Genomic DNA, 69,187 nt, shown 5'->3' with positions numbered 1-69,187 from the left:
CCATCGATCCACAAACTACTAATCAGGGGCTTTACTCTCTTTCTGTACTCGGTTTTCCAAATCTGGAATGTATTTAACACTTAGAGTGCATCTCCGTTCAGAGCAGTCACATTTCAGAGACGCCTGGGTGGCTCAGTCGCTTAAGCATCCGACCCTTGATCTCAGCTCAGGTCTTGATCTCGGGGCCATGAGTTCAAGCCCCGTGCTAGGATCCATGCCAAGCGTGGAACCTACTTAAAAAAAAAAAAAAAAAAAAAAGAACAGCCACATTTTAAGTCCTCAGGAGCCACACGTGGCTGCCAGTTGCTGTGTTGGACAGCACAGATCTAGAGCTACAACAAATAGTCACACCCCTGAGGGGCTCACGGCCCAGTGGCATTGTGGCGGGGGCAGGGGATGGAGGGATGTAAAGAGCCCATTATGTAGATCAGAGCTGGGAGGTGCTACAGGTTGCCAGGGTAGAGATGGTCAGTCCAGAGTGTTCTATGTGGGCTCAGGAGACAGGGTTTCTGGTCCTTGCTCTGTCCATTGGTAATGATGCCTGGACCCTGGCAAGCCGCAGGTGCTGGCCAGCATTTAACCACTGGACCACAGGGTGACGCCACCGCGTGCCCGCCCAACAGACGACTGGGAGGAGCTGGTTCTGGCTGGAGCGCTGAGAACGCTTCCTTACTTATATCTGGGGGGCTCGTCCCCTGCCGCCCAGCCACTGCCCTGGGGGGCCTGTGTCCTGGGAGACCCACACGAGCCGGCGGAAGCAGGCAGGCGTGAAGGGGTTCACTTAGCGTCGCGGGTGAAACTGTGACCCTGGAGTTGCTGTCTGTCAGAAGAATGAACAGACAGTCTGCGGTACATTATGGTCGTTCCCAAATGACCTGCTCCTTTGATGGGCGGTTGCACGGCGACCAGGGGGAAAGGACCAGACCTGGGGGCGTCCAAGTGGGAAATACTCGAAGGCTTACTGAGTGGGGAGACGCAAACTGGGATGGCGGGATGTGGACCGGGACACTTTGGAAAGACAAGCTCACACGGCGACGCGAGCGGGCTCTGGGGAAGGACGCCCCCCAGCCTCAGAGGAGTGGGTGAGTCCCACAGGGGAGAGGAGGACAGAGGGGACTTAGCTCGACATTTTAACTCAACAAATTCAGCAACGACAGACTGCAAGAGGCTCCTATGTGCTGAGTACAGGAGTGCACAAGAGCGTGTTCCCCGTAGTTCAGATATTTCATAATAAAGAACTGAAGCCCTCTGAACTAGAGAGTGAATTAAAGAGCGGCCTTGCGAAGGTCACCCATCCTCCCTGCACTTTCATCTCCACACCTCCAAGGGGGTATGAGTCCCCGTGTCCCCGAGCTCAGGTGCAATAAACGTGTGGCCATGTCTCCGCGGCCAGAAGGCGAACCAACAGGTCGTGAATGTTCGTCGAATGCTTACTGTGCGCCCAGCACTAAGGAACCAGGCTAGGGCCCCTGGGTGGCTCAGTCGGGTGAGCGGCCGGCTCCTGGTTTCGGCTCAGGTCCTGATCTCAGGGTGCCGGGATCGGGCCCCGCGCCGGGGCCGTGTGCTTGAGGATTCTCTCCCTCTGCTCCTCCCCTGCCCACGCTTACCTGTACGCTGTCCCTCTAATAAATACATAAATCTTTAAAAAAATGACCTGGCCAAAGGACGAGAACATTTTACAGGTGAGGACACCGAGGGGTGCAGCGGTATCGGCTGGTTCACGGCGGACCTGGGATTTGAGCTCAGCCTGACACTCTCAGGCTGGGCTTTTTCACCACCCCCCCCATATACTGCCTCTCGTCAGCACTGATTGACTTTCCTTTTCCAGAGACTGAAACCATTTCTCAAGTTTGCGGGTGTCCCGTCGTGCCCCAGGCTGGGGTCCCTGGCTAAGCCCTGGAGTGGCAGGTGGTGTCCGCTCTGGCTGCCGATGACTCCCCCGGAACAGACAAGCCCGCCTGGAGACCGGAGAGCCACCCGCGGACTTTAGGGGCCTCCGAGCACACCGAGTTGAAAGGTGTGCACCAAGTTAACACCAAGTTAAACGCTGCTGAGGACGTGGCCACCAGCAGCCCCACCTGTGTGTCCCCAGCCATAAGAATATTCAGCGGGATGAGGGTGTGCACAGAGGGTCCTGGGTCCGCCTGCAAGGTGCCCTGGGACCCCGGAGAGCTGCTCACGCCCCTGGAAGGTCTGGCTGCCTTCACTGGGGTGGGAAGGGAGTCACCATTCCCCGCAGCCTTTTTATAAAGATTTTATTTATTTATTTGACAGAGAGAGACAGTGGGAGAGGGAACACCAGCAGGGAGAGTGGGAGAGGGAGAAGCAGGCTTCCCGCTGAGCAGGGAGCCCGATGTGGGGCTCGAACCCAGGACCCCGGGATCATGACCTGAGCTGAAGGCAGACACTTAACGACTAAGCCACCCAGGTGCCCCCTCCCTGCCACCTTAAGACGAAACTCAGAAGGCTTGGAGGTCCCCACCCTGGGCAGTGGGCTCTCCTCTACCAGCCAAGCCTCCGTGCAAACAGTGAGCATCGTCTTCCTTCCAGGGCACAGTCAGCCGACAGAGAGAGGGAAATAAACTTTCTTTTCTGCCTGCCACTGATCTCCTGTCTCCTTTAATTTAAGTTGGGGTGGCTACCACTGAACTGTGGATTGCTGGGGTGAGAGGAGAGGCACCCAGCTTCCTTCTCTGGCACAACTTTCTGTAATCTTTTCTTTAAAAAAAACAAAACAAAACCCCAAACCCAGGGATGGATATATATATATATATATATATATATATGGCTTCTACTATAAGAAAATAAAAACACAGGTTTAAAAATTCATGAGAAGAGCTCCAGAAAAGTGCCTGGCACACTGCTCAGCACCCAGAAGGTGGTGTTAAATACTGATGGGAAGTTGCAGAGTGAGTACAAAAAGAGGGGCCCTCTCCAAAACCTGGAGAGGTCTGGAGATGGGGCAGGGAGACGAGGCTGTGTTTTCCTCCAAGCCCCTTGCAAGGCCCACAGAAGCACCCCCCTTACCTCTAGGAGAAAAGATCAGTGGCCGTATTGCCTCTCAGGCTGGGGACAGCGGCTCGCTCTTCTGGGATGGCCATCTGGGCTGTGGTTGCTCCCTGTCCCCTGCTGGCCTGGCCCTCTCCTGACTCTGCCCATTTGGACTAAATGCCTGGACTTTGCAGAGAATGGAAATTATTTTTAAGCTCAGACCTTCCAGTGGCCCCCGTGACTTTCGGAAGCTTACTCTGTGCAATTAATCCCTGGCTCATATCCCCAGTTCCTGGCTTTGAGGATAGAGGGATGGACGGACTGGAGATAGAACCCATGTGGCGAAGGGAATCAAAACCACGATGGGGGAAGGGTTGGGGGGGGTGGAGGATGTCACCATTTCTGAAAGGCTCTCCTGGGAAGGTGGCTTTGGGACTCTTGTGGGGCCCTGGGGCTGACACTGGGGTTAGAAGGGGACTGGTTTATGTATAACAGAGGGGGAAATTTCTGGCAATCAGAAGTGGGGTGAGTTGCCTCAAGGCCCAGTGAGTGCCCGAGTCTGGGTATATCAACCACACTGGTTCACGAAGGTTGACCCCATGATTTGCCAGCCCAGAAGGGAGGGTTTCTCCTCATGAGCAGGCTGCCTGTGGGCCTGCACTTGGAAACGGGCCACACGGAGCTCAGGGAGGAAGCACAGAACACAGCCGGCAGCAGGAGGGGGACCTGGATGTGGGGTGGGAGATGGTGGCGGGCTCCAAGGATGGCCACCGGAGATGCCGGACAAGCAGTGCCAGGGCGAGAGAGGAACCTGATCCTGGCCTGGGGGCTTTGACCCAAAACAGGCCAGGGTAGAGAGCAGATGAGTGCGTGGAAACACAGAGCCCCAAGGACTTCATACGTGGCCCCCAGCTGTGGCCAGTGGTAGTGAAGACCAGCCTGGCTGAGAGCAGGGATGTCCAGGAAGCCGTGGCCAAGGACAAGCCAAGGTCGCTTGCTCAGGCCTGCGGGGCGCCGACCCCACCTGCCATGCCAGTTCTGGGAAGGCAGTGAGTAGACGTGTCTTTTCCCAGTGCGCTTCCCAGGCTGCCACTTAGCTGAGCCGTTTGGAGCGTGAGGGGAGGCATCGCCAAGGCTCTGAGCCCTTAGGAGGAGAGCGTTCCTGGAATTAAAGCCGCTATGAGCCCGGAGCCCCAGGCAGTGGAGTGGCTGGCGGGGGCGGGGGGGCTGTTGCGGGGTGGGGGGCAGCGAGCTCCCAGTCAGCAGCCCAGGGCCCAGACCCCAGCCCTACGCTGAGAAACACAGAGGCAGATTGGTCTGGAGAGGGGCCAGACAGAGGGTCTTCTGGTACCCATGGGAAGCCTCAGTGTTCGAGGACCCGTGAACCAGTCCAGGCAGGCCCTGAGGGGGCTGTGGGCGCCTTGGTGACTTTCCCTTCCTAGAGCTCCTTAAGTGGCCCCGCAATCCTTTTTTTTTTTTTCCTTTAAAGATTTTATTTAATGGGCGCCTGGGTGGCTCAGTCGGTTAAGCGACTGCCTTCAGCTCAGGTCATGATCCAGGGGTCCTGGGAACGAGCCCCGCATCAGGCTCCCTGCTCAGCGCGGAGCCTGCTTCTCCTCTCCCTCTGCCACTCTCCCCGCTTGTACTCTCCGTCTCAGTCAAAAAAATAAGTAAAATCTTAAAAAAAGATTTTAGGTATGTATGTATGTATGTATTTATGAGAGAAAGAGTGACCCTGGGATCAGGACCGGAGCTGAAGGGAGCCGCTTAGCTGACTGAGCCCCTGACTGAGCAAACGGCGCGCTGGTTGGGCCTCCTCGGGGGCAGACGCCGCCGATGGCCGAGCTTGGGCTCTGCTCATTCTCCGCCCTCTCCCCTACGCTTCAGGCCACATCAGGCATAACAGAGCTGATCTGGGGGACAGGAGCTGATGCAAAGTCGAACCCAAGGCCTCGGGGTTCGAGGGAGCCCCGAGGCGCCTCTGGAACGGGAGGGACACGGCCTTGTGGCAGTTCTCCAGACTGGTCCAGACTTCTGGGATTCTGTCTTCTCCAGGACGCGGCCAGCACCTGCTGGGGGCCGACAGGAGGCGGGGGAAGGTGGCTACCGCCCAGACTCGGTGAGGCCTGGAGGGTCATCCAACCCAGCCTCGGCCTCCTCGGCCCTCGTGACCTCAGCTGGGGTGGAGGTCCCCGTCCCAGGAGCCCCGGGCGGCAGCGGAGGCCCGGCCAACGCCGACCCAGCTTGCTAACTGGCGACCGATACTTCCTGCACGGGCGCACGCCGGAAGGAGGTCCTGTGTTTGGGGCTTTTGTATTCTGTCGGCAGGCGGCCAGGCCCCCAGGAAAGGCCCTGTGGCCGCACCTCCTCTTCTTAGTTGACGGGGAGGCTGGGGAGGTTTTGCCTGCCCTGGGGCACTGGAAGTTTCTGTCTAAAGAAAGCTAAGTGTGCCACCTCTCAAATAGTTCCCCTGGTCCCGGGAGGGCGCGGGGGCGGGGTCCGTGGTGGTGGAGGTGAGCCACCATGTGGCTGTCAGCCTGGGGTGCTCCTGCCCCGGTGACTCAGCAAACCAGAGCCTGGGCTGAGCTGTCTGGGGTGCTGCAGAGGTCTTGCCCCAGCTGATGGCTCTGGGGGATCGGGGACAATAAATGACAAGATTGATCCAGCTCAGGCTTACCTGGTGCTCCTCCATCTCCAAATTAACCCAAGGACACTGAGGCAGAAAGCCAGGCTCTGCTGGGGGGCGGGGGGGCTTGTCTGAGATGCATTTTTTCCAGGCTTCTTCCCTGCCGCATTTCGGGGGGTCTGGAGTGGGTCTGGGTGCCCCAGGGTTCAGCAAGCTGGAGCGGTTGCTGGCAGCTTCTTGGGAGATAAAAGGCCAGGTGGGAGGGGGCAGGAAGAGATCCCACATTTTCTCTTACCACAGGGAGCTTCTTGGTCACCAGCACGGAGGGAAACTGCACGAAAGAACGCTTCCTTCTCCTGACTCACCAATGCCTGCCCCGCTTCTCTGGGCCCAAACTCCTGGGGCTGCCCCTCCCTGCTGCCTGCTCAGGGGGCATCCACCAGGGACATGTCTCTCTGCCCGTGGCTTCCACCTTCCCCAGAGGGTTGGCTCTGGAAGGGAGGGGTCCGGAGGGAACGTGAGGCCCTGCCTGCGTGGGGCTGCTTGGGAGACACATTGGCAAGGAAGCCGTGGGATCCCTTGCTGAGAGGGAGAAAATACGCAGCTAAGTCCTAACTTACTTTTGGGGTCCTGGGCTTCTCCCCATCTGCTTCACGCTCCCGGTCCCCAACCGGAACACACCCGCCTCTTCTCTGCATCCAGCCTCCCTGAATTCGCCTGGGATCAGCCCTGCCTCAGTTTCCCTCTGCCCAGGCGTGAGCAGTGGCGCTGCACGTGGCTGGGTCTGCAGGTGCGCCAGCCCACCTGGATCGCCATGCTCGCTCCCGTGATGATGGAGATCACCACCCGTCCTGGGTAACCCCGCAGAGTGTGGACGAACAGTGCCTTCCTCCTGGGGCTCCAGCCAGCACAGAGCCTGCTCATAAAGGCGCCCCAGGTCTCTGGGACTGTCGAGGAGCTGCAGTGAAAACTACCTCTTAGCACAGAAGTAATTTAGCGGAGAGCCTGACCACGGGACAGCCATTTTACCAGCAGGATCTGCAAATGACTTTGAGCTCCTCAGAAGGCAGGTGCTGGGTAAATTCCCGGCATTATAGGCGATTAAAAGAACAATCCCACTCTGGAAAGACTAGCTCGGAGCTGCGGGGCAGGACGAGGTGGGAGGCCGCACAAGCAGTCTTCCTTGAAGATCTGCAGAGGCAGACATCCTATGTCGGGAGCAGAAACCCAGCTGAGGCCCGCACCCTGTCATTGTCGCTCCCCGTTTGCCTGGGTGACGTATTAAAGCCGAGTCTTGGGCGTGTGTGACCCCCGGACCGAAGAAGTGGGAGGTGGCTGTGTCTTTGGAGGGCTTCTGACCCCGGGCCATGGCTGTGTGAGCTTGTCCTGGGACAGCCAGGGGGACTGACCTGTGCACTCCTAGAGGGCTCTGCTTCCTGACATTTTCTTCCCATTAAGAGACGGGCTCTCGTGCTTTCAATTTGCTTCTCGGTGACACTGGTTGAGCACATTTTCACAGGCTTACTGGCCCCCTCGGGATCTTCCTTTGGGAAGTGCCTGATCAGTCTGGTTGTCAAACTATTTTAAAAAACTGATCTGTAATTTTTAGTGTATATGGACGCATATATTAACTATTTTTGTGCGGTGGCTGTATTATATATATCTTCTCCTGGGGCTTCCCTTTTCACTGCCCTGATGATGATTTTGGAACAGAAATTCTTGACTTCAATGCAGTACAACTGACTTGTATGTCTTGTTGAAACAGGTTTGCCAAGCCCAGGTCAGAAGTTGTTTTTCTGTGACCTCCTGGAAGCTGTATTATTTTGCTCTTCATATTTAGACCAATTATCCGGGAGACACTGGCCTATACCACGGAAATGTCTAAAATGAAGTCGGGCAACAGCCCGTGTTGGTGAAACGGGACTGCTCCCACTGCGGACAGGCTGCTTGACAGGCGGAACGTCCTAGAAGGCAGCAGGCACGCACCGATGCCAGGTTCGCCGCTACGCGTGATCCGAGAGACACGTGTGCCCACATGTGCGAAAGGCACACACGAGAGTGTCAGCAGCCGTGTCTGTATCGGGAAGTGTGGAAGGACCCAAATGTCCCTCAACAGGGAAACGCAGCTACAGTGGGTTCCTTGATACTGTTATTTACACAGAAGTGGGTGAAAACTGCCGCACACAACGATGTGAGCGGATCTCAGACACAATCAGAATATGTACAGTCAACTTGCATTTCTGCCAAGCTCAGAAACCAGGCAGTCCTAATCCCCAGTGCGGGCATGAGGGACGGACTCCTGGGTGTCCGTAAGGTTCTAAAGAGTCTCTCTCTCTCTGTGTATATCTATCTATCTATATATTTAAAGATTTTATTTATTTATTTGACAGAGACACAAGCAGGCAGAGCGATGCAGGACTCGACCCCACGACGCTGAGATCGTGACCTGACCTGAGCCGAAGGCAGGCACTTAACTGACTGAGCCCCCAGGCGCCCTATATCTCTCTCTCTGTATTTTAAGATTTTATTTATCTGAGAAAGGGTGCGAGCAGGGGAAGGAGCAGAGGGAGAGGGACAAGCGGACTCTGCGTTGATTGAAGAGCCCGATGTGGGGTTTGATCCCACCATGCCGAGATCATGAACTGGACTTGACCTGAAATCAAGAGTCAGACGCTCAACTGACTGAGCCACGGCTGCCCCCAAGAGACTGTGTTCTGAGGGGCGCCTGGGTGGCTCAGTTGGTTGAGCGTCTGCTCTCGGCTCAGGTCCTGATCCCAGGGTCCTGGGATCGAGCCCCTCATCTGTCTCTCTGCTCGGTGGGGAGCCTGCTTCTCCCTCTGCCTCTCCCACTCTCTCTCTCTGTCAAATGAAAAAAAAAATCTTAAAAAAAAAAAAAAGAGACGATGTTTTGAGCTTGGTGGTGGTTACAGGAGCCTGTCTACTTCTTTCACTTTGTGAAAATGCACTGAGCCTCACATTTGTGAGTTGTACTCTTTTCTGTATACATTGTACTTCAATAGACGTCATGTTGAAACAAAAAACTCTTGCCAAGTATGTCTGAGATGGGGATACAGAAGATTTAGCACACGAATGTAAGTGGGCAATGGACGGGTTCCAGAAAGGAAGTGTTTAAGTAGTCTGGAAAGTATGAATTACAATCTTGTAAAGGTGTTTCACGGCATATCTCTTTCAATAAATTTATATCTGGGGCTTTGGAATTCCAAAATACAGAGCTCTGACATCTAGGGAGAGGTGATGAGAAGGCTACTCAGAAAATGATGAGACTTCAGATGAGTTTGCTTTCTCGGCTTGTCCCTTTTTCTGTTTGAGCTGTTGTACAGCAGGTCTCTGTGGGCGTGTCCTGATCCGCGGGGACCAGGACAGGGCTCCTGGGGCACAGGCTATGAAGCTGCCTCCTGAAGCGGGAAGCGCAGGACTGATTCAAGACCAAACTTGGAAAATTAAATACGTGTAAGACACCTCAGAGGGCAGAACTGGAAGACATTGACCTTGCTCTACCATGCTGGCTCTCAGGCTCTGAGCTTGTTCAAAAGCTGGGAGTCCTGCATCAATCTGTTTTGTAGTGCTCAAAGGTGACGCGCACATTTTGTGCATTCTGTGTGCAGCACATTTTAAAAGAGAAAAAAATCAAAGCACCTCCTGCTGCGACGGAGTTCACTCAGGAGCCCCGCTCAGCCAGCCTGAGCCCCGTGGAGCGGTGGCGCTCACAGCGTCCGCCCTCCCCATTCAGCAGTTTCAGAGGTCAGCCACGTGGTCCCGTGCCTCGGCTGCCTGGGTACCGATGCGCGAACCGCTGCATTCCTGGGGATCTGAAATTCTTCTCGGTAAAGCACATGTTTTGGTCAGAGACTAGGGTTTTTAAAACCGTGGCCTGAATCTACTGGCTAAAAATGTCAGCTTCTGGGCTCAGAATCGCAATGAATTAGGATGCTTGCGGTTGGGGCGCCTGGTGGCTCAGTGGGTGAAGTGTCTACCTTCAGCTCAGGTCATGATCCTGGGGTCCTGGGATCGGGGGACCCCACATCATCGGGCTCCCTGCTCAGCGGGGCGTCTACTTCTCCCTCTCCCCCTCCCCCCTGCTTATGCTAGCTCTCTCAAATAAATAAAATCCTAAAAAAAAAAAAAAAAGAAAAAAAGAATGCTTGGGGGTCTGGGGCCAGGGATCTGCACACATTTCCTAATATTTTACTTGTATTTACACGTTCTACCTCTTAAAAGCTCCTTTAAGGTTCTTTTCATCTCAATATCCAGAACATTAAAGATGCCCAGGTGACCTCTGCAGATCAGACTGCTTTCTGCCCAGCCTTTGTGGAGGGGAGGGGGCAGGAGGATGGTGGAGAGAGTGATTACATTTCCTCCTGATTTTCTGCTGGGAGCAAACACGGACGTCACAGTAAGGAGGAAAATGTCAACCCCGGGGCTGGGGCAGGAAGCCGAGGGGAACTGGGAAAGGGGTCTCCCAGGGGAGCAGCCGCACCTGAAGCCCTTGCCTCCCCTCCCCTTCCCTCTGGTCTGTCTCAGGTAGATGCTCCTGTGTGCCTGGGCCCCGGTTCCCGCCTGTAAAGTGCAGACGAGGCCCTGAGGCATCACAGGGTGGCCGGGCAGGTGCATGTAAAGGAAAGGGGCTGCAGAGATGGAAGCTGTGGTTGTCTTTTGAGAAGAGATGCTTTCACTCATTCACTCCGTCATTCAGCGACCGTGCACGGGACGTCTACTAGAAGTAAGCACTTCCTTCCCGCTCGGTCTGGCCTGGAACGGTTACAAAATTGGCAGCGAAGAACTCCCTCCGGGGGAGCCCTAACGCCTCCCGCCCCGAGCGCGAGCGCCTGCGTTCTTCCCTCCGCTCTTCACACCATTCCTGCAGACAAGCATTATCACCTCCTGTTTCAGACAAGACACGAGAGACAACGCGCTCACGGCCGCGGAGCTGAGGCGGTGACGCTGGCGTTCACACCTGGCCCCGGTGGCGGTGGCGACTCCCTACCGCACAGCGCCTCCCATCAGCGGGGACCCCCTGATGCAGTGCCGCCTCCCGTCGCCGCATTTTGGAGTTACCAGAGAAGCGGGGAGGAGGCACTGCTGGAGGCTGCAGGAAGATTCCCCTTTTTGAGAAAACCCAGTGCTGAGAAACGAGCAACTCTTCTTCAGGAATGAGGCCGCTGTGGAGCGGGGGACCCAGAGGGCACTGAATCCTGTCCACCTTGGGCTTCCCTGGACCCCCAGTGCCAGAGGTGCACCCAGGGCCCTTGGAAAACTGGCCAGTGTCCTGCCTTGGGACAGACTCCCCGGCGACTGTGGGCTGGGCCGGGCCAGGAGCCTTGCCATGGGACTTGGCCATCATTCTGAAATGCCGCTGCTTACGGGCTTATTAGTAGTGTCTGGAACGTTGTTTGGACAGCACTGAGCAGAGGACGCTATTCTGCTTTGCAAGGCAACACCAGGTCGGGCCAAAGGTGTCCTCCGGTCCCATTTAAGTGGATGCTCTGACAGCTCCTGTGACACTGCTTCGAAAGCAGAAGACCAAGCACACAGCTGTGCGCCGCTCTGAAGCCGACGAGGTCTCGTATTCTGCGGAAGAACCCTCGGACCGCACGGCAAGGAAACATCGACCCCATGATGTTCATCCTTAAGGGAAAAAAGCATCCTTGGGAGATAGCTATTTATTCTGAGAAATGGCAAAGCCGATCACGTTTCGCGTCCCATTCAGAAGGTCTCTTACACATTTTAAGAAGAAACAAGTCAGAATTATGAAGATAAAAATACTCGCGTTACCCCCTGGGTTCTGAAGCACACAGAAGCGAAGTCAGACACTATGCTGTCTCTCGCAGAGCTGGCAGGGGGAGCACAGCCATTTTCTGCCAGGCCTTCTCCTGAATTGGGAGAAAACAATCCTCTGTTTAAGAGGCACTGAGTTGATGGAGAGCGTCAAGGAATGCCAGATCAGTAAAACAGAAGTCTACCTTTAGCCTCAGCTCTCCTCACTGAAACGGCTAAATCGTCCACAGGGTACAGAGACGGATGCTGGTGACAACTTTTCTTGTGTCTTACCTACCACGACGTCATGAAAGAGCAACGGGGGCAAGACGGACACAGCACCGAAAAGGGGCAGTTTTAGAAGCCAGTATTTTTCTTTTGTACCTAGGAGTCACCATATGCGGGAATAATGGGCTTTCCAGGAAAATCCGAGAAATGGGCTGTTCAACCAAGGCTAATTACACGAGAACTTTCTACACCAAGGTGGCTTGAAAATACCAGATCCCCGGAATTCGGACTAAAATTTAAATTGCTCAAGATCTTCAAGTTGTTTTCCATTCTAAATCAACCTAATTTAATCGGAATGAGCCAGGCTGACTTCCCCCTAGCAAGCAGGCTGCTTTTGTCATGTGGGAAGTTCTCCACGACTTTCCACTTTCAGTGTCCTCCGTTCTTAAAGGCCACCGTGATTAGAAATGGAAATGACATTTACATCCGTTAATAATTTATCTGTCCCTCATTTCTTACTGGATGGGGGTCGTGGAAGAGACAAGGCCCACCTAAATGACGTGAAGCATGTGGCTGGCTGAGGGGCAGTTCTACCCCCCACCCCGCCCCATCCCGTCGATTCAAGTGGGAAAGAACTACTTAGGAATATACTTTGTGCCAGTTCTTTAAGTCTTTTCTATCAAAAGGCAGAGGATGACTATGAATGCACAGCTACCTGGCAGACTCTCACGTTTATCCCTGGGAGGAAAACAAGAAGCTGGTTCTCAAGGCCAGGGAGCCTGAGGGCCCTGAGACCCCAGAGTGAGGCCCTGGAGGTGAGCGGAAGGGAGCCCAGGCTTCTGCTGTTTTCACAAGGATATAGGAGGTGGCATCCGCACTTTGGAAATCTGGTTGTTGTTGTTTTTTTTTTAAAGATTTTATTTATTTATTTGACAGACAGGGATCACAAGTAGGCAGAGCGGCAGGCAGAGAGAGAGGAGGAAGCAGGCTCCCCGCGGAGCAGAGAGCCCGATGTGGGGCTCTATCCCAGGACCCTGAGATCATGACCTGAGCCGAAGGCAGAGGCTTTAACCCACTGAGCCACCCAGGAGCCCCTGGTTGTTTTTTTTTAAGGATACATTCTTCCTTTTGGAATATTTAACACGTGTTCTTCTGAAAACGTATGCCCGACTCAGCCACAGAAAGGCGGCCTGGTTCTGGGCCGAAATCCGAACCAGGGGGTGGCACAACGCTCCTGAAAGGCGTGTGGGAAAAGCAAGTACAAGAATTCCAGGGAGAGGTGAAAGTGAGGGAAAACAAGAGTGGGTCTTCAAGACGCAGCGCCTGCAAACTGGCCTTAGCCACACCTTCATTCGGAATGGCTCTGCCCGTTCCTTGACCCGGAGCTGCAGGGAGCACAGGCTCGTTTAATGGGTTTAATCCAGGAAAACAGCATTTAATCCAGGTAAAGGCTGGAGGCCATCCTTCTCCCTTTCTGAAACACACACAGCCCAGTGGGAGCGAGACCGCTCACCGAGCTCCATCTGTCATGGGCCGGGCATCCAAGGCGGGGAGTGAGGAAGAGAGAGCACGTCCACCTGTCACCCGTCCATCCGTGTCAGCACACAAAGTTAACACCAGCTTCAAAAATTAAGGGGAAGACGTATCTGAAGAAAGGGCAGAGGCAATGACTCATCTAGGAAAGGAAAAATGCAGCAGAACCACCAAGTCTCCCCATGATCTCCCAGGAGGGCGTTTAAAAGCCTCACCCAGGGTTCCGACCATACAAATTACAGAGTGCTCTGTGAAACTCGGGGAGTCTTAAGTTTTATTTGGCTTCTGTTGCTTCAAATACAGAAGAAAAATTATTCTGAGGACAGATTAGAATCATTTAAGATAAGCACGAAGTGAGTTAGGAGCTGGGACTGATTTTTGCCTTTTAAAGACCATCTTAACACAACTCCGTTTTCCCTGTTTTGATTCCACAGGTTTACAAGCTTTCTGGTTGACTGAGAAGCATTACTCTCTGCTCCCATCCAAGTTCCCGTTACCGGCGGCGCTGTTTCTACCCTTAATGATGAAGGTTTCTCAGGCAACAGTGGCATTATTCCCACTGTGTGGTCGTGACAGCTACATGAGCCCAACCGGCTCGGAGCGGCTCTGTTCAAGCCGTGCACACCCAGGCCCAGGACCGGACGACATGAGCCCGATGGGATGAAAACTCACAAACACACACACAAGTATAAGATCTGGGCTTTTTCCTTTTTTTCTTTAAAATGTAGTTCATAAGCCTTAAAAAGTATTCTCTCCAGATTGTAAAAGGTTAGTTAAAACTGTTTAATAGGAACAATCTTGGACAAGCAGAAACAGCTTTGATTTGGAGATCAGAGCAACATACAAGTGGGAAGGACTCCACAGGGACGGTCAGAAGGGACAGTCTGCACCTCTTCTAGACTCTGCATTAAAAAGACGGCTGATGGACAGTCTGCCCTCTGTCAGGGCATGTGCCACCTCAGAAAACTGTCAGCTTTCCACACGGGCTAGGAGAGATCTTATGTACATTTAAAAATAGCTTTCTTCTTCAGTGTAGTGGAAATGCAGAGAGCAGTCACCAAACCCCTCCCTAGCACAGATGCAGAACAGCTTTATTGATCTCTGGGTTTGTCCAGTCATTCCGAATGTCGTCCAGGTGGTTATCGAAATCCACAAGAGTTTCGTAGGACCGGCTGTCCAGGAGTGACGCGGAGATCCTCTGGGCCTCTGGCCAGTCTTCACAGTAATCACTACGAGGTGAAACAGGAGAGATCAGCCTCTCAGTGAAAAACAGGCGGCTTTCCAGCAGAGGAAACAGAAAACCGGCCGCACACACGGTGGTATAAAGGAAAACAATGCGAATGGTAGCAAACACGCAGGTTTCAAACACACAGATGTGTATGCAGACTACGCAGCACGGTTAAGACACGAAAGAGACCCCCTCCAGAGGAAAATCTGGAGATGCTGGAGGGCGGTGGTGATCATAAATGACCAAAGCAAGTGCCTGAGAGTGGCGCCCCGGGGCGGGGAGCAGAAGCCCTGGGAGTAACACTCAGGCTCTCTCAGGAGCCGGGGAGCATGCAGGATCTCTGTAGTTTGTACCCTACCCCGGAGGATGTGCCAACTTAAAAGCAGAAGGCCAGGGCCAGCCTCCTGGGGGCTCCGGGGACCCGGGAACAGCACCCCCCCAGCCCCACGCCGCGCACAGGTCATCGCGAGAAGGTGGCACTCACTAGTGTGGGTCCCTGCACCGCCATCTGTTTTCGTGGTGTTCGTACACGTGGATCGTAGGCACCACGCAGTCCATCGTGAACTTAGTGTTGTCTACCTGTGCACAAGACAGGACGCACTCGTGAACATGGTTAACAAAGAGCCGGCGGCCGGCCCGGCTCTGCAGGGACGCACGCACCCCCGCGGCGCAGACACTGCAAATCTGATGCGTGTGGTCCGAGGCTAACCGTGCGCTACGCAGCACACACGCAGGGCTACAGGGTCTCCACGACAGCGGAGCTTCTGAGTACTACTTCTCTCCCGGCTCGAATCCTGTCTGAACGGAGCCCGTCTAACAAGGCTTTTGATGTCGGCTACTGTCTACCTGACTTCTTCCTTCCCTGTGGGCGGTCGGCTAATTCAGTGGCCCTCGCGCTTGAGCGTGAGTCAGAATCATCTGGAAGCTTATTGAAGCAGCCAGCTGGGACCCGAGCATCTGCACTTCTGACAAGTTTCCAAGCCGCGCTGATGCGGCTGGCACAGAACCCCACTTTGAGAGCCGCTGAGCAGGAGCCCGCCCCGCCGCCGGCCGTGGAGACATGGAGCGAGCCTGGGATTCAGCAAGCCCGGCTCTGCAGCGGGGAGGAGACCACAGAGGGCAGCACTGGGCTGCCGGAGCGCCTGCACAGAAGACGGCTCATGGGCTCAAGCTCCATGTTAGCGAGAGGACAGACACTCAGCAGCCGTCCTGGCAACTGAGACCACCGCACCCAAGAGGGACTCACCATGATGAGAGCCGTATCGCTGAAGCCCTCGGCGATTCTGGAGGCCACCTTTTCTGCGACCTGGTTTGGACTGCAAAAGACGCGGCAGTGAGTGGACTGCGAGCCAGCTTCGGCCGCCTTGCACTATCTCCCCAAGGCGGGGCTCACAGGCACCTCCACTAAGGGCGGCACCCCTCACCTGTGCGCTCATGACCGTCAGAGGTGACCTTGTGCCAAGGAAAGGGAACGCCGTAAGGGCGACGGGAAGCATGGTGCAAAGCACGTCAGTGTGTTCTGGAAGAGGCATCTTTATTCCTTTATTTTTTAAAATTTTAAAAAAGATTTTATTTATTTATTTAACAGACAGAGATCACAAGTAGGCAGAGAGGCAGGCAGAGAGAGAGGAGGAAGCAGGCTCCCCGCTGAGCAGAGAGCCTGCTGGGGGGCTCGATCCCAGGACCCTGAGATCATGACCTCAGCCTAAGGCAGAGGCTTTAACCCACCCAGGCGCCCTGAGGCCTCTTTTCTAAAAAAATATTTATTTATTTATTTATTTATTTATTTATTTATTTATTTATATTTGACAGAGAGAGACACAGCGAAAGAGGGAACACAGCAGGGGGAATAGGAGAGGGAGAAGCAGGCCCCCCACCAAGCAGGGAGTCCGATGCAGGGCTCCATCCTAGGACCCTGGGACCATGACTTGAGCCGAAGGCAGATGCTTAACGACTGAGCCCCTCAGGTGCCCCCAGCAGAGGCACCTTCTAAACAGAAAGCCTCCTGCACCCCACGGAGAGCACCCCTCAAGGCCGCAGCTCCCCGCTGCATGCTCCCACTCTGAGCTCCAGGCTAGACACCTCTTGGACCACCTGTGCCATCGCACACTTGGCGAAGGGACTCTGTCCACCTCTTAACCGTTGGCAATCGAGCCATCTGACTTTTAATTTTGAAAATTCCTAGGCCATTCCAAATCTTCTCCACGCTCACCAGCCCTCCACCACGGGCTCTGGCCCACCCCAACCTCGATAAATGATTTGCTACCTTAAGTCCATTAAGGTGAACCAGACAGGCTCGCACACCATCCCTGTGCTACCCCACGCCCCAGCCATTTTTCTTCTAAGATTTTATTTATTTACTTGACAGAGAGAGAGAGAGAGAGAGAGAGAAAGGAATACGAGCAGGGAAGTGGGAGAGGGAGAAGCACGCTTTGTGCGGAGCAGGGAGCCCAATGCGGAACTCGATCCCAGGACCCCAGGATCATAACCTGAGCCGAAGGCTGAGCCCCCCAGGCGCCCCCCTCCCACCGGCTATTTTTCAATCCATCTCAGGCAGAGGTCTCCTGGCATCCACAGGCCCCTGCATGCACACCTCCGCCTTGGGGGCCTCCTTTATGTTCTCTCCTCCCAGTGGCCCCTGCTCTGGTGCTAAATTTTGAGCCAGTCTTTCTCTTTTTAGGAAAAACATTATTTAACTGGTTCCCTCTAGCCCCTGTCCAATCTCTCTCCTTTCAACCATTTTTTTTTTTTAAAGATTTTATCTATTTATTTGACAGATCACAAGTAGACAGAGAAGCAGGCAGAGAGAGAGGAGGAAGCAGGCTCCCTGCCGAGCAGAGAGCCCGATGTGGGGCTTGATCCCAGGACTCTGGGATCATGACCTGAGCCGAAGGCAGAGGCTTTAACCCACTGAGCCACCCAGGCGCCCCTCAACCATGTTCCTGATTAAACTTTAATATATTAATATTATTAATATATTTTATTGATATACTTTAATAAACTGACAGTCTGGTCCCTTGGCGCCACTTGGTCACCGCACTGTGCAATCTGGCGCCTGCCCCTTACCTTCGAGGGGCAGTACCCTGGAGGCCTGCCCAGCACCCCCACCCTCCCTGGTCACCCAGCTAGAGCCCCCTGCGGCCAGGCCGCCAGCCTGCTCTAGGTTCTGGGATCTGCTACTCGTCTTTGGCCCCTCTCCAGGGCCGTACACCGGCGGGGCTGCAGACCCGCTCCTTGCCTCAGCCTCCTCGGGTCGCCCTGCCATCTGCTGTGTTCAGGTGTTTGCTCCGTACCTGGGTTTCCAAAATTGCTTCCTAACCGGTCTCAATTTCTGGGCTCTTCTTAGTTCATGTATCCTGAAAACTCTCTTTAGATCAATTTTCCTGAAATGAAGCTTCTATCCTGTTCCCTGCCGGCCTCCACTGCTTGTAATGTCTTCAGCCTGGGAGAGCCAGGCCTGTCTCCCTACGGACCTAGCCGCCGCTCCTGCTCACAGACGCAGTCTTGTGCGTCTTTAATTTCGGGGGAGCGGTCTACAGACGGTCTCCCCCACACGCCCCTCCCCTCACTGCCACTGTTCCCTGCCGGGATGCCCTCCCACATCGGTCTCTGCTGACTGCATCGCTTCCCATCTTTCATGCCCAGAAAACACTGTCCTCTGTGGGAGCTCTTGCCACACTGCCCCCAAGGGGGCCCGTTTGTCCTGTCTCTAAACCCGGTTTATTTCTAAAGTGCTTTAACACCTACTCCTCCGCACACAGTTGACTTTTCGTGCATCTTATCTTCCCAGCACAATGAGAGCCTCTGCTTTTTGAAGCAAGGACTGAGCCAAGTATATTTTAACGGCTATAAAAACACATTGATAATTGTGGGTTTACTTAAGGAAACACACTATACAATTATGCAGTGACTGAGCTGGAAAAAAAAAAGGCAGATTAATAGTGTTTTATGAAAAAGAATTATTTTATCTAAGTATTCTATTTTCATGTTCAAAATTGAGAATCTGTAGTGATGTGCTGACTGTAAGTCTACAGGATTAGGAAAAATGAAACAACAAAGCAGCTTCAAAGAGAAAGGGCCCCAGGGGTTCCTGTCCCCCAGGCCACCATGGAAAGGTGTGCAAGAGACAGCAGAGCTACACTGTGTTTCCCAGGAGCCGGGAGGCGCATAGTTCCCGCGGCTCAGACGGCAAAGGCAACAATCAGGACTGGAGCCCACCTATTCTTCCACAAAATGTGGACAACATACACTCCTGTCCCTGGCTCGTTCACACCTCAGGTGCAAAGGGAAAAGAAGTCAGCATTTGCATAAAGCATCTGCCATAAAGAAACTTACAAAACTATCATCCTAACACTTATGATGATTATGGTAGCCAGTGACTTTTATCATGAAAGGTGTCAAGAAACATTCATCAAAAACAAGAACTACCAATTTAGATGCCCAAGAGCTCAAATTTAAGATTTTTAAAAAAGATTTTATTTATTTGAGAGAAAGAGAGAACACGAGCAGGTGTGGGGAGGGACAGAAGGAGAGGGAGCTGAGCAGGGAGCCCAATGTGGGGCTCTATCCCAGGACCCTGGGATCATGACCTGAGCTGAAGATAGATGCTCAACTGACTGAGCCACCCAGGTACCTCCAAAATGAATTCTTTTTTTCTTTTTTCCTTTTTAAAGATTTTATTTATTTATTTGACAGAGAGAGACAAAGTAAGAGAGGAAACAAAGGCAGGGGGAGTGGGAGAGGGAGAAGCAGGCTTCCCGCGGAGCAGGGAGCCTGACTGGGGGTCTATCCCAGGACCCTAGGATCATGACTGAACTGAAGGCAGACACTTAACCAACTAAGCCACCCAGGCACCCCTGAAATGTACTCTTTTGAAAAGAGTTTATAAGATTATAGTTAATAAACTGAAAAAGTATTTGAAAGAACTGCCAATTTTGTCTACATTTTTTGGTATTAAAGCACTTTGTCTCAAATACTGACCTCTCCCAATCCTAACTGCATTCCTAACGTAGGACTGTCACGTTATGACAGTAAGGTCACTACTTTGCTTACTAGGCTGTATCAACTCTGCTCCTGTGAAGCCTCAGCGGTCGAATAAAACTGAGGGCACCTGGAGGCAGAGACTGCTTTGTCCATTTCCCCCTCCCAACTAGCACGAAGCTAGGCATTTGCTTGACCAATCCTGACCGAAAAGCTTTTTACTGAGCATCTAACTTCAGACCAGGGTGCTGTGCCTGGTACTGACATCTACCCACATGATATGCAAATCACAAAGCAAACCCCGCAATTAGGAAGTGCTACAATAAAACTCGACACAATGACCTAGAGTTTAGTAAGCAAGTGAAACTGTTACAAGCACCTTACATTTCTTTTTATAACATAAAAAGCTCACTGACCTTTTTTTAAAAAAACTACGTTTCTTATGCTGTACTTTTCATCTCTGTGACTCATCTGTAGCAGAAGTTTGTACCTCTTAATCCCCTTCACCTATTTTCCCCCGTCCCCCACTCACCTCCCCTCTGGCGACCACTAGGTTGTTCTGTGCAGTTAAGAGTCTTTTTAATTTAATGAATTTCTCATGTCTATTTCAAAGATTTTTATTTATTTTTTATTTTTTAAAAAAGATTTTATTTACTTATTTATTTGACAGATGGAGATCACAAGCAGGCAGACAGGCAGGCAGAAGGAGAGAGGGAAGCAGGCTCCCCACCGAGCAGAGAGCCCGATGTGGGGCTCAATCCCAGGACCCTGGGATCATGACCTGAGCCGAAGGCAGAGGCTTAACCCACTGAGCCACGCAGGCGCCCCTCAAAGGTTTTTATTTTTAAGTAATCTCTACACTCAACATGGGGCCCGAACTCACAACTGTGCATTCCACCGACTGAGCCGGCCAGGCACTCCAAGAACTGTTCTGTTTCTTAGATCCCACATGTAAGGGAAATCACACGGTATTGTCTTTCTCTTGTCTGACTTATTTCACTTAGCTTAATGCCCTGTAGGTCCATCCGTGTTTTGGAAAACGACAGCCAGATCTCCTACTGTTTCACGGCTGAGTCCTAGTCTACGTAAACACACGCTGTGTCTTCCAGGTCCATTCATCTACAGAGGGACACAGGAGCTGCTTCCATGCCTTGGCTGTTATAAACAGTGCTATGACAAACACCGTGGTGTATCTATTTTTCCTAATTAGTGTTTTCATTCTTATCTTCTTTGGTTAATTATCTATTAGTGGAATTAGCGGATCATAGGGTATTTCTATTTTTAACTTTTTGGGACCCTCCGCACTGTTTCCCACAGAGGCTTCATTCCTACCATCAGTGCAGAGGATTTTTCTCCACGTCTTCACCCACGCTTGGTATTTCTTGTGCATTTGACCCTAGCCATTCTGACGGGTGGGAGGTGACATCTCATTGTGGTTTTGATAGGTACTTCCCTGATGATCAGTGGTGCTGACCATCCTGTCTCGAGTCTCTTGTGCTAGCTGCATGTCTTCTTCGGAAAAACATCTATTCAGATCCTCTGTCCATTTTTGTTTGTTTGTTTGTGTGTTGAGTTGTTTAAGTCGTTTATATATTTTGGATACTGACCCCTTATGGGATATATCATTTCCATACATCTTCTCCCACTTACTAGCCTGCCTTTTTGTTCTGATGATGGTTCCCTTTGCCAGGCAAAAGCTTTTTATTTTGGTGTAGTCCCAACAGTTTGTTTGAATGATCCTTTTTTGAAAAAAGTATACACAGGACTAGTAATAGTACCAGCCTGGACTTTGAACCAAGCACGAAGCTAAACATGGTTTATGTTGCTTCACTTTGTCCTCAAGACCAATTTCTGAGGCATGGGCTTTTACTACCATTTCACAGATAGGACCACTGAGGCCCAAGAGGTAAACTAGTAAGTCACCTATGATTTGAATCCAAGTCTAGCTGGTTTTAAGGCTCATGCTATGAGACACTGTTAATCAGCTGATCTATCTATCTATATATAGGTCTCACTTATAAATATAGATGTATATATATTTAAAGATTTTATTTATTTGACAGAGCGCGTGCACACACATACAAGCAGGGGGAGTAGCGGGGAGAGGGAGAAGCAGGTTCCCTGCTGAGCAGGGAGCCCAATGCGAGGCTTGATTCCAGAACTCTGGGATCATGGCCTGAGCTGAAAGCAGACACTTAACCGACTGAGACACCCAGGCGTCCCAATCAACTGATATTTCTAAAAAAAGAGGAAATTTTTAGCCAAGTCTGGTTGAAGAGAGAAGTGAGGGTTTTCTAGGCAGAGGCAAATAGTACTAGTGGAGGAAATTCGTATAATTTCAGCTCCTGAGCTTCCGAGCTGTGTGGCCTTTGTGCAGTGACCATCTCCGGCTACTTTCTTCACCTGAGTGTCCTTGGGAGGGTTAGACAGGACAGCGCCAGTAAATCCTAACACAGCAACGGCCCACACGTCCTGAGGACTGAACCCCTATATCCAGCAGGGACTCACCAGAAGGGACTCTAGGGTGATCGGGCACTCTTGTCCCCCGGCTCATGTTTAATCCCCCTACAGACCTGGTAATGGGCTGTTAGTAGGTAGATAAACAAAGTGATGGGGGAATGCAAAAGCTCCTGAGCAGAGCAGCTGACGGTACCAGAAAAGACTAGAAGTTCCGAGCAGCACGAAAATGCTGTCTGGGTGGGAGAATTCTGGGCTGGGCTAGAATGAGGTCTGAACAGAGGCAGGAAGATGGGAGGAGCGTGAGCCAAAATGAGGCACCCAGGTGAGAGCCATGCACATACATCTGGGGCAACCATGTGAGGTGGGGACTTGGGGAGAAGTGGGCGGAAAGGGAGGCATCACACTTGACAAACTGGTGCCATTACCTCCTGCCTGGTCTCCTCGTCTTTCTGCAAGAGCGGCTAAGAACCGCTCGGTTCAGGGAACCCTCCTTCCAAGGACAGCTCCCCACTGCTTACGAAGTGATGCTCCTACGTCCACCCGGAGTCCACGGCACGCGGCCCCTCTCCGGACGCTCTTCCCTCCTGCTCCTCACACGGGCACCTGACAAGACTCTCCTGGGCATTCAGACGACAGCCCTCCCCGAGGGCTTCTCTGGTGGTCCCAGGGGAGGACTCCCTCCTCATTGCGCTTGCTGTCACAGCCTCTGCACCCGCCTCAGGGCACGTGGCCCTGCGTGGTGGCAGAGTGCTGGGCCGGCAGCATCTTTCATGGTCCCTCCAGCAACCTGAGGGCAAAGGCCAACGGTGTTTAGCTTTTGCCCAGCAGAGCCTGGCCTGGGGTCAGTCTTCCCTGTAGCAAAGACCAGCACCGACAAGGGCCCTGGGCATAGGCTCCGGGTCAGAGATGGAGTCGTCCATGCATGGGAGGCGGATGGCAGCAAACGGAGAAGGGGTCCTAGTGGGAGCGGTGGGTCCCGCGACCACAGAGGCCCCATGTGTGGTCGTCCAAGCAGGGGCTTTAACGGGGCCATGTAGAGCCCAGCACCTCGCTGGCTATCCTGCCTCCCTCCGAGTTCTGCCCCGGGCACCAGCGCCTCATCCTTACCAGCACTTAGGCACCAGCTCACCGTGTATTTCCAAACACACTACCGAGTCCGCCCTCTCGCCCGCACTAAGCAGCTGCGCAGAACTCCAGGTGGGGCTTTGGTCTGGGACCCTCCACTGCAGCCCCTGGACGCCCGGACTCGGGAGTCAGCCGGCGCTATCTAACAACGTGAGGAGAGCAGGAGAGCGCCATGCGGGGGACCTCCTATCTGCTCCTGGCTTCCGGCTGGCGGAAATCCCAGGGAGGTCAGGGTAGTGACTCTTCTGGGGCTTTCCCTAACAGGTCATACACAGCAGGCTGGCTGCAGGCTATGGCCCTAAACCAAGAGGCACTGCTTCCTTTGATGTGGACTTCTTTGCCACACTCCTCCTTCCCTGTCCCTTCGGGCCCGGGGATGGTACCGCCTTCTGTCACACCACTACCCTCCGTGTGCTCATATGGCCAGACCTTAGGTTACAAGCAATGAGGAGCCCTTCCCAAATCATCCGAACTCCAGTGTGGCATCGGTTTTTCCGGTGAGACAGAGACTAAGGCAGAAGCACACCAAGTCCTCAGCCTTGCTCAGTGAGAACCACGTGAAGGAAGCTGCCCCCATTAACATCTTCCTCACAGTATCAGACCCCAAGAGCACCAAATCCAGAAGTTTTTTTTTTTTTTTTTTAAAGATTTTATTTATTTTTTTGTCAGAGAGAGAGAGAGAGCATGAGAGTGAGCACAGGCAGATAGAGTGGCAGGCAGAGGCAGAGCGAGAAGCAGGCTCCCTGCTGAGCAAGCAGCCCGATGTGGGACTCGATCCCAGGACTTTGGGATCATGACCTGAGCCGAAGGCAGCCGCTTAACCAACTGAGCCACCCAGGCGTCCCAAATCCAGAAGTTTTTATTTGTCCCAAAGGGAGCAGTATTCTTTCCTAATGTTCTGCCCTACACCATTCCTAGCTGGGACAGAAATCAGAGGCCCCTGACTGTTGCTTTCATTGCATGAACTCCCTCCAAGCAAAATAAAGAAGATACAAACACAATCCCAAATTAATGTAACTGTTAGGATTTCTGTTATTTGGAATTATCCACATCACAGTTCCTCTCAAATACTAGAAACAAGCACAGAACACGAGGAGGGGTTTTGTTCTCACAGAGCCTACAGAAGGTCAAAAGGCACATCAGAGACTATCTGTCCCACGATCATTCTCTCAGACCACAGGGTTTTTGCACGGACATACCTGGCATCCTTGACTCGTTCGTTAGCTTGATAATAACCGGCAATCACGTAGCTATTATCTTTGCACCATGAATCAATCTGAAAGAGAAACAGAAATCGGGAGGAAAAGATGAGTGACGTTCCCTTAAATGTCACCTCTTAATAAACACGGGAGACCTTGGCCCTACCCCCATAACCCCAATGCTGGGACAAGAGACAGTATAATCTCTGAGTCCTCTTTCCCAGGAGAAAGGTCACACCAGCTTGTCTATGGTCTGTGGGAGGCCACAGAAAACAGGAGAGTGTGGCCTCACCCTCACTGGGGGGATGCGGTGCCCACACACACTGTGCAGGTGTGGCACCGTGGGGGAGGTGGGGCCATCTTTACCCACCTGCTCTTAAGACAGAAAGAATGGAGGCATTCTGGGGCTTGAGCAGCCCTTGTGCTCTTGGGGTCAAGCCTCCACAGATAAGCAAACTAAAGCTAGAGGTGTCCTAAGTTTGCATAGCCACGGAGCAGAACCAGAATGGGGACCTTGGTCTCTTGAAACCAAGTCTTTTTATGTTGTATTTAAATTTCTGTGTTCCTAGCAACAAACCACAGAAACACTTCATGTTAGTGTATGGGGTAAGCGGGTACATGGGTGTGTACACAGGCATGCACAAACACACTCTCTTCCACTCAGCTCCCTGTCAAAGCATTTGTCTGTTTTATAATGCCACTCTTCCCGCATCAGATTTAACTTCCCGCAGGTCTAATGCCATTATTAAAAACAACAAAATGTCATCCTGTTTTTGCCATAATGGAATTTTAATAATATACTGCGATAAATTCTATTCTCATTCTCAGTCTGCAGAAGAGAAAATAAAATTGATCCTCGTTTTTCAGAGCAAATTAACTAGTTAAAAATACTCTTCTTTTTCAAAAAACATGGCTGTATTACTTTTTTTCTCCGATTCTAGTTTGGGGCTCAGGCAAAGTGTTCCCTATGACTAAAAGCAGACTTCACAAGAGGGTTATAGTCCAAGGTTCCCTGGCTCACACAAGGATCAGAATAATAATTCTGGCCTCCTACGAGCTCACCAATTACCATATTGGGTCAAAACCAAGGCTCACTGAACCAATTACATGTTTTGGTCACCCACCCAAAAGATTAGGGCTATGTCTCCAAAATATTTACAATGGCTCTTTCACTGTAACTTTGTTACCAATTACTTCCAAATCACTTGCATTTTGCTTCTATCACCTCTTAAAGGAATGGGTTCCAGAAACTTTCTCTTGCTGCTTACCGTGGCAATTTCTTTCCTTTTCCTCTAAACCTGTCTCTTTGCAGCACCAATGGGCATAGCCTGGCTCTAAAATTTGGCATCTGCCGCATTCCCTGACCTCAAACCCCAAAGATCGGCCTCCCCTTCAGTGTAGCCCTCTCAGCCTTTGCTTCTACTCAAAGACCAGCCTCTTGAGTGTGTCCTCGCTGACCACTTGGGCATCCCTCTCCTGGCTCTCTGGTGAGGCCTGTACCTTTATCCAGAGTCAGAACTAAAGAGAAGTCTAAAATGGGTCAGCATAAGGGCATCTGGGTGGCTCAGTCCGTTAAGCGTGTCTGCCTTCAGTTCAGTTCCTGATCTCAGGGTGCTGGGATCAAGCCCAGCATGGGGCTCTCTGCTCAGCAGGGAGTCTGCTTTTTCCTTTGTGCTCTCTCCCTCTCTCAAATAAACAAAATCTTTAAAATAAATAAATAAATAAACGAGTCAGGAGGACTGATTCCTTCTAGAAGCTCTAGGGGAGAATCCACTCCTTGTCTCGTCCACCCTCTAGAGGTCACCCACATTCCTTGACTGGTGGCCGCATCACTCTGACCTCTGCTTCCTAGTCACATCTCCTTTCTCTGATCCTGCCTTTCCTGCTTCCTTCTAAGAAGGAAGGGGCCCATCATATAATCCAGGTTCATCTCCCTGCCTCAGGGTCCTTATTTTAATCTCATCTGCAAAGTCCCTTTGCCAAGAGAGGTCGCAGAGTCACAGGTTCCGAGCATTAGGATGCAGACATGTTGGGGGGACCACTTCTGGCTGACTGCAGCTACATTTACTCTGCGGACTACTCGCTGCTGCTGCTGCCGTCCTGACCACTCCAGGAGCTATCTTTAGTGAGCACTCCAAGCTGCTCCTAGATCCCTTCCTGGGAGGGAGGTACAGTAGGGACTTGTCCCCCAGCAGAGGCACACGGTACCACCCTGCATCTGTCCTCAGGGAGCACACAAAATACGTGATGTGAAGGTGATTCTTGGGACAAGCATAAGGACCTAACCAATTCCAGCAGAAAAATGGCGTCATGACCTTGAACTTCCAGAACTCTCTGAAGAGACTGCCCCAAAAGCAAACCAGGTCATAAACGCTCTGGCTTGGTTTTAAAACTTTTGAATGATTCAAACAAGGACAACCAAGTTAACTGTAAAGGTGCTTATTTTAGTTTTGTTTTTTTTTAAGGACTTATTTATTTGAGAGACAGTGAGCAAGCGCGCATGAGCAGTGGGAGGGGCAGAGGGAGAGACTCCCCAGGCAGACTCCCCGCTGAGTGTGGAACTGTGGGGCTTGATCCCCTAACCCATGAGATCATGACCTGGGCCGAAACTGAGAGTCAGAGGCTCAATGACTGAGGCACCCAGGTGCCCCTGAAAGATGCTTATGATGGGCATGTACGGCCTGTCCACAGCTGTCCAGACACACGAATGAAAAATGGAAAACACCAAAGGGTGCATGTAGAACTAAGGGCTCCCATCAGGTACCAGAGCCTGCAGAGAGGTTGCGTGAACAAGTTTTTAATTAGATGGAAGCATTTTCTTTGGCGGTTTCAGAAACGAAGCCAGACCTTATTGGGTGAGAGTGACCTGGAGTGTGGTACAAGTCGGTGGCCGGACGGCGACCAGAGTGAGCGGGGGGAGGCAAGGATGGGGTGGGCAGGGCTTGAGGGGCTCCAGAATCCTGCAGAACGCCCAAATGGCTCATTAATGAAAAGCTTTAGTGGATTTGGGGGGCAGCTTGCTCAGTCAAGCCAGTTCATGCCCAAGCGGGACAGGTCACGGCAAAGGAACTGAGCAGCTGTCCCTCTGTTCTCTGTGAATCCATTTTCCATTTTCCCTGCTCTCCTGCCACACATCCTGTGAACGATCCAGACGAAGACCACAGTTCAGGACAGCACCCTGAAACCTGATGTCAACTCACTACAACTGACTGCTACAGGGACTAACTTCACATTTGCTTTGTAGTTTCTTTCACCTTCCAGAGGGGAAGAAGGACACTTCTACCGTGCATAAGCCTGCCACCCTCTGCCCAATGCCTTTCTGGCTTGTTTCATCTCGGGTACACAGGAGAACTACGAAAGGCACTGGGCCCTACTCGTTCATTCCCAGTTCAGCTCTGCACAAAGAAAGCAGCTCCTCTCTGCAAACTTGCCTGCATTTGCACGTGTGACACTGTAATTGCAGAGTACTATTACCTACCTCATACGACTATGCCATCGCCACAAAGCAGGTAAGAGAGAACTGATAAGAGCCACTCGGAGGAGGGAGTCACTCCCACACTTGCCACTTAAAAGCTGAGGGTAACTGTGAGCCTCGCTGTCTGCAGCAAAAAAGCAGGTTTTGGGAGCCTAAGGAGAGGGCTGGCTAGATTCACTGAGAAGAAAAGCTCCTTCTCAAGTGGGAGACTGGTTTTTCTATGGCCCGGGAAGGAGCTGAAGCCATGAAAGAGCTCTGAAGACAACGGGGAGAGGGTGAAGTCAGAGGGAAGAACGGAAAAGAGGACCCGAGCAGCCGTCTCCCTCTCCCTGGCTAGCATGTCAATGTCAATGTTCTGGAGAGAAAACCCGGCTAGGGAAGAGCTAGAGGACAGTAGCCCATGCAAATGAGCACAGAGAAGGCACACAAGGAGGCAGCAGAAAGAATTCTGGGCCGAAATCAAGGTGATCAGGCCAAATGGCAAATAAGAAAGTCATCTCAGAAGAATGTAATCAGAAGCGGCTCCACAGAACTAGGAAATCAACGAGGGAAAAGGACAAAAAGGGATTACAGAAACAGCAGATCTCTGCTAATTTTCCTGCTAACATTTTATGGATTTTTGCTATTAGAAATAATTCCATCACTACCTACGTCAAAGGGTTATAAGGATAAATAACAGGCATAAGTACTTAAAATGAAACGAAAAGCACTCAGAAATGCAAGGATTTTAAGTGGAAAATTATAATGAAAAGCTTTTCAAAGGAATCTAATGCTGCCCTTTGATGGACTGCGTATCAGGTGAGTCTTTCCCACTTACTAAAAATAACTACAATATGAAACTCCCTGAATAGAAAAAAGCCATGAGAATAAAGCCTCACTTGTATAGTTTCATGGGTTTAGAACCTTAGTACAACCCCAAGTGCCGCAGCTGACACTGATAAAGTGCGGCTCCGCACGCGAGATTCTTCACTGCCGTCAGGTTATGGCGCTGCTAAGTCGCACGCTAACGGCACAAACCTAAACACCTTCGCCCAGTAGAAACTTTTCAGAGGGCGCGCCTGGGTGGCTCAGTCGGTTACGTGTCTGACCCTTCATCTCAGCTCAGGTCTTGGTCTCAGGGTTGTGAGTTCAAGCCCTGAGTTGGGCTTCACTTAAAACAAAAACAAAAACAAAAGCTGTTGCAGAGAATCTAGTTTAGACTTAACTTTGCCGGACGGGAGCCTTGAACACTGATGGGCATGTCTGGGGGAAGTGCTGCAAGCTGGGGGTCAGGGCGGAGTGGAGGGACACGGGAGCAAGGCCGAAACAGGGCCTCATGCGGTGCCCCTCTCCCTCCTGACAGCCTGATGGTAGCGGCTATTTCAAGAGTCGCGGCCTCCTCTGGGCATCTTCCCTCCCTGGGTAAGTGGTTTGGGAGGCAGCTCTGCTCCTCGGGGAAAATTCACATAAAGCGACTCCAAGGCAGTTGCCTATAGTTTGTCCGTCTACTTCCCTCCAGGGCTGGGTTTACGTCTTCTAACAGTAACATACGCTCTCACCCCGTGAAGGCTGCTTAAGAATGAAAAGCACTAGTAATACTTTGACGATCCCACGTGAGGCTCAAGTTTGTCTCTAAGATGCTTAGCTACTTCTGATAGGATTTTAAATGGATTTGAAGCAATACACCTCGCCCCTCTGGCTACTCCTGGGCCAGCGGGCCAACTCTTCTTCCGTCCACCCCGCAGAAGCGACCGCTCCCATGTTTCTGCACACAGCTCCCCCTCATTTCACGCGCTGCCCTGTACACCTGCTCTCCCGGCTTCAACGGTCACCGAGAAGCTACCGGTTCTCAGTCTACGTCTCCAACCCCTCACCTTCTAAACTCCAGACCCATTTTCAACGTTCAACACTGGATCATCTTCACCTTCCCTCACTAAACGGCACCACTGTCTTCCAGACACCAAGGTGTCTCCCTTGTCTCCGTCGCGCTTTGTTCACACGTGACTAGTCGCCGAGTCCTGTGGATTCTCCCTCCTGGTCTCTCGCATTTGTCCCGTCTGCACGCACACTGCACTCAGTGTGGGCAGCCTCTGCCTCTGGTCTCCTACGCACTCTGTCTCCTTGCGGCGGCCACCACTGCGGGACGCCAATCCAGCTGTGCCGCTCTCCTCCAGTGGCTTCCCTGTCCTCACGATGGCGCCCCAGCTTCTCCGCGTGATCTGTAAGCTGCTGTGCGATGGACTCCGTCTGCTGCTCACCCCTCTCTGCCCCTGGTCCCTTTACACCGCAGCGCCCCTCCCACCCCACTTTCTCTGGTCTTTGCACACACTGGTCCCTGCGCCTTGAATGCTCTCTCTTCACGTCCCCCTCCCCGCACCCCCCTCCCCGCCCCTGCCATTACCACGGCTGGCCCACCGTGTCACTCCTTGCATGTCCATTTCTCCAGGCAGCCTAGCCCGCCTTCCCGGGTTAGCCGGGGACCTCTCACCACTTTCTGCCTGAACCCACGCACCACTTATTCTTGGTATGTACCCTGCTTCCTGCGAGCTCGCGTGCTTGGCAGGTTTTGTGACCCACAGCCCAGCACAGGCCTGGCACGCGGCTGGAAAACGGAACAATCCCGCATTCACGCTCCTGGAAAATCCAGCTCCCTGCAAATGACCGTGCCTCACACGTCCAAGCCCCCTGCGCAGCCCGAGAACGGAGTGATGGAGGCAGCTGGATGAAAAGACGTGCGTTGTGCCCACGCAGGCCTCAGCCGAGATCTGGTACTGACAGCGCGTCTCTTCAAGGGCTAAAATGACCAACTTCCTCAACACCTACGTCTTACCCATGTCCTCTCCGGAGATTCTATGAGGAAATTCACACCAGGGCTCTGTTTAACAGGCACTCAAAGACGTGCCGGGTAACCTCGGGGCGGACCGTTGGCCCCCGGGGTACTTCCCGCTTCCATGGGTGTCATAACTCGGTTAATCATGAAACCGGTTCATTTCGCACAGACAAAGGAGCTCTGCCTACACCTCAAACTTACTACTTTTTCTATGAACTAACTTTTTTTAGGGTCGTAGCTTACCTTTAAGCGAAAAGTAAACAGTATCAACTCAGGTACTGAGGCAGCTCTGAGGTTACCGGAGGTTTTAACACCGGAGGGTTTAACAACTGGGGGGAACTCGCAAGTGGTGGTTCCTCCGCCGCTCATCAGCCCCCACCCAGGAGCCACTGCCTACAACCCCGCTACCAGCCGGCCGATCCGCACGCTCGAGCTCCCCCTCCGCACCGCAGTAAGGCCGTCCTGGGAGCAGACACCCCAGAGCGCTAGCCAAAAAGGTCTTTCTAATGTCACAGAGAGCCTCTGGCGTTTGAAACCCCGGGTGCCTTCCAGGGGGCGCCCGGCTCCCGATCCCGAGGTGCCGAGTTCAAGCTCCGCGCTGGGGGCAGAGCTAGCTTAAAGCAAGCAAACTTAACCCAAGGGCGCAGCGTGGCTAAGGCACCAGCGGGGACCGGGACATTCTCCGTGCGCGGAGGACGAGCGCCCGCCCCACCAAGGCTACCCTCGTCTAAGGACGTGTCTCGCGTCTGGGGGTGCGGTGTACTGAGGTCCCCAGAACCAGGGCATCCACACCCGCGGCAGACAAGGCACGTGTTCCGGGGCGGAGCGCGGGAAGCAAGCTCCAGCGTCTACGTCCCGACCGCAACGCTGCGGGGCCGCGGCCCCCGTTGGCGGCGGCTTGTTTCTAAGAAGGCCACGGGCTCGAAGAAGTGACCACGACCCGCCCCCTGACGCTCCCCAAAGAGCACCGCCACGGCTCCTGCTCCACCAGCGGCCCCGCGCCGAGCGCTCCCCGCACGCCCGCGCCGCACCCCGACCCTCGCCACCGCGACCGCAGGAGGGGCGCGTCCCGCGGGCGCCGCCCGGAAGCCGCGCTCTTCAGCCGCAGATCCCGGACGGAGGGGAGGCCGCCCGCCCCGCGCTTACCAGGGTAAGGGCCACCTCCAGCATGGGGGCGAGGGCCAAGGTGCCGTGGAAGAGGGGGATACAGTCCACGAAGAGGGTGTGGTGGGCGCCCGGGCCGCTCAGCGGCAGGTGCTCCTTGCGCGGCTTCTGCTTCTCGGCCACCAGCAGTCCGTTGACGGCGCAGTGCGGGTACTTGGCGCCGTGCAGCACCATCTTGCAGTAAGCCTGGGTGGTCAGCTTCACCCCGGGCATGCTGAGCCCGGCCGGGCCCCGGAGGCCCCGGAGCCGGCGGAGGCCTGGATCCCTGCCCGGCCGCGCGGCGCCTCAGCGGAGAAGCGGGACGAGGCGGCGGCTGCCCGGCGCGGCCCCGCGGCCGGCGGAAGCACACACAGGCCCGGCCCGGCTCCTCACACACCGACTCCCGCGGGGGAGAAGCCGACGCGCCCGCCTCACCCTCCGCTCGCGCTTCGGCCGGGCGCCGCCGTAAAGCGGCTCGGCCCGGCCTTTTACGACGCTCGCGGCGCCTCTCCGCTTCCGTTCGGGTGACCTCCGGCGCGGCAGGGTCCTCCTCGATCCCGTGGTGCTCCGCGCGCTCCCTCGCTCTCTTCCGGTCGCTGGCAGCCGGGGCACAGAGGGCGGTCGCGGCGGTCGCGGCGGGTGGCAGCGGCAGGTGAGCGGCGGCGGGCTGCCGGTGGCCCTCGCCGCGGGGTGGGGGAGCGCCAGGGGCCCGGAGTCAGCGGGCGAGTGTGCCGGCGGCTCGGCGCCCTGGCGCCAGGCGGGAGCGGGGGTTGGGCCTCGCAGTCCGGTGACATTGAGGCCGCCCGGCGGGGGCTCGGGGCTCGGGGGCCGCCGCTTCGCGGCCTGTGTGGCGCCCCGCAGCATCTGGCCCGGCCGCTTTTGCGCCGCCACGGCCGCGGGCGGCGTTCGGGCTCTGACCTTGGGGCGCCCGCTGACAGAGGGCGGGGCGCGGGGTCCGCACTGCAGCCTGGGCCCGCAGCCCTCCTGCGACGGCTGCGCCACCGCCCGGGTTTAACGGGGCTGCGGGAGAGGCGCTCCGCCTCGCAGCCCCGCAGCCGCCCAGTGTCTGCCCACACGCGGCCCAGGCCGGGGCGGGGAGACGAGGGTGCGAGCGAGCCCGGGCCTGACGTCACGCTTCAATGTATTCTGCCTCCGAGGGGCCGCTCTCCAAAGGCGCCCGGAGCCCCTTTCGTTGTCAGCGAGTCCTTTTTAAAGCAGGGGGAACTAGGGGGAGAGCGGAGCAGGGCCCGAAGCTGGGAGGACCCAGGGGAGAGGTGGGTCATCCAGGTCATCCGTTGTCTGCAGGGGCTGGAAGCGGACCAGGCCGTGTTTGCAGCCGTCCTGCTCGATGTCCCTTTCTGTGCTGCGCGCGTTCTGGGTTTTCATCGACCGCTCAGCGCGTGCCTTGCATGCGGGTCCCTTCCAGCTGTTTATATTCTTTTCCGCCGGACAGTGGACCCCATTTGGGTCACCCAGCGCTGGCGAGTTCCTACCTTTTCAGTCTTAGGAAAACACTCTTCCATGTCTTTCAAGCACGCCGGTTTTCTGCTAACTTCCCGTGGGGTGTGTATGTTAGGGCGTTTGGTTTGTAAGGCAGCCCCGTAAAAGCGGGTTGACTGCTAAGAAAAACCTCATGTTAGGTTATTTCTGAGTTCACAGTCATTAAGGAAGAATGGTTCGTCTGTGCTGTGGGGAAGAAAGCAAAAGTGAAATGCCCTGCAATCCCTAATACGTGTTTGCCCTCGTTCATGGAGAAGGTGCGCGTTTTTATCTTTCAGAATGTTGGCTACCAGAGTGTTTAGCCTCATCGGCAAGCGAGCGATTTCCACCTCTGTGTGTGTCCGAGCACATGGTAAGTGTAATTTTTCTTCTAAATGGGCTGAGCTCATTCCATTTTGCTCCCACTGTGTGTAAGCCCTCGTGCTGGCGTTTCAAACACAGGTGACCCAAGGTGTCTGGGATCCTGATTCTGCCGCTGTGGGACTTTACGGGGAGGTAAAAATACTTTGACAGGGTATACTTACAGATTACAGAGTATTTATGAGTCATACTGAGTACTAGTCTCGATCTTTGTTTATGTTGCTATTTCTTTCCCGTCTTTCCCTTCGTTTTCCCTTTTTTTCAGGTTCAAGTTCCACCCCTTTCAAGAGATGTCCACCATACTTAATTTTAATGATCTCCTTCCCCCCGCCCAAAAAAAACAACCAATTTTTTTCAGTACCGTTTACATTATTGGGGCGTGGAAGGGACAGACCCTGGACATCCTAGCCTGAGCAGAGTTTAATCTCATTTCTGTCTTGGACGAGCAACTTATGTGCAGGAATCTCTTTTCTCACCTGGAATATTTGTAAAGAGCTTAGCTTGGAGCCTGGCACGTAGCAAGTTTAGTTTTGTGTTTATCGAGCATCTTTGTACCAGATGTTGTTGGGCATTGAGAACAAAAAGAACACGAGAAGAGTCATTGCACAGGGTGTTTGCAGTCGGGAGAGGGACAGATACGTGAAGGCGGTGTTTGATTAAGTGACAGCCCTGGAGGAGAACCATTTAGCCTGGCCTGGGGTGCAGGAATGTTTTTTCTTGAGGGGAAGCTTCACTGTGCTCAAGGATTAGTAGTTTTAATCTCCTAGGTTTTTGTTTTTTGTTTTTAAGATTTTATTTATTTATTTGCAAGAGGGAGGGTGTGCACAAATGGGCCAAGAGGCAGAGGGAGAAGCAGACTCCTTGCTGAGCAGGGAGCCAACGTGGGTCTCAATCCCAATCATGACCTGAGCTGAAGGCAGGTGCTCCACTAACTTAGCCCCCCAGGTCCCCCTAACCTCCATAGGTTTAAGTTCATATTCCCACAGCTACAGCATTCCAGGGAGAGGGAGAGCAAACAAAAGGACAAAATGCAAATTCACGGGGAAGGATGTGTTAGTGAGGGGTCAGGTACAAGGCTTGAATAGTGATAATGAATTTGGAGAGCAAGGTTTATGTGTCTTGGGGTCAGTAATCAGTAACTGCTTTATGTGTGAAATTTTCCCTGAAATTGTGTCCTTGAATTGCTAATACTGTTGTCTTACATTTTCCTCTATTCCTTAAACTGCCTAGGATAACGCTGTGGACACAGATAATTTTATTTATTTTGTTTCTTAGGATTTTCCTTATTTTATTTTATTTTTTTAAAGACTTTATGTATTTATTCAACAGACAGAGATCACAAGTAGGCAGAGAGAGGAGGAAGCAGTCTTCCCACTGAGCAGAGAGCCTGATACGGGGCTCGATCCCAGGACCTTGGGATCATGACCTGAGCAGATGCTTAATGACTGAGCCACCCACGCGCCCCTAAAATAGTTCCTTTTTGAAATCCTTGAGTGGCTTCTTGTGCCTCAGTTATGATCTGCAGCTAGCTTTTCTCATGTCGTCACACTGTTGAAAGAAGCTTACCCACATGAGCCCTCCAGCCCTCGGCGTCCAGCCCCTCGTGGTATGGTCCTCGCAGGCAGCGGGCTGCTGCTCCTGCCGCAGCTCCAGAGCTGTGGGTGGGAGCTTCTTTCTACTCGTCAGCCTCAGTGCAAAGGTTATTTTAGAAGAGCCTTCCCTTGCCAGCCACTGTGTAGGTGCTGCCTGTCCTACATCGCCCTGCTTTGTCTTTGTTCGAGGCAGTGACACACTGGGGTTTATGTGTTTTGTCTGTCTCTGCTTCTGGAGTGCAAGCTCTGTGTGGCCGAGGACCTGCCTACTCTTCATTGTCGCGTGTCATGCGGTAGGCAGATGACACCGCAGTCTCTCGAACGAGTCTTGTCCTTTTGTTTTTAACTGTTAGTCATACGGGTCATACCTGAGGACACATACCGGTTCTGCACAGGATAGTAACATGGTGACGCACCGCTGGCGGCCACCACTGCACTCGGGTGCTGGTGCGGTGACACGCCTGACTTGGGGGGCAGCTCCCATGCCCTGGGCTTCCTCAGCAGAGCCTCAGTGGAAACGGCAGCTGAGGACAGACGGTGAGATGCTTTCTCGAATGCAGAACTCTCTTCTCTCTCTCTCTCTCGCTCTCTCAAAGAATGCTTGGGATGCTAGTCTTCGTGGGGTGTGGGGGACTTGAGCCCCACATGCGGAGGAACCCCGGCAGCCCTGAGATCGCAGATTGCCGTCCTCGTTCTAGAAAATGCGATTTTATGCTCAGGGTGCTCCACGGTTATGAGAATTTATTGAGATGTAATTCACACAGCAGACATCCGCCCATTGAAAGTGTGCCCTCGAGTGGTTCTCATTTCAGTCCCCGAGGTGCGTCCTGACCACCACAGTGAGGGTTAGAATGTTCTCATCACCCCAGTCCACGTCTGTCTGTGGTGGTTAATGTGCGAGCTGAGCGCAGGGGTACAGCCGTTCTCTTTAGTGCACTCGTTTTCAGCGAACTTAGAATTTTAAAGTTGGAAAGTAGTTCTAGTCATTTCCACCTTACATTTTTTGGGGATAGGCTCAGGTTTGTGTAAGCATGCTGGCCGTTTGCATGGCAAAGATCAGCCTCAGAGGAATTCTACTTTGAGGTGAAATGATGTATTTTAACTGTTGTTAACGTGACTTGGGAGAATTTAGTCATTGGTACGAGCTGATGGAAATGAGTGTTTCCGCAGGACTTCATACGTCCAGGCCAGTTTGGATCACAGCGTTTTCTTGGCAGATGTAGGATAGAACTGAAAAAGCAGATTTCAGCAGCTTTATTTAGGGAAACCTCTAAATAAAAGTAAAGTTATCCTTTCTTTCCTGCTTTCTGAACTGTTTTCCTCTTTCCTGGAGTACTACCCAGATACATGCTTGTCTAAAAGCACTGCGGTTTCTCTCTGTGATCAGAAATCCCCATTTTGTCCTCTCCTCACTGACAACCAAGTGGGGTTTGTCCTGCCAGGAGTTTTGTATGTACACTCACGTGTATGTGCAGGGAAGCACACATGGTGTACAGTCTTAGAAAAAGAGCAAACCCGTATTGTGACTCACTGAGTACACGACCGTCCACGTCGAGCACAGGGGTCTCCCTCTCCTGAGTGTCGGGTCTTGTTTGCCACTGTATGCGCACCCGCCCCCGATTCCCCTCCTCTGCTGCGTCTTGCCTTTTTCCTGAGCCCTCGCTCCATAACCCCTGATGACTGTGTCTGTCTCTGTGGTGTCCCGCTTCTGGCGCGTGTGCACCAGCCATCTTCGTTCCCTGGTCTCAGACGTCCAGAGTGCGCTCGGCATGTGGTAGGTGCCCAGTAAACCCGAACCCGGGAGTGAGTGGCTCCCTGATGCCCTGTGGAGCCCTTTGCCTGCAGCCTCTAGTGGACACGGGTCGCATGTTTTGTTACATGTTTCGGTTTCTGACCTTTGAACACTTGTTTCTTTTATGGGTTTTCTGTTGGTTTTGTGCTTCCTCCTTTGTTTGAATGTCCCAGGAGAAGGGCCTTCCTCGGGGCACCTGCGTGGTTCAGTGGGTTAAGCCTCTGCCTTTGGCTCAGGTCATGATCTCAGGGTCCTGTGATTGAGCCCCGAGTTGGACTTTCTGTTCGGCGGGGAGCCTGCTTCCCCCTCTCTGCCTGCCTCTCTGCCTGCTTGTGATCGCAAATAAATCTTTAAAAAAAAAAAAAAAAAAAAAAAAAAAAAGGAAAAAGAAAAAGAAGGGCCTTCCTCGAGTCCAATAGGGTGTCCTGGGAGCCCTTGGGTGCCCTCTGTGTGGCCCCATCAGCCGTGGGCTGTGCTTCCCCCGTGGACAGCTGCCCCAGCAGGTGCGTGTCGGCTGTACGAAGGGCTGCTGTTCCCCCCCGTTCTGCCATCTGGGCCACGCGGGACGGCCCTGCTCACTCCCTCCTTCACGCGACTGTCCCTGAGCCGCTTGAAACACGGCCGCAGGTCGCCGGGGTGACGAGGTCTTCAGGGCGCGTGCGCGTTGCTTTGTAACTCTGAAGCTGTGAACGGTCACACGTCCGTCCGCTGCGTTTGGTAGGAGGCGTGGTGAAGAGTGAGGACTACGCCCTGCCGGGTTACGTCGACCGGCGCGACTACCCGCTGCCCGACGTGGCCCACGTGCGGAACCTCTCTGCCGGCCAGAAGGCCTTGAAAGAGAAGGAGAAGGCTCCCTGGAGCAGCCTGTCCGCGGATGAGAAAGTGGAATGTGGGTATCGAAGCGGGAGTGTCGGCAGAGCGCGGGGAGCGCATTTTGACTGGTTTCTGGGCTGCGCGCCGGGGTGCTGCCCGCACAGCGGCGTGCTCGCGCTCGGCCCGCCGTGCTGTTTCCCGCGGGGCCCCGGCTCCGTGGGCGGGGCGGGCAGCTGGGGGTCCGGTGGCCGTGGCTGCCTGCCGCCTTGCCGAGCAGGACCGGGGCCTCTGAGGCTTACTGATGGGGCATCAGCCCAGCAAAATGCTGTCGGCTGGGGCAGGGGAGCGCAAGTTCCGGGGTTACGCAGATCCCGTGCGCAGGAAAGCGGGGAAGGAATTCGCTGTGGGCGGCTTTGCCGAAAGCAGACTCGGGGCGTTTTCTCCCCCATCGTGCCGTGCAGGCGGCTCTGGGGGCGGGGGGAGCCCCGCGGAGGAGGCGGGGCTGCGCTCGCTCCCGCGAGTGCGTGTGCTGTCTCCGCAGTGTACCGCATGAAGTTCAACGAGAGCTTCGCGGAGATGAACCGGAGCACGAACGAGTGGAAGACGGTCGTGGGCGCCGCCATGTTCTTCGTGGGCTTCACCGCGCTCATCCTGATTTGGGAGAAGTTCTTCGGTGAGCGGGCAGCGGCGCAGGCCTGGCCTCTCGGGTCGCAGCCGCACGGGGCCCGGGTTGGGTCCGGTGCGCAGGGGTGGACTGAGGGTGCGTGTGCGCGGGGCAGGCACCTGCGTGCGGGGAGCCGTGCCAGGCCTGCGGGCTTCGGGAAGCCGGTTCAGGTTAATGCAGGTGTGAGCGGGCTGTGACGCGTCCACGCTGTGCTCGGGAGTGAATGACTCCCCGCCTTGTCCGGCACCACCTTCCGTGGCGCTGTGTGGGCTCACCAGACGGTTACCGTGGTGCCGTGGCGCGGGTTTGATCGGGCGAGAGGGCGCGCGTGCTCACGGAAGGGCTGTTTCCGCTGCAGGACGAGCGCACCTCAGCAAGCGGGGTCCTGGGTCCCCGGGTCTCTCCGTTTCTGCTTTGACCGTGTCGGGCTTGTCTGCTCACTCCGCGCGGTCTCTCGGTTCTTTGTGTCCAGGCAGAATGGGCTTTTCTCATTCCCTGCAGCGGGAGTCCTGTCCTTCTGGTCTGCTGTGGACATGAGCCTGTGGATTTGATCTCACTAGTCGGGTCGGTGGGGGCTCTGTCTGTGCCCTTTGCTGGCCCGGGCGCCTCAGGAGCTGCGTCTGGTGGAGAAGTCTGGGTGCTCTTGGCTCTTACTTGATTACTCATCTTTTATCCTCAAAGGAGTAATACCGAGTTGTCCATGCCCAGAATTCAGAGCCTGTGTGTGTGGGTGGGTGTGGGTGTTGCGTGGGAGATGACTTGCGAGCCTGGCGGCGGTGTGACGTGTTGGGGAGGACCTGACCCGCAGGACCTGTGGGCTCAGAGGCGCTTCGTCAAGGCACGGTGGTCTCATGACGTTGTTTTGGGCTTTAGTGTACGGCCCGGTCCCGCACACCTTCGAGGAGGACTGGGTGGCCAAGCAGACCAAGAGGATGCTCGACATGAAGGTCAGCCCGATTCAGGGCTTCTCGGCCAAGTGGGATTACGACAAGAACGAGTGGAAGAAGTAGAGGAGCCCGCAGCCCCCTCCGAGCCTCACCGCGCAGTCCCACCTCCGCACGGCTCAGCAGCGTCCCTGGAAACCACCGTGTCGCGGCACCAGTGCTAATAAACGAGCAGTCTACGCGAGCTGTGTGGTCGCTTCTTTGATGCCTGCGTGACAGTACCTGTCGGAAACCGTTTCTCCCGAGTGCCTGACGTAAATATATTTTGGGTACGAGTGGCAAGGATGAGTTGTTTAAGGGGATAGCCTAGAAAAACAAAGTGTAAGGTCCTGTGATGGGAGGTGTTTGGTTCTTGGGGAGATCTTCAGGAGCGTAATATCCCGTTGCGGAGGCTGGACCCCTGGAAGTCCTTGTGGCTACTTTTCTTCTGGGACCGGCCTCCCCCTCTTTGAAGTGGTCAGTGTTGTTGGAAGTGGATGGCCGCAGGCCTGGGAAGGTCAGCTGAGCCCTGAGCTCCGGCCTGAGGTCTGAGTGATGGACTTGGTTCCTTGGCCACTTTTGGCCTTTTAGTCTAGAAAGCAACAGTGAAGCCAGTGCTGGGGAAGGAGTGTCCTTCTGGCCCCAGCAGGCTCCTGGTGGGCTCACATCCCACGGCCCCGCTGCTCTCCCCTGCGCTGCCCGGTAGGTCCCTCGCTGATCCCTGGAGACCCTGCCTGGAGCGGCAGGAGGAGCCCTCGAGCAGCCTATGTGATGAGCTGCGCAGAGGGCAGGCGGTGGCCTCTCCCGGCAGCCTTCGTGTCGGAGATGGCCGGGAGCGGCCCAGCTGTAACTGGGAGGGGAAGTTGGCCTCTAGAGCTTGACCAGAGGTCAGCTGTCACAGGAAGAGGGCCTTAGGGGGTAAGAAGGCTTCAAAGAACCAACTTAAAATTCGGGGCAGGCTTAAGTAAAGCCCCTGATGGCAGTGTCTCTCTGCTTTAGAAGGGCCCTGCTCCCTCTTTCTCGGGGCCCTGCTGATGTCCCTGGGAGGCCCTCCCCACTTTGGGGGTAGGGGATGCTGGAGTCCGCAGGGCCTGGGAGTCTGGCTGTGAGGGCCGGTGTGTGGGGCCAGAGGGGCCTCTGGATGGCGTTGGCTACAAAGTTCAGGCCTCCTGCCAAGTGGTAACCATTTCCCTTTCCAGGGTGGGCTCGTGTGCGGCTGAGCTATCTGACCTGGCCCAAGGTCACTGCTGACCCATCACCTGGCTCTTCTGACCCTTAACTGACCATTGATGGGCACCTACCAGGCCAGGCAGTTCAGGACGACCCCGAGAGAAAGGGTCCCTTACTCTGGGTTAGATGATGGAGCTAAATGGGGCTAGACTTGGGCTCTGCCTGAGGGAACATGAGAATGTTGGAGATGGTGTTCGAAGGTCCCTCTGACCCCCAAACTCTTCTACCCTAGAATAGCTCCAAGCAGAGTCTCCCTGAGATCGGGACTTTCCATAGGGTAACCATACTCTCTTGAATTTGGTAGGATGATTACCGCTTGTACGTCAGTGTCGGGTCCCCACATGTGACTATGGAGTCCTGTTCTCTACGTCTTCATGCCTTCCTGCCACTGTAGTGGGAATACAGGAGGGGGCCGGCTTCATGCTAGATTAACGTGCCATCCTTAGGCTGGAGGGCTTCTCCACCATGGGCCAATCGTCTCCATGTTGTGGGGCGTAACAGAGGACGTGACCCTTGGAGCCCTTCCCCTTACTGGGCTCGCAGAAACACTGAGGACAAGTAAAGCAGTGGGCAGAATGGGAAGATTTGATGTAGCTCCTCGGGGGTGATGGAGAGGGGGTGGGGAGGGTGGTGGGGACAAGTTGGGGTTGGTTGGGGCAGAGCACACTAAGGATGTCATGTGAGCTGGGACTAGAAGAAGGCCAAAATGAGCAGAGGTGCTGGTGGCAGGTGGAGACGGTTCCAGACTCCAGAACCTGCAGACGAAGGCCCAGGGGAGGACAGAGCTGAAAGTCCGACAGTGGGCCAGAGCGCCCTGGGGGAGAGGATGGAAGCTGGGGCTGGGCTCTGGGAAACATCTGGGAGGACATTGGAACAGCACCCAACTTGGCTTCTTGGAGGCCAGAGGGGTCCCTGTGCTTCTAGGGGCTCCTTCCTGACAGGCCTAGGCACTGGGTCTCCGTATGGGGCCATCTGCAGGGTCCCTGCCCCACTGCTCCTCACCTCACGCTGGGAGAGCTCCTTGCCATCGAAAATGCACCTCGTCCCTTTTGACTATGACCTTGCCTCTCGGTGCTCACCTTGTTACCAGCTTTTTACCATGCACAATTCAAAACTCGTTCCTGGCAAAGGGACAGCCAGTAGCTGCCGTGTCAGGCAATTCTGGAAGCCAGAAGGCAGCGGGACAACAGTTTCCCTGGAGTGAGGTCGTCAGTGGAACTATTACAAGAGCAGGGAAATGGATCTTCGCAGGCACTTATCACTAACTGGCCTTTGCTGAGATAAGTGTTGAAGGGCATAGTCCGAGAAGGGACTTGAACTCCAAACGAAGGAGTGCGCCCTAAGGTGGAAGGGCAAAGGAACCGGAAACTGTGAGGGCAAGTCTGCCCTGACTGGCCGAATGGGACAGTGACCACAATGACGACCAAGTCTGGGGACAAGCGGTTGGAGGCAAGGGGAAGGGGTTCTAGGAAGATGAAGCCTGTGGCAACATATTTTTTGAATTTCTGTGAATCCCCACATAAAAACAGTAACTAGAGAGCAAAGCCAGAAACCATACTGACAGTATCTATCAAAAAATGAGGCAAGGAGGTATTTCTACAGAGTTACCCCTTCCCAGTGACGGCAAGTGGAAGGCGGAAGTCACAAGCATCAGCTGTGGCTCTGTGAGCGGTCTGCTTCCCGCCTGCTTCCTGTGTCCAGTCTGCCTCCCGCCTGCTTCCTGTGTCCTGTCTGCTTCCTGCCTGCTTCCTGTGTCCTGCCTGTGTCCTGTCTGCTTCCTGTCACCTGCCTGCTTCTTGTGTGCTGCTTCCTGTGTCCTGTCGCTTCCTTGTCTGTGTCCTGTCTACTTCCTGTGCCCTATCTGCTTCCTGTCTACTTCCTGTGTCCTATCTGCTTCCTGTCTGCTTCTTGTGTCCTACCTGTTTTCTGTCTGTTCCTGTCACCTGTCTGCTTCCTGTTTGTTTCCTGTTTCCTGTCTGCGTCCTGTTTTCTATGTCCTGTCTGCTTCCGGCCGGCTTGCAGCTGACTTCTTTGTACTTCTCAAGTGTCACCCAACGTGCTTCTCTTCAAACCCAGCCTGGTGGTTCCTTCTGTCACAGCCGCTGAGTCTGGTTCGGAGCCGTTCCCATGCCCGCAGGATCAGCCCGGCATTTCTTCCAGAAGCCCTGGTCCAGGTGGACAGCAGCACGCTGCAAGGCCTGGGGTGTGGAGAGGTTTCCGTGTGCCCTCCTGTCCGCTCGGAGGCTGTCATGTGGGGCTTTGAGGAGCCTGAGACATCCCGGGTCCCACGGGGTGTCACAGTGTTCTCCAAAAGGGAGGGTCACCATGGGGAAGTATGGTCAATTTTTTTTCCCCTCTGGAAAGAGCAATTGGTTAAGATGAACGTGTATCTTTTAATGTGTCTTTGATGTTGGTATTTGAAGGGAAAAAGATACTAGGTTAGGAGGAAGTACATAGCACTTTTTGGATAGCGACTCTTAGAAACTCTTGAACTTCTGTGAAGTCTCCTGGGTGCTTTGAGATGCTTTTGAAGGTGTCTGTCTTCCCTTTGGAGCTTCAGGTCTCCCTAGGTGACTTCCCAGTACACCCAGCACACCCAGTCCTTCCTGCAGCCTTCAGACATGTCAGGTGCTGAATCACGCCACAAATGGCAGAAACCCCGGACCCCACAAAGGCTGGTGAGGGGTTGAGTGTGCCGCCACCACCCGGGCCTGGCCCTGGCTCACCGTTCTTAGGCAGCATTTCCTCACAACAGCTGGGAGGTATTTACTCCGTTTTACAAACTAAGGGAGGGGGCCCAGAGAGGTTCGGTGGCTTGGCCAAGGTCACACAGCCAGTGAAGGCCGTGCTGGGATTCAAGCCCCGGGGGGTCTGTGCTAGCGTCCAACCTGTGCCTGCCGTGTTGTCTTTGCTTGAATGTCTTACACAACCCGAGGCGCACAGTAGGTGCTCATTAGTGCTCCCTGGATAAACATGTCCAAGTCCAAGGACTAGTCGGCCTCGAAGGATCTTTTCAAATGATTTCCTCATGTTCCTGTAGCAGGCCACCACTTCCTGCCCCCAGACTGAACCAGAGCCAGCACTCAGATGGGCCACGTGTTCTCCACCTGACCAGTGACGTCACAGCAGCCGGGCCGCCGTCCTCCCTAGGCACGGCTGTGTGGGGCACTGCGGCTTTCATCCGGAGCTCCGGGAGGGCACGCCCCGCAGAGGAGGGTGGGCGGGAGGCGGCACGATCTTCCTTGGGGGGGGGTTACAGGCCCCTGTAAGATCCCACCGATGCCCCAGCTTCTGCTCTTGAAAATGCATACATCGAGGTCCAGGCCCAGTCATTGCCAGTCCGAGGCAGGTGAGGATGCGGGGGAACCCCTTGTCCCGGTTTGCCCTGGACCGTCGCAGTTTTCTGGACGGTCCTGGACGTCCCTAGGGCTGTCAATGACAGTATGTGGTAGGACACGTGGGGTGTCCAGACAAAGCCCCGTCAGAGGCAGAGGGAATGTCCTTGCAGGCGACCTGCACATCCTGGGACCCCAAGGACTCGAAGGGCCGGCCGCAGAGTCGTGTTGAGGACAGGCTTCCCTCCCAAGGACGCTGAACTTTATGAAGAAGTTCACGGTGTCCCTCAGCCTGGGCTGCAGGGTAGGGTCACCTGGGAACCATTTGAAAGCCCTGAGGCGTGGGCCTCGCCCTAGGGGTTTCTGTAATCGGCCGCAGGTGCAGGTTTAAACCACCGCACTTGTTCCCAGGCGGCTTGGGAAACCGGCTGGACCCACAGACTGCTGCCCAACCCAGCGTTCCTGAACCCTGAATCCAGGGGAGATAAGCCCACACGTGTTCTCGTGGCACCACCTCACCCAAACGAGCCTGTTAACCGGCGGGGAGTCCAGGTGCTGAACCAGGAGGGTGGTCTTCAGTGCCAGGTTCCCGCGTTGATGCAGCCCCAACCACACACCCTCAGGGGCGGCTCAGAGCTGCCTGTTATACCCCAATGTGAACACCAGGTGGCAGCCAAGCCCCGTGCTTTTCCCGGAGCCCCAGCGTCTGGCTCTGCCTTTAGAGCAACCCTTTTCCCTCCTCACACTTGTCTCTGGAGAAGCTGGAGGAGAGTTTGTGCAATCTGAGTTATTGGACAGTGGCCTGAACGGTCCTGCGGGGCGCGATGTTCCCTTAAAAGCCTTGTGTCTGGTGAACATTCGTGCAGTTTGTAGCTTGCTCCCCTGCACTGCTGTGTTTGTTTGAAAATGGAAATAAGTATTTCCACAAATCGTGAGCGACATTGACCCCCTAGGGAAGTGACTGGCTTTTGCAGGCTCCTCAGTGTCGCCTTCCCCAGGGGAACGCACCCGCTGTGGCTTGAGGAGCAGTGGATCTACCTGCAGCCCCGGGCAGGGGGGACACGAGCTTGATGGGTTCCCCCTTGGGTCTTTTTTTTTTTTTTTTAAGATTTTATTTATTTATCTGACAGAGAGATCGAGAGAGCACTAGCAGGGGGGACAATGGGGAGAGAGAGGGAGAAGCAGGCTCCCCTCCCGAGCAGGGAGCCAGATGCGGGACTCGATCCCAGGACCTGAGCCGAAGGCAGAGGCTTTAACCCACTGAGCCACCCAGGTGCCCCCCACCCTTGGTTCTTTTCTCATCGATGCCAAACTCCTGCGATGGGAGGATGGGGCCCTGTTCTCGGGGCTCAGGTGAGCCCATTTCCACCTGCTCGGTGAATTCCAGTTTACTTCTGAACGCCGTGTCATTACAGAATTATCCTCGAACCGCTTTCTCTTTCCACGCTCTGCGGGTGTCTGTTATGTAACAGAGCTGGAAAACATCACGTAAAAGACACACTTTAGAAATGGGGAAACAGAAACTCAGGGAGCTGGGCTGTGCGAATTGGGGAGTCAGGCTCTAAGTCAAGTTCCGGTTGGCCTGGCGGCCTGGGCGGGGGCACCCTGCTTCTTCCTGCTTGTTGTCACCCTCTGAAGGGGGAGTAGCAGGAGGACAGCGGCCCCTGGGCGGCGGGGAGGGTTCTGGAGCCGATCTGCAGACTCTGGCCACGCGTGGCAGCTCTCTAAGTACAAGCTGACGGCACCAGCGGGGGCCCCTGGGATGGACACGGCTGCTTCCTGGCCCAGTGTCTGTCGAGGATGTTGATGTGGCCCATGTGCTGGGAACACCGGGGTTTTACGGGGAAAGTGAAGTTTCCAGGGACCTTTTCAGGACCTTCTTACTGTGACATCTTTTGGCTCTCTGCATGAAGTTGCTGAGTCCAGGCTCAACCTCCTTGCCATCTAGGGCACGGAGCAGGGTACAAGCTGCCTTGAAGGGCCTTGCCTTTCTGGCTCCCCAGACTCCAGCAACACCAGGAGAAAGAGGCATTTTCTCTGGAGTGTCTAACTGCTTGGGTTTATGCTGCTGGCCCTGGGCTCTGGACCTCCGGATGTATGTGGGGTGGCCTGAGGGGGTTGGGATGTGTATGTGGTTAGTATCTCAAAAGCCACAGGAATAAACAAGGTAGGTTTTCTTGGGGCATCATTTTCGCTCAAAGTTTTGGAAATAAGTTCTTGTTTATAAGTAAAACAGACATGGATAGACCATAGAATGGAATGAAAAGCTTAAGTGAATTTTAAAGATAAAACACATGACTTCAAAGAGATTTGCATGGGGCCCGGTTTGAACTACCCTTGGAGGGGATCTTTCCTCTGCTTAAAGAAATTTGAAGAATAAGTCCACGAACAACATACATCTCTTAAGTACATAGTATGGGCCAGACACTGTGCTAGGCCCTGAGGGAGCCAGGAAATGGGAGCTACTGCTCTTGCTTGTGACGGTCTCATGGTCTAGAGAGGATCTCAGCTTTACCGTCACCAACATCACCACCACCACCACCATCACCACCATCACCACCACCATCATTGTCACCATCATCACCGTCACCATCATCATCACCATCATTGTCATCACCATCACCACTGTCACCATCACCATCATCACCACCACCACCGCCATAATTGTCATCACCATCATAACTGTCACCATCACTATCCTCACCATCACCACCATCACCACCACCATCATTGTCATCATCACCACCATCACCATCATCATTACCATTATCACCATCATCACCACCATCACCACAACATCATTGTCATCACTATCATCACCACCATCACATCATCATTATCACTATCATCACCACCATTATCCTCACCATCACTACCACCACCACCATCATCACCACCATCATCACCATCACCATCATAAACATCACCGTCGTCATCACCATCATTATCACCAACACCATGATCACCATCACCTCATCACCATCATCATCGTCACCATCATCGTCACCATCATCAGCAGCAGCACCATCATTCTCATCACCGTCATCACCTTCTTCTTCATCTTCATAAACTCCAAAACACTGTCTATTTTGTTTCCTCCTATAACCCCAGTTTCTAGGATATCACCTGACACACATTTGGTATTCAGTAAGTATTTACTAAATGGGTGCTTGGGCATGATATAATCAAGCTAACTTCTATGTTGTGTATTAGCTCAGTTACTGCTTACTGCAGTCCTATGAGATAGGAAGTACATTTATCTGTCCCCAGTGAGGACACAGAGAGAGGCTGGGCAACTTCCAGAGGCTGTATGCCAAGTAGATGGTAGAGTCAGTATTGAAACCCAGGTCTGTCTGACTGTAGTGCTCCAGTGTTCTACCTTGAATCACGGTGGCCTGAAGATCCCGGCCCAGTCATCAGATTGGACCTGAGAGGGCATGAGCCCGTGAGGCTGCCTTGGTCAGGGATGGCTTTGAATGAGCTTCTCCACTGCTTAGGGAGACAATCCAGTGTGCAAGTACGGGAGAGCTCCAGCTGGAGTTGGCCACGTGTGTCCAGAAGGTGTGACAGCAGGATGTAGGCAACAATTTCATATCTGGGCATTCTTGGCCAGTAGCTGTGTTGGCTCCTACACTGGACACAGTGTAGCCTTGCTGGGCTGGAAGGGGTCTTGTGGGGGTTTCCCTTTGACCAGGAGTTGGCTGGGATCACCTGTAAGGCGGAATCACAGGCTGCCTAGAGGACTTTCCCAGCCATTAGGGTCACCACTTCCTCAAACCTTCCCAGATCCCCATTGGAAAACACCAGGTTGGGATCCTCACAAGTTTGGGAGAGCCACTGTTCCGGGGCTGTGGGGAGATGGGCTAGGGGGGCTGAGGACCGTGTTGGGATCCCGGATTCACTGTTGGGTCACAGCCTGATGTCAGGATCAGACAGAGTACAAGTGTCCTGTGGCTGTTAAAACAAGGTAGTCCAGGCTAGGGGCTTAAAGCAACAGGAATTTAGTATTTCCCCATTCCAGGGGGCAGAAGTCCAGAATCAAGATGTGGGCAGGGCCATGCTCCCTCCAGAGGATGTAGGGGAGGACCCTGCCTGCCTCTGGCTGGCTGCTCCTGGCGGCTCCTGGCCTTCTTGGGTTTGTGGCTGCGGCGCTCTGGTCTCACACCCCATCATCACATGACCTGTGTCTGTCCCATTTCCTTCTCCTTTCTCTTGTAAGAATCCCTGGCATTGGGTTTATGGCCCACCCCAGTCGAGTGCGACATCTCCAGGGACCCTATTTCCAAATGAGGTCACATGCACAGGTCGCGGGGTCAGGACTCCAACAGCTTCAGTACACCTCTCTGGGGGACACAGTCCAACCCCACAACAGGCTATCCCTGCAGACAGCAGCGGACTTGCCAGCTCTCGCCCACTACTGGAGCACTTGAACTTGAGCTAACCTAAGGAGTTAGCCTGTTTCAGAGTGCAGGGTATGGACGTTTATTGCCTCTGCCCTGTGCCATGACCCCTTCCTCATGGCACCACTTGGATTTCTGCTGGTGACTCATCACCCCTTGAGCTGGGGCTGGGTGTGGGGCCTGGCCTGAGCCCCTCGAAGCATCCCTGTCCTCTGCCAGAGGGATCCGTCCGTGGGTGGGCACGTGACCCGCCTTGGTGCCTGGGATTCTAGCACTCCTGCCGGAGAGCCGCGAGGAAGTGTGTCTTTCTGCTGCCTGTGGAGCAGCAAGGGCGTGACTCTGGACTCATGGCGGGGGCGGGGGGGAGCTGGGCAGAGTGAGCCCACCTGACGACAGACCCCGCAGAGGAAAGAGAGCCTGAGATGGGGAGAGAGCTGGGCCTTCAGGCCTGGTCTGAGCCCTGGATTCAGCCTTGCCTGAGCCCAGCTGCTCGTGGACCTTTGGGTTGCATGAGCCAATAAATCCCTTTTTTTGTTTTTGCTTTTTCCAATAAATTCCTTTCCCCTCCTTTATTTGCTCTAGCCAGATTAAGTTGGGCTCTTTTTTTTTTTTTTTTTTTTTTTTTTTTTTTGGTTGTTCATAACAGAAAGAACGCAACTGAAACACACAGGTTCAAAGACTTGGAGTCAGCACCTTGTTGGAGAATCCAACAAAAGCTAAGACTGCTTTCCCCAGAAGCAGGGACGAGCACACAGAGTGGGGTGTGCGATCACACTTGCAGGCTCCACGGGTCTCTTTCATGGACTGAAATACTGGGAATCTCAAGCTGAAACTGATCTGCCAAAAATGCTAGAACGTTCTCGGATGCCACCCTGGAGTCTTTCCTGGTTCTGAGATCAGAGGAGACAGAGCCCTGTGGAGGGGTCTGTCTGCCTCCCAGACTGATGGAAGCCCGTGGCCACGTGGGGTACCTGCACCTTCATCTCCTGTGTGGCCTGGGTCCTCCCCGTCCCCGCCTGCAGCCACCTTGGAGTTCCCCGCTTGCCTCCCAGCAGTGGGGGGAGATGGGCATGACCGCACGATGAGGCCATCGGCCATAGTGGGAGAGCTGGGCACGGGGGCTGGGCACGGAGACCTGCCCAGCTTCTGAGGTAGTGCACTGCGGCACTGTTTAAGAAAGAGAAAGAGACGGGGAGCAAGCCCGTGTTTATCAGGAGGGAAGAAATGCACGCAGCACATCCTGCAGCCGGTGTGGAAGCCGCAGGTCCCCGAGTGCCAGCAGGGAAGGTCTCGGAGCCCCACGGCGCAGGGACCGGGAGCAAGGTGCTGAGGTCCTTCTCCCCGGTGCACAGGTGCTGAACAAGGCAGTCACACCATCCTCGTGGTGCCTCCACCTGTGGGGAAGGGCACGACACGGGTGTGCAGGAGCGGGCAGCCGCAGGACGGGACTTGCCCCTGGGGAGGTCTGCAGGACGAAGGGCTGTGCTCCCTCTGTGCGAAGTTCTGTTGAGTCTGAAGCAGACCCGGGAAAGCGTCCCCTGGGGTCTGCTGGGCGTGTCACCGCGGATTCTCCATGAAGCCTGGGCTCCGAGGCCCTAGCAGGCTGCGGGCTTCACTCGCACCCTTGTACGCACACAATGTGCGCACACGCTCAAGCACACGCATGCACACACAACACAAGGCACAAACACAGGGACACAGGAGTGTGGACACACACGAGCAACATGCACACGCGCGTGCACACACGTGCGCACATGGGATACAGGGATATGTACACGCACGAACACGGCACACACACGTACACACGCATGCACGTGTGCGCTCACACACACACACTGAATACTGACAGCTTTATGTAAGTCTGCAAACCCCTTCACCGTGGATCCAGCTTGGGGTTTCCTGGTTCTGTTTCCACATATTGCTTTCCTCTGCTTAGTCAGGGGCTGGGCACTGTTCGTCGCGGCCGAAGACCCCGGTGTTAGGACCCTGCATGGCGTCGACTCGGGGGCCTTGTACCTAGGGGAGTGTTCCAGCCGCGGGTCCGTCTACCCTCCCTGGCTGCAGGTTTCACGAGGTGGGCTCTGCAGGTGTAGACGACAGCCCTCCGCCTGTCAGAGTGTGGCTGTGCTCGTGGAAACAGAGCGTTGGTCCCTGGCCACGAAACCCTCCGTGGGGTTTTTGAAATAATAACGTGTGAGTAGGGACTGCGGCCCTCGGAGGCCGAGCTGCTTACGTTGCCAGTGACTTATGTGTTTTGTCCATTTGCAGAGAACGGATTTTCCAGATATTTGCCTGGGCAAGATGCCCGTGGGTCTCAGAATCGGATGCTTCAGATGTCTGAGCAGGCTCAAGTATTCTTTCCTCGGGCTTGGAAAACACATCGGCCTCCTCCATCCCCCACGCCGTACGAGCACGCTCAGTGGTCTCCCTCGGGGTGGGCCGGGCGTGTTTGGGGGGCGGCCTGGGATGGCCTGTCCGCAGGGCCCAGCTCAGCCTGAGGGACTGCGGTGTGGCCTTCTGCACAGCTCTGACCCCACGGTCGGGAAGAGGCTTGCTTTGTTTTCGTTGTCTGGAGGGCACTTAAATCCCCAGGCTGCGTCTTGGCGTGAGAAGTGGGGCCTGGAGTCTCAGAAGCAAAGGGCACCTGCCGCTGGGCGAGCAGTCTTCGGAGTACGGACTCGGTGTTGGAGGAAAAAGGTCTACACAGTTGGGTGTTCTGTTTGTTTTGCTTAAAACGATCAACTATTTCAGACCTTCAAAACGCTCTAAGGGATGACAGCGAACCCAGGGAACCTATCCTGTGGCGTAAGAAATGAAACATTACCCGGTCCCCTTCCCGGCCACCAGCTCTGTCCCCTAGAAGCGACACTGTCTTCACACAGGTGTTTTTCCCTGTGGGCACTATCCCCTTGCAATTTCCTTCCAGAAGGGGTGACTCAGGAAAGATTCTTTCCTTTCCCAAAGGACCAGTCCTTTGGCCTGGAGCCTTCCCCCGTGTAGTCTTGGAGGCGCCTGGGCCCCGGGGGGCCAGGCAGGATGGACCCTCGCGGGTGAGGGGTCCTGGTTCTGGTTGCTCTCCTGCCTGCCTGGCCCAGGTCAGCTGTGTCCCCTCCCTGAGCCAGCCGCTGCTCCCTCATCCAGACACCCGGGGTCCCAGCTGGCCAACTCCGAGGGCGGTCAGGAGGATGGTGCGGGCCAGCTCCCCCCCCCCCCAGCAGCAGTAAATACCAGGGGTTGTTACTATCGTGCACACTGGGCACTCTTCCTCAGGGAGACAGAGGAGGGGAGCTGCTCCCACCTTGTCCTTGGGGCACACGGGGCTTGTCCCACCCCTTTGGCGGGACGGTCAGAGCCTTCTTCGCGAACAGACAGCTCTAGACTCCTTCCCCAAAATAAAAAAGCAAAAGAAAGGGGTTTCTTCACAAGCTGTTTAGCAACTCAGGGAGGGAAAAAACAATCAGAGACGTGGAAACAGCTCTGGGGGGTCCGGCGAGCATGGAGCCGGCGCTTCTCTGTGGCAAGCCCGCAGAGCCGCCTGGACCCCCGCTGCAGAAACTGCGCCTGCTGGGGAAAAGGGGAACAGGAAAAGCGTGGCGGGTTGAGCAACTCGGAGCCCAGATTGGGGCCGGGCGACCACAGCCCGAGGACGCCGCAGCTGCCTGGCGTTTGCACAGGAAGCGCCCCCGGCCCAGGGCAGGCAGGCCCCTCGGGGCATGGAGGGCACCTTGGGGTCCCACACGCTGCTGCAAGGGCCCGGCTCGTGGGCCAGGGGCTGTGGCCTATGCTTGGCGGGCGCCGAGCTCTAAGCCAGAGGGTTAGACAGATGGGGGGGGGGTCCCCTGGGCGCCCTCAGCCCACAGCTCAGCCTGTCTTTTCCAAGAAGCCCTCCCGGGACTCTCGGGAAGTTTATCACCCCATCACCAGTCCCCTCCTTACATCCCGCTTTTTAATACCCTCTCCCCTGTGACTGCAGACAAGTTCCAAACACTGAGCAGGTAGCTCTATCCAGGATGGTTGAAAAAAGGAAGAATTCACCCATTATCCCGCCACCCGAGGACCTTCGCTAATGTAATTGCCGTGAATTTCCTTCCAGACTTTTCCTCTAATGCATGTTCTTGCATATGGTTTAAACACCATATAGGCGTCTGTAATCTCATGGGCATTTGTCCAAGGGCTTCTCATCCGCAGCCTCATCAGCCCTGGGTACTCAGACTGTTGTTTTATCTGTAAGTTGTGGTTTTGGTTTTTTTTCTTTTTAAGATTTTATTTATTTGACAGAGAGAGACACAGCGAGAGAGGGAACACAAGCAAGGGGAGTGGGAGAGGGAGAAGCAGGCTTCCCGCGGAGCAGGAGCCCAAAGTGGGGCTCGATCCCAGGACCCCAGGATCACGACCTGAGCTGAAGCCAGATGCCCCACGACTGTCCCGGGCGCCCCACTGGTAAGTTTCCACAAAAGCGTCTTCGTGTGGAAAACTTCCAAACACGCACAGAAGCGGGGTGAGGCCTAAGAGAAATCTCGATGCCCGTCGTCCCGCTTCTAAGATTCTCAGCCTGTGGTTCAACCACGCAGATATTTTTTTCTTATTGTGTTGTAATAGATAAAAGATGAAAGTTACGTTTGAACCAGCTGTAAGTGTACAGGTGTGTGGCATTAAGTACGCTCACCGTGTTGTGCAAACATCGCCACCACCGTCTCTAGAACTTTCCGTCTCCCCAAACAGAGACTCGGTGCCATGAGAGAGGAGCTCCCCAGCCCTCCCTCCCCCAGCCCCTGGGAGCCCCTCTCCCACTTCCTGCCCTGATGAACTTGAGGACCTAGGTGCCTCGTATAAGGGGGATGAGAATAATATTTGACCTTACGTGACAGGCTTCTTTCACTCACGATGTTTTGGAGGTGATTTCGCATGAGTCACGGGTTCTTTGTCGCGGCGAGCGACGCTCCATGCTGTGTGCTGCGTTTTGTGCATCCATTTGTCCGTCATGTCCTTTTGTGTTCTCTGACCCTGGCATTTTTAAGCAAATCCAGACACCATCTTGTTCCGTCCACAAGTATGTCTAAGCGCTTAGAGACGCGGACTTTGAGAATCACGGCAGTGCCGTTGTCCCTCCGGACAAGCTGACGACAGGTCCCGTAGGTCACCTGATATCCAGGCAGTGCTCAGACAGCTGATAATCTCACGAGCGTCTTTCTAGAGCTGTTGCTGTTTATTTGTTAAAGAGACTGGGTTGTTGTCCTATGGAGTGTCTCGGAGGCTCGAGTTGGATGGTGCGTGTCCCTCGTGGCTTCTGATGCATCCCCTGTCCCCTGGGGCCGGACCTGACTCAGGGTCAGGCAGGAGCGCTCCCGAGCGGACCGCGTCCCTCCCACCGCATGGAGTCGCGGGCGTTCTGGTCCACCCCGACGAGTCGAATCTCCTTTGGCTTTCATTATTTCTCCTCCATGCTGATTGTTACTGTTTATCTCAAAACCATTCCAAGCTTACAGAGATGTATTTCAAAGAGTATTTCAGTGAACTCGTGCGCACCCAGAAACCCCATTCACGTTTCCTAGTAGGTGGGACCCCTTGTTCCAGTCCTGTGCTCCCGCCGGCGAGCCCGGGCAAGGGCCGCTCGCTGATCAGTCTTCAACGTGGATATTCTCGGGCTTTTCCTTGGTTTTCGCAGCCTCGACACGTTTGATGTTCCAGGCTAGCCTTTTGTCAAATGCTCTCAGTTTGGATTTTTCTGACATTTCCTCATGAGGGGATGAAAGCTATGCATTCTGGAAGATCCCAGACTGCTCCGTGCCACCCGCAGGGTGGGGGTACGCATGGCGGACTGTCCAGGCCGGTGGCATTGGCGTTGAGCCCATGATTGTGACGGTGTCTGCTAGGTCTTGCCGTTGTGACGTCACTCCCCCACGTTTGTGTTTGGTGAGTCTTTTGGGGGGGAAATACTTTGAGACCGGGTAAAATCCAGCTCCGTGTCCCTCTTTCACCAGTCTTAGTGTCCTTGAGCAGTTCTTGTTTTCATTAATCATTGCTGTTAGGATTGCCAAATGGTGAAATTTTAATTCCAATGTTCTGTAGTTGTTGGCGTTCTCCTGTTAGAAAGAGCCTCCTCTTCTCTTACACTCATTCATTCATTCCAGTTGGATCTGTGGGTTCTTTTTCCTGCCTTCCTTCCTCCTTTCTTCTTTCTTTTTTTTGGGAGTCAGAGCAAGAGAGAAGGAGCATGAGTGGGGCGGGGAGTGGGGGAGGCGGGGCAGAGGGGGAAGCAGACCAATGCAGGGCTCGATCCCAGTATCCCAGGACCCCGAGGTCATGACCTGAGCCGAAGACAGACGCTTACCTTACTGAGCCACCCCGGTGCCCGCCAAACTCTGTGACTGTCACTCTTTTCATCCTCGGCTACATCTGCGTGAGCTGCTGTTGTCACCCAGCATGCTGTGATGGAGCTTGTCCCATGCGCCGCACCACCGTGGACGCCTCACTCCTTGCTCTCTGTGACTGTTCTGCTGGTGGTCCCTTCCCCCGCCTCCGACTCCCCCAACAACACTGCAGGGATGTCCTTTGTGCGGGGACCCCGTTCCCTCGTGGGAAGCATCGTATCCTAGAAAGCTCACCTTGCCAGAGATTTCTTCCTTCTTTTGAACCCAAATGCACCTTCTTGTGCTTATGCTGCCCTTCCCCATCCCCCCGCCCCTGGCGTCTCAGTTCTGCTTGAAGGAGCCGTGGCGCTCTGAGGTCAGATCTGAAGCTCGTCATCCTGCCTGGGTGAAGGTGCCTTGGGTCCGCAGCCTCCCTTCTCCGAGCGACTCCCGGCTTCCTCCAGCTGCCCTCCATCCATGGCCTCCGGTGCCTCGCCAGCCGCTCTGGTTATGGCCTCGTCTGTGGGCCTGATGTCCGGTGGCCTGACTGGAGGGGACCTGCAGGCCCTTCTGTCAAGGGGGGCCAGGCCCTCCTGCCCTGCCTTTGGCAGCCACACCCGCTGCTGAGCGGCTGAGTCCAAGTCAGCAGGAGCCCTGTCCTCAGGCTCTAGCCCTGTGTCTGCTGCGCAGACGGGCGGGCGCTGCTGAGGCCCTTTTGTGTCCGTCCCCAGCTTTGCTCTTGCCACCGTCCTGGGAGCACGTGTTTCAGCCACACTTGCAGACGAGGACGTGAGCCTCTGTGAGCTTACTCCAGTGGTCCTCGGCGGGGAGCAGCCTCAAGGTAGGACAATGTGCCAGGGGCCTTGGTCAGAAACTCATTTCAAAGGATTCGGGGGTTGGGGGGGGCGGTATGGGAGACAGAACCTAGGAGAGGAGCTCAGGAGCCCCGGGTGGGAGCACAGGTGCAGGGGAAGGGAAGGGAGAAATTTCTAGAACCACGGGAAGGATGGCGTTGTCTCCATCAGGTCTCCCTGAGAGGAGCGGTGATCCTTGGGGAAGGGAGGTAGCCAGCTGCACAGGGAGGGGTAGCGGAGAGAGGCCCTCAGCCCTGCCCTCCCTTCTTCCATTCTCCTTACTTGGCTCCCCTCTCGCTGTCGCCTGAGGCAGCGGAGGTTTGCCTGCGGGGCCACCGGGCCGGCCTTCTGCAGGTGAGAAGGAGACGTTGGAAGGTGGGTCTGGGGAGGCAGATGGAAGGTTCCGGCACAGAGGCTTTGTGGATGGCCTGAGGCTGAGGCGGGACTGGGGGTGGTGGCTGTCTAACACCTGGTTCTGGAGACGGGTCTCAGCTCCTTTCCCCTCTCCGTCCTCCCCCTCCCCCAACCACGTGCGCTCTTTACATCCAGCCACACGGGGCTCTGTGTGTGTGGGCTCTTCCTGTCGTCACCCAGCCTCAGCGCTGCGCAGGTGCTCAGAGAGGCTGACCTCCAGACCTGCTGGGGAATGTCCCCACCCTGGGGGGCTGTCTCTGCCCCTCCTCAGCACCCAGCTTGTGTGGAAAGAGCAGACTCGACGGACGGACGGTGTTTTCCTACAGAGCAGGTAGTGGGAGACTCTACTCAACTAATTCTCCTGCTTCCTCTGCCTCCTTGGCAAACGGAAAAAGTGTTGGGCTGATTACCAGTTAGAATTAAGTCTGGCTGTCTGGAAAGAAGCAGGAAGGCAGGAGGCAGGGAGGAAGGGAAAGGAAAGAGGAAAGGAGGGAGAGAAAGAAGGAAAACAGGGGAATAAATGAGAAAAACAGTTCTTTCACGCGACAGATCAGTAAACAAAGAAAACTCCAGAGGCAGCAGCTCCAGGCTGGTATAGCTGTGGCATCCTCACGTGTCTCCCGCTGTGCTGTTCTGTCGTTCCTAGTACAGTCCCTCAGGGGCAAAAATGGCTGCTCTGGTTCCAGCCATCAAGTCCGCATTCCAGCCAGCAAGAAGAAGAAAGGGGGAGACAGAGCCGCTCCCTTTTTGCCTTGAGAAGAATGCATGGAAGGAATGAAGCCCACCTCGGCTTACATTTCATTTGTTTAAAAAACAGCTTCTTTTGTTGAAAAACACTTCTGGAGGGATGCATGCCAGGTTTTAGCTGCACTGCCTCGGGGATTGGGATGGGTGGTGCTCCTGATTTTTGCCGAACATAAGCCCCATCCTTGCCAGGAGGCAGACCCACGAGGGTGCAGCTGGAGTCCAGGCTCGTGAGGAACAAGGAGCTGTATCAGGCCAGGAGACGGGAGGCATTCTCTGCGGGAGACCTACGACTTACTGAGGCTTTTGTATGGGAAAAGAGCTAGGAACCAGGCTGGCCATGGGCCCCAAATGGATGGTCCGGGCAGATTTCAACCCCATGTGGTAAAGCACTCTGACAACAGAAGTTTTCGGGGAAGCAGGGCAGTGGGTTTTCCCAGGCATTTGGGATGGAGGTTAACCTCCCGGGCCTCAGTATATTTCCATGGACGGGAGCTCAGGATCTTCTGGTGCACTGCGGAATTCCTTGCACACTTGGAAGGGGGAGGGAAAAGAAATCTGCCTGCAGGGCCAAGCCCTGAACGCCACACGTGGCAGTCATTCATGCCTGGGTTGCGTGTGGTCACTGCTCCAGGGGCTGTCCTAAGAGCACCTCCAGGTGTCCTCTCACGCAGCCCTCCAAGCCTCCATACCCCGAAGCTGAGCACGCAGAGGTGGGCAGCGGTCTTCGGGCCCACGCCCACAGCTGGCCGGAGACAAGGCCAGGATGGGAACCTGGGCGGTCTTGCCGGGGCCTGGCCTGGCCATCTGGCCGTCTGGGCTGGCATAGAGACATGCAGGCAAAAGGTCAGATGTGCTTTTCACACCCACCTGGCTCAGAGGGCTGTCCTGAGGGCGTTGGCAGAGCGAGGAAGGACAGGCTTCCAGAGGGCAGGGAGGGACTCAGCCGCTGTGGAGCTGGGAGGAGGGTGAGCCCTTCTCTTCAGGAGGAGCCCAGGGCCGTGGGGGTCAGTTCCGCCCACAGTGCTGCTGCAGGCCCCCCGCCAGAGTCACAGGAGGAGAGGCCCAGATGTCTCAGTGAGGGATGTCTGGCCCTGAGCCTGCCCAGACACTGTTTACGGCTCGGCTTCCCGCGCAGAACTACCTAGAAGGGGAGACTGCAGGTACCATGGACAAGCACATGCCCGTCCTGTGCCCCTGACCTTCCAGGGCTGAGACTTGTGTCTAGAGACCCCTGATCGGCAAGGGCCACTTCCTCCCTCACTGTGCACGAGCCTAGGGGGCGGGTGGGGGGGAAATTACTCCCTATCCCAGGGAAGCCACCAACAAAGGGTCCTGTAGGGAGTTTCAGACGCGTCTCTTGACAAAAGATGAGGACACATGGCAGCTGGGAGACTGGGCAGGGCAGTGCGGAGCTCGGAAGCTACCCCAGGACGGCCCCATGTTGTGGGAGGCAGCCCCAGCGGTTGTGCTGTAGGGCTGGGCAGGGTTTGGAAGGAGGCGTCCCAGGCCGCAGCGGCCCCTCTGACACTCGGGGATCATAGGCTCCCCCATCCCCTCATCGGAGCCTCTGGGGAGTCAAAGGCCCATAACGCTCTCAGCTCTCAGTTATTTCCAAGGTCGCCATCGTAGGAGGTGAGGAGGCTCGCGGGGCACCAGCGGCTCATGAAATAGGCTCCTGTTCTCAGGACCAGGTGAGTTCCAAGTCAATTGAGAATCAAGGAGTGATGAAGTCAAAAGTGTTTCTGTCTCTGACTTTGGAGTCCAAACTACTCGGGAAAGCAGGAGGGAGTGTTGTTCTGAGAATTTGTAAGGAAGTAAAATTTCGAATGAAGGAATTGTTAAAAATTCCGTCTTTTGGAGAAAGGAAAACGAGAAGAAACCTCTTGACATTGGGTGTTGGAAACTCCCACAGGAGCACCTGGGCATGTCCTCGAGTTGGTGGATCTGTCCTCATCTCCGTCACCGGTGGGGAAGGCTCTCGAATCTGTGGCCAAAGTGCTTTGGGCTCTGAGCAGGCTCTGAGACTGGGAATGGAAATGGCCCTCAGGAGTGAGGTGGCTTGGGACGGCGACTCCTAGCGCTCAGGAACCCCGGACACCTTCAAGTCCACTCCCTGCCCTCCTCGGTGGTGCGGCCTTGGCCCCCAGCTCCTGGCTTGGTCTCAGGAGAGAGCCACAGAGGCGACCTGCCCTGGTGACAGCGAATGAATCAGGCTGGACACCGGGGTCCGGGGTTCTCTCCCAGAGGCCAGCAGCAGGCTCTCGGGCCGCTGAGCGGCGTTCACATGTGGCTTCCAGAAACTGGAATGACTCCCCAGTGAACAGAGGTTGGGAACAATTAAATTTAAGGTCACACGGTGGGGGCAGCTCGGAAGACCGTGGAGCTCAAGCGTGGCCCACAAACTGTTCCAGGAGGACCCATTCGCACTCTACCCTTTCCAGTAAGAAATGTCACAGCTGGGCGGGTCCAGAAACACATCCGGAATGTGAGAAAGCAGTCGGCGAGGTGTTGAGTGTCCCACTGAGAACCGAGTGGGAGGGGGTTCATGCATTGGTGAGGGGCGGGTGTTGACAAGAGGGGGGCCAACGGACATCTAAGGTGCGGGGGGGGGAGCCCCCAAAGTGCAAGGCTGGCGAGGCCAGGCCTGTGCACGGGGTGGCGCAGGTGGGAGTGGGATGGGGGGTCTCCCGCGGTTGGGTCCCTGCGTCCGTGCTCGGGGCATTTGTGTGAGCCTCAGAGGGTGTGGAGGAGGAGGAGGAGATCAACGGACCTGACCCTGTGTGTGGGTCCCAGTTGGACTCTGGCTGTGGTGTTGACCTTGTCCCCAGGCAGAGTTCCTGAGAACTGGGCTCCCCCGCTCCAGCTGGCCCGGCCCGCTATCTTTCAGTTCCCCATCGGCCCTGCGTTCCCAGGGCCGCTGCTGCCCACCCCAGCTGGAAGCCTGGCCACAGGGCCTGCGGTCCTTCTCCTGCGGCCGGCTCAGCAGCTGGGAGTGGGGCTCTGCGTGCCAGCGCCTGTCCCCACCCGGCTGGAGACATGGGCGCGGGCCCGTCTGGCCTGCACTTGTGGGCTCTCAGGGGGCTTTGTGGTGCAGGGTGAGGCGGGGAACCCAGGGCTGCCGGAGCCTGAGCTGGGATCTGCAGTGGCCGCCCCTGACCCCCTCTGAGCCTCCAGGGTGATGTCGGCGATGAGATCGCAGGGAGGCTCAAAAGGGACAAAATATGTCAACTCCTCACACCATGTGGTACCCAGATACTGACCTGCTTCCACCTTCTCTTTGAATGAGCTCCGTGTACTTTCTCCCCTTCCCGACTCTGCCCCCTTCCTTCCCTTCTGCACCCCTCAGCTGGGATGGTCCCCCAGGCTCTGCTGCCACAGAAACGGGGCCCCAGGGAGGGGTTCCTGGGAGATGCATCTCCAGCTTTCCACACGGGCACTCCCAGGCCCCTGACCGGGCCCCCGTCTGGTTCGGAGGGAGCACTCGGGTTTGCTGAACCAAAGGATTGGATGTGGAGCTCCAGCCAGGGATGTGGCCGTGTGGGGCAATGCGGAGGTGCCTCCCACAGGAGTCCTTCAGTGCCATCCCACGTGGCCACCTGCAGACACACTGCACACTCCCAGAACTTGGGGTGACCACAGGGGTGACCGAATTGGAGGGAGGTCAAGGCCAAAAGCTCCCTGTATGTGTGTCTCAGGACAATTCTTTTTTGCTGACAATTTAGAAGCAAGAACTAGTCCTAAGTCTCAGGGACAAGACTTACTTGCCACTCTCCCTGGGACCTTCTGTGTCTAAAGCTATTTCTAGATGTTCCCAGCCTGGGTGGGAACACCTGCCCCACCATCTTGTAGCATGTACCACAGAGACAGTGAGCCCACTCCCACGTGCGCAGAGGGGGCATGGAGGGGGACACGACCTCCCATGTTCGCAAGCTGGTCAAGGCAGACCCAGGGGCGCAGTTCAGGCTCAGTCCCGCAGGACCCCCGGGAGAGAGGGCAGGCTGGCTTTCCCCATGCAAGGGTGTGCAGCGCCACTCTGCTGTCTCGGAGCGAGTGTCTTCGGGGACCCTCAGTGATCAGTGGTGCTCCCTGAGTCCTCGCAGAGGGTCAGATAGAGCCCAAGACCTAGATCGGGACCCAAAAGCACCCTTGGCCTATGGGATCATCTGGAGCCGCTGTGGGGAAGTCAGCCCGACTCAGGTGTCCCCCCACAGCCTCCAGGTTCTTAGTGTTCCCCATGACGACAGTTAGGGCTGAGCCCCTGGTCTGAGTGGCCATCACACAGGCCCCCAAAATGCACGCTGACTTTGCTGCTGCAGCAAGCTGGGGACAGCTTGGTTCTAGGTCTGGTTTGTGAGACCATCCCTTTTCCTTCCCTCTTCTCACCCAGGAAGTTGCCCTCCACCCCTCAACCTGGTCACCCTACCCTCCCAAGCTCAAGGAAACCTTCTCCCCCAGGTCTGGCCGGAGCAAATCCTTCTACCCAGATTTCAGGAGGCAGCGCTGTGCCAGGGAAGGAGGGCTGAGCCGGGCTCTCATCCCCACCCCTCCCACTGGCTGGCGGGGGACCCCGTGGAGGGCATTTGGCCTGTTTGAGCCCCATTTTCTCATCCGCTACAGAGACCAAGTTTGGAAAAGCACAAGGTGATCTCAGGGGGATCCCAGGGCCCTGGGAGGATGCTGTGTAAGACGGGGACAGGGAGCCAGGAGTCCCAACCAAGCCCAGGTAGCCCTGGTCCTCTCCTGGGTCTGGCTGGGAGGGTGAGTCCACCTCCTGGGGTACAGTCCTTTGAGTGTGGGAACCGGGACTCTAAGCTGCTTCCGGAGACTTAGACGTCGTAAAGCATTTCTCACACTGCGGCGTCTTTGGCTTTGCTTCCTTAGCAGCCGTGGCCCTCTATCCCCTGTCCGCATCCCCAGCTTGCCCCGGGCCAGGGGCGCTGTTGTGTGCTTTTTGGGCACGTGTGTGATGAAAATCTACCCTGTGGTCTTAAGATTCCCAAGTCTGTCTTTAGAATTTTGGTCACTCTGGACAAGTGGTTTGGGAGTGAAGACTTTCTTCTTTCCGTTCAAATATGCAGCACGTAGGAGCCCTTCCCCACGTGAGCCCAGCCCTTTCCAAAGCTTCCCGCCACGTGGTTAAGCCCACCGGACGGCAGAGCCCGGCCTCCGACGGCGGAGAGCCAGGCCCGCCCGCTGGCAGGAAGGCTGTCCCTTTGCGCGCTGCCGCGGACTTGGTCTGTGTCAGCTAATTTTGCGAAGCTGGGGGTCAGGGGTTCTGCCTCTCCAGAGCAGAAGTGACTGATTGATAGATCGGCCGTCCGCATGATTGATTTTGAAATCCTGACTCGAGCCACTCACATGACACGTCCATCGATTCCCCTTGGCCCGGGGTAAAAAAGTGTCATGTGACTCTCCCTGGTGTACCTGTGGCTTCGCTAGGTGTCTCACGGTGCGGGACGGATCCCGCTCTGACCTCTGCTCCGCGAGGTTGGCATGGGTGTCCGTGGTGGCTGCACCCGCTGGGGGCTGCAAACGTGTGGCTGGGAGCAGGAGGCGTGTGTCCCCACGGCTCCTGAGGCTCCCAGGAAGGATCCTCACTGGCCTGGTTGGCACCTTCTGGTGGCTGCTGCAGTGCTGGCTGTTTCTTGGCTGGTGGGCCCATCTCTCCCTCTCCCCTCGGTCTGTGTCCAAATTTTGCTGCTATCGCAGGGCACCAGGCGTTGGCTGCAGGGCCCACCCTATTCCCATGACCTCATCGTCAGCCAATGGCGTCTGCCAAGCCCCTGTCTCCGAATAAGGCCGCCTCCCCGGGTAGGTGGGTTATGGCTTGAATGCATCTTTCCAGGGGATGCTGTTCTACCCACAACGAAGAGAGAAGCTGACCTGACTTTTGGTAACCGAGAGAGCTTATACCTGGAGCTCGCTCGCTTTGGAAGATCCATCCAAAAGTGTAACAAAGCTCGTTTTACTGATTTATTTGGTTGTACCTGTTGCTGTGATAGCTCCTGGCCCACTTCAGGTCTTCCTGGTTGTCCTTTAGGTGTGGCCTCTCCCGGGCCTGTGTGTGGCAGGATTTCTAGGAACGCCGTCTTCTTCTCCGTCCTCACCCAGAACGCACTTCTTCCACCTTCCAGGGGTGTGTTGTGTGGATAAAGCTCAAGGCTAACCTGTGTTCCAGGCCTGACGTTGCCCCGTAAAGGGACAGGCACGCGGGCAAAGTCTAGGGGAGCAGGCACTGGCTTCCAGAGCCTTCTACTGGGGGTCACACAAGACGCACTCAGTTCCCCAGCAGGGGTGTTCACCAGCAATGCTTGTTAGGGGCTCAGCACCTAGGGTTTTCCTGGGGGCTGGTCTCGGGAGCCCACAAGCTCCAGAGCCCCGGGAGGCCATCTGTACCAACAGTGTCGGTGCAGGGAGCCCCTCTTATCAGTGCTGGGAGTGAAGGACCCTCCCTGAATTCATGCTCCCAGATGCCTGTAGAGGGGCCTTTCTAGGGCTGCATGAGCTCACGTCTGCTGGCTTCTGCTGGGCGGCGCTGCCCCGAGCTCCTCATGACCGTGCTGCTACAGGGCTGTGACATCTGGAACGCCCCACACAGCTCCCAGAACCCCAGCACGTGTTCCCGACCCTCCCCATGCTCTATTTTGGGGTCTTCAAAGTCCTTACAACAGAGATATCCTTTCAAAATGTCATGTTTTACCTCGTGTGTGTGGAGCCTGCCGCAGCCCGTCTTCTCTCGGGTGCCCCCAGTTCGAGGGTTCATTCTAAACACTAAGGTGTTAGTGTTTCCACTTTGGGCTTTTTAGAGTAGAGGCACGTGGTTCTGGAACTGTTAATCCACGTGGACCGCGTGGTTCTGGATTGGTTACAAATCGCTTGGCCTCTGTGTTGCTGTTCACGGTCTTCAGTTTTTCAGATTGTGGACATGTCCGTTCGTCATTCTTGGCCCTAAGACATGGAGTATTTGCCAAAATGCGCTCTCGAGGGTCCCTGCTTCTCTGCAGACCCTGTCGCTGAGTGGGTCTGCAGCCTGGAGCCCTGGTCGGGCAGTGGGTGGTGGTGGTAGGGACCAGCCCGCTCCGCTGAAGCCCCACGGCCCCCTCCCGCCAGGGGTTCTTTGCCGCCCTCCCCTCCAGGCCCATTTCTCGGGGCTGTGTCTTCTCTCACTCAGGGGCCTGTGGGCCTGAAGACCCCATGCACTTTAACCCCAGCACGTATGAGACATGGACGGGGCTGGGGGCACCTGGGGCTGGAGTGAGCTTGTGTCTGGCTACTGACCTTGCCTGACAGGTTCAATGTTTGCCACTTGGTGCGGCTTCCAAAAGTCCCCACTTCTTTATTTAAAAAACGTTTTATTTTGGGGGCGCCTGGGTGGCTCAGTGGGTTGAGCCTCTGCCTTCGGCTCAGATCATGATCCCAGGGTCCTGGGATCGAACCCTGTGTTGGGCTCCCTGCTCAACGGGGAGCCTGCTTCTCCCTTTGTGGCACCCCCTGCTTATGCTCTCTCTCTGTCAAATAAAAAGATAAAATCTTAAAAAAAAAAAAAAGAAATTTTATCTTTAAGTAATCTCTACGTCTAACTTGAGGCTCGAACACAAACCCTAAGATCAGAGTCACACGCTCAGCCGACTGACCCAGCCAGCTGCCCCCAAAAGTTCCCACCTGTTAATTTCAGAGTGCTGATGAAAGCCTGGGGGGGGGGTGTCTCATTTCATGGAAAAACGTTTACCCTGAAATAAAGCCTGCGTATTATTCTGCACTCTGTGTTGGTCAAGAAAGGCGCACGGTCCGTGGTCAAGAACAACCCAGTCAAGGTTATGACCCTCATTTGACCAAGACCTTACTTGCACATGGCTGGTTTGGGAGGAAGCGTGGATTTCCTCTCCTGGCCAAGTTCCCACACGTTCTTTGGACGCATCAGGGCACGCAGGGCAGCACTCTTGAACCTGAAGGAGGCCTTCTGTCTGCGGCTCTCCAGCGCTGACTGACCCGTTAGCAGTCTGCAGCACTTCGTCTCACACCGCATCCTCACTGCGGTTCTCTGGCCCATGTCCTTCAAGGTCCCTTTCTCAGATTCGCTCTCCAGAAAAATGAGATGGGCATCTCGTCTTCATGCGCTGTCTTCGGAGGAGGTCTTGTCTCTGGGTATCCTCCCTCCGGACGCTCTCATGCGGTCCCTGTCCTCTCCTGGGAATATTTACCCAAGCCCTTCCATGGGTGGGGCGTGCCTGTCCGCCCTCTGTCCGGGTCACAGAGCAGTTGGCGCTGCAGATACGTCCACGGGAGTAAGACAAGTCCAAATGACCTCAAGCCCAGACCTTGGGCAGACGCAGAATGAGTTTGGGAGAGTTCCGGTGGGACAGGGCCTCCGGTCCACCTCAGTGCTAGTCCTCCCAGAGCCCCGGGCCCTAGAGTGTCCATTGGGTGGTTGCGAGGTGGGACTTCACATGTCCAGCACCAGCGTGAGGTCTCTGTCTAGCAGAGTTGATTGGAAACGTCCCTTGCGTCTGGTGCTGCTCTCCACGTACTGAGCAGACCTGGCTCCTTGCGACAGTTTCGGGGTGCAGGCAGGGCTCTCTGAGAAGGGTGACGGTGGGGGTGGGGACAGCCTTTAGATCTATCAGCTGTACCCTGGAGGCAGTAGCTGGAGAGTGGGGCTGGGAGGACCCCATGGGGGCACAGCAGATGGCCCGAGCCGGAGTGGCGGACCTCAGGTGTGTCTGAGCCCAAGAGCCCCAAGGATCTTGGGTGACTTCATGGACAGCCAAAGGGAACCTGTGAATCTGGTTCCTGCAGTGAGCAAGTGGGAATGAGAACAGAAAAACCATCAGCAAATATTGGGTGGGGGGCCTAGACTGTGGTTTAGGGCAGAAAAGCGGCCTGACTCCAGGGCGTGGAGGGAAGCCAGCTGGCAGAAAGGCCGGGTGTCAGAGCTGGAATCAGCGGGTTCTCACCATGAGGGGTGGAACCGGGTGCTGTGGAGGCCCCGGTTTCCTCGGCAGTGGTAGCTTGACTTTCACCAGTGCTACGTTTTGTCAGCAACCTCACTTGGAAGTACCGAACACCGTGGATGGCCGTGGGGTCCATCCACGGGAGAGTGTGGGGGAGCAGACCGTGGTGTTGTGTACGACGGGGTGTTACTCACGGATAGCAAAGAGCAGATGACGGCCCCCGACAGCAGTGTGGACGAGTCCCGCCCCAGTGCCACGGACAAGGAGGCCACCCGGCAGCCCACGGGCAGACACAGAGACAGGGTGGCCACACCGCAGACTGCCACAAAGAGGCGGGTGTCACAACAGAGTGGGTTTTGGAGGGGGAGCGGGTCCGACGGAGTTTCTGGCTCCAGGACCCACAAAGCTGCGTTTACAAGACACAGTAGTCTAAGAAACGTACAGACTTTAATTTAAAAATACTTTATTGCTAAAAAATGCTTTCAGCGAGTCGTACTCACTGATCACAGATCACCCCAACAAGTATAACGAGAAGGCTGGAAATTCCGTGCAGGTTACTGAAACGTGACACAGACGAGAAGTGAGCAAACGCTGTTGGAAAAACGGCGCAGACAGACATGCTCCTCACAGGGGTGCCACAAACCCTCAGTTTGTAAAAATGCAGTATTCAGGAAGTGCCATAAAACGAGGTATGCCTGTATATGGTGTGAGGTAGGGGTCCAGTCTCACCCACGGGGCTGTCCAGTCATCCCAGCAGGACACAGAATGGAATATTATCTCCAACGATGAGCCGGTATATGGCCATCGGGCTGGAATCTCACCACCCAGAGTGCGTTATGAAGCCAGGACTTTGCAGACGGAGACACCCTGGCCTGCGGAGAAACACAGAGGGCCGTGCTCAGGAGTAGAAGGTCTCCCCACATCTCAGCCCCATCCAGCAAGGACCCTATGCCATCCCCCCCCCCCCCCCACCCCGATGTCATGAGAAGTGTCCCAGCAGCCTGCCCATGGACAGGTCATGGGCATAGCCAGTGGTGAATACCGAGGTTCGCTCTGATTGACCCTTTCCATGAGCTTTTCACGCCAGCGCTGTGCAGACCATTGCTGGCTCAGGCACGGAAACTTTGCCGAAGCGAGGTTTTCTTTACCTTCACAAATTTAGGACACCAGGGGGAATCTGCTTGTTCATGTCCTTCCTAAGTGGAAGGGAGAAGCTTTTACAAGAAATAACTTTTTCAGCAAATCCAGTGTATTTTTTTAACCTCTCATTTTTTTTTTCTCCCTGCAATTGTGACATGTCTACATGAAATTGGCCACAGGAAGGAAGCCCTGTTCAAGAAGCTATTTTCTGAACATCCCTCTACACCCCGGATTTCACAATATGCCTCCATTTAGGTGGGGAGACAGGGACTTTGTGCCCCCAGGGAAGCTGTAGTTTGGGAGCCCAGGGCTGTCGTGAAGGACTTACAGCTTCTGTGGGATCCCTTCCAACAGACAGAAAAGGCAAGAACCAATGGAGTAATTAAATATTTATTTCAGAGAAAGAGCCTTTCAGAGCAGAATGTCTAAGCTCTCCGGAAACAAGCCTGAAGTCAGAGTTCAACTCAATGAGATTCCACAATGGGGAAGCTAAGCGTTTAGAGAAGGACTAGGGAAAAATAGAATGACCCAGCCACTGGGAGGTACCAGTGACCCGGGGCTGCTGCTTTTAAAAGTGCCCTTCTGCTTAGATGGCGAGCCCAGGGTCACCGGTTTACGGCCCAAGGAATGTCAGCCGACACTGACCACTTACCCACCGTCTGCGTAGAGCCCATACTGAGTGCTGGGCTCGTAGCAGCCCAAACACTCAAGTTGTGGGCAAGGTCAGAACCATCTGACTTGTGCTCCTTCCTGTGGGAGGGGTCACCTCCACGTGCCCATGAGCTCAGGTGGAAAGGTGACCGCCACCGTGTTCCGTGCCTGCCGGGCACCAGGTGCTTCCCTTAGCTCATGCCGTCCTCACCCCAGCTGTCGGCTATTTCTGTCTGTGGGCTGCACAGCAGGGCACAGGCTCAGGGCAGTCTGACAGCTTTTGAGAAGGGCACACGACAGGTCTAGTGGAGCGGGGGCCATGACCCCAGGTCCGTCGGACTGTGCTCTTGGTGGCTGAGCTCCCCTGTCCCCGTCATAGTGCCCTGTGCTCCGCGGGTGTGGCTGGAGGGGACCGGCTCTCGTCCTCACCAGCGTCCTTGGGGTGGGACAGACTCCAGCCCGCTCCTGAGGGTGGCTCCCTCTGACCTGCCACCTTCCCTGCTTCACTCACTAATGTGGCTTCAGAGCCTTAGGGACCTAGGGACCCTCTAATTCAAACTCCCAATCCGTAATGAAACAGATGCACTGAGGAGGACTACATGGGCTAGACGGACGTGTCAGTGAGCGTTGCCGCGTAAGACGTGCCCTCTGGACTCAGGGGTCTGAAACGGCACGCACTTCCCACTTCTTGGTGTTCTGTGGGTGGACGGGTGATTCCTCAGCTGGTCTCCCCTGGCTCGCCCACGTGGGCTGGGAAGCCTTTCCTCCTGGGCATCTTCAAATGACGGTGCGTGTGTCCCAAGAGTGTCAGGTAGGACGTGCCTCCCCTTGGACATCACCCGTCACTCTTGTCCGCTGTACTACTCAGAGACGTCCAGAGGCAAGGACTGGTGCAGCTGGCGGTGGGAGGAGCAGCAGCGCCCAGGGCTGAGCGGGGACAATGCTGGGAGCACCATCGCCGAGAGGGTCGTTATTCCAGCATCTGCCCAGATGGTGTGGCCGATCCCTGGCAGAGGTGGGCCGTGAACCCAGGACTTCCTACGTGCCTACCTAATGCATGGACAGGCTTCTGGCTCTGGTCTATCAGGGAGAGACGTTGTGTGCCCACCCCTCCCCTCTGGACTGTGCCAAGCAGTGTCCCTTCCCTGATGGTCCCACGGGGCACCCACCACGCTGCCTCCTTTCTCCAAAGGGTCCTAGAATGGGAAGATTCTCGGTTCTCTCTCCCTGCAGAGGGGCTCAGGTGGGGCCGTGGGGTCAGGAAAGACAATACGAGATGCCATTTATATTTCCATTTGCCTAAAAAAGCAAAGTAACTGCGCTTATGTTTAGAAGGGGAGAGACACTGGCAGCTTCCCGCGGCCCTCATGGGAGGGGTCCTGAGTCCTGTTGGGGCGTGAAGATCCAGAGGACGGAGGGGACATGTCACAACCCAGACACACGGGCGGTGGCACGCTGAGATGGTGCTCGCGTGTCTCATTTAGTCGATCGAGGGTTATAGCATCTTAACTCTCAGGCGGCCGTGTGCTGCGAGCCAGAGCACGGCCACGGAAGTATTCCGTGTGGTACAGACGGCCGCTGGTGGCGTGCTTTAAAGAGTGGCCCCACTTAGAGATGACTCACATGCTTTTCCATCAAGACACAGTTTCCAAATTGCTGCTTTCATTTTCGGAGGTGAGGCATGGTTACCTGGAGACCGGTGTCATTTCCTTCTTTGTGATAGACGTGTATCATTTGCTTTATAAGTAAATATGAAAATACGTACACTTAATCTGCCTCTTGGAAGTAGAAATCAGACTGTGAAGAAGAACGTTTTGGGGCACGTGGCTGGCTCAGTCCGTAGAGCCTGTGACTCTTAATCTTGGGGTCATGAATTCAAGCCCCACGTCAGGCATGGAA

At 55.0% G+C, this 69,187-nt stretch overlaps 2 protein-coding genes across 3 annotated transcripts; one reads left to right on the top strand and one right to left on the bottom strand.

Annotated features, from left to right (window-relative positions):
- Positions 1–13,842: 13,842 nt before the first annotated feature.
- On the bottom strand, positions 13,843–31,953 carry EMC8 (ER membrane protein complex subunit 8). Its single transcript, XM_032853816.1, has 5 exons — positions 31,576–31,953; positions 24,146–24,222; positions 15,628–15,697; positions 14,866–14,960; positions 13,843–14,382 (listed from the first exon to the last, which is right to left on the bottom strand). The coding sequence occupies exons 1-5, from the start codon at positions 31,804–31,806 to the stop codon at positions 14,223–14,225; spliced, it is 633 nt and encodes a 210-aa protein (XP_032709707.1). The 5' UTR covers positions 31,807–31,953; the 3' UTR covers positions 13,843–14,222.
- Positions 31,954–32,098: 145 nt separating this feature from the next.
- LOC116865573 lies at positions 32,099–39,421 on the top strand. 2 transcript variants are annotated; one of them, XM_032853814.1, is made up of 5 exons: positions 32,099–32,224; positions 33,351–33,424; positions 37,538–37,705; positions 38,171–38,302; positions 39,167–39,421. In XM_032853814.1, the coding sequence occupies exons 2-5, from the start codon at positions 33,352–33,354 to the stop codon at positions 39,301–39,303; spliced, it is 510 nt and encodes a 169-aa protein (XP_032709705.1). In that variant the 5' UTR covers positions 32,099–32,224; position 33,351; the 3' UTR covers positions 39,304–39,421. The 2 variants fall into 2 exon arrangements, with proteins under 2 accessions (XP_032709705.1, XP_032709706.1); XM_032853815.1 differs by lacking the exon at positions 32,099–32,224 and adding an exon at positions 32,832–32,846.
- The last annotated feature ends 29,766 nt before the right edge of the window (positions 39,422–69,187 follow it).

The sequence above is a fragment of the Lontra canadensis genome, unplaced genomic scaffold (assembly GCF_010015895.1).
Source record: "Lontra canadensis isolate GAN:19392208 unplaced genomic scaffold, GSC_riverotter_1.0 scaffold8, whole genome shotgun sequence".
NCBI classification, from domain to species: Eukaryota; Metazoa; Chordata; class Mammalia; order Carnivora; family Mustelidae; genus Lontra; species Lontra canadensis.
This window is presented reverse-complemented; position numbering and strand designations above follow the sequence as displayed.

What these genes read in the sequence shown, in the direction of transcription:
- LOC116865573 (XM_032853814.1), top strand. Translation starts at nt 33,352, where the DNA reads ATGTTGGCTACCAGAGTGTTTAGCCTCATCGGCAAGCGAGCGATTTCC. An exon ending in TGTGTGTGTCCGAGCACATG is followed by an intron (nt 33,425 to 37,537) that starts GTAAGTGTAATT and finishes TGCGTTTGGTAG; the next exon opens with GAGGCGTGGTGAAGAGTGAG. An exon ending in CGCGGATGAGAAAGTGGAAT is followed by an intron (nt 37,706 to 38,170) that starts GTGGGTATCGAA and finishes CTGTCTCCGCAG; the next exon opens with TGTACCGCATGAAGTTCAAC.
- EMC8 (XM_032853816.1), bottom strand. Translation starts at nt 31,806, where the DNA reads ATGCCCGGGGTGAAGCTGACCACCCAGGCTTACTGCAAGATGGTGCTG. An exon ending in TGGAGGTGGCCCTTACCCTG is followed by an intron (nt 24,223 to 31,575) that starts GTAAGCGCGGGG and finishes TTTCTCTTTCAG; the next exon opens with ATTGATTCATGGTGCAAAGA. An exon ending in GCGATACGGCTCTCATCATG is followed by an intron (nt 14,961 to 15,627) that starts GTGAGTCCCTCT and finishes TCTTGTGCACAG; the next exon opens with GTAGACAACACTAAGTTCAC.